Consider the following 72089-nt stretch of genomic DNA (forward strand, 5'->3'; position numbering starts at 1 on the left):
TATGATTTTTTTCCCACTAGGTCTTCATCACATTGGAAAATTCAAAATTTGAAATTTAATTTGATCATTTGTTTCCTAGAATCGCTTCTTGATTTTGTGGACTTAACATAGGTGTTGAATTTATCTTGACATTGACTTTATCCAATTATGATGGCATAGACCAATCTACTAAACAGAAAGATGCTGGAATTGCATAACTGCGGGTTGCAGTGACCATTTGGGTTATCCACAGATTTAGCTGCTTCTGAATTTGCAAACATTTCTTTTACATCCAAGCTTGCAAGTTTCCTGTGCTATGTTAGCTTGCTAAGTGTCAAATATTCATTGTATCTAAAAGAAAAATACTAAGCCACATGATATGCGCCAGAGTATGAATGTTTTGGGATGGTATTTATAAAATCTTTTAAATATAAATTTCTACCCAAGTAAAAATTGTGAAGGGGATTTCATTTTTAAATTTCAAAACAAGTAACTGATGGACCTCATAAGTAATGTTTAAGTTTGTTGGTCTGTGTTAAATAGTGCATGTTTGGTCAAATACTAATCTATATTTACATACACATTAACTGCATTATGCTGTAGGTCAATACTTTTTTCAATAAATCAAGGTTTTAGTAAATAAATGATTATACCTAATTCAGTTTTTTACTTAACTAATAATATTCTTCACCTTTCCTTTGTCAAATGAGATTCAGACAATAACAACAATAAATTGAAGAGAAGAAAAAATAACAGGGATAAATCCAGGAGACAATGGCCATACCACATAATAGTTTTCCTCTCAATAACAGCTACAAAGCTACGTTTCTAACCCAAGCACATTTCACTTTCTTTTAGCCTTTAACAGTTCTCACCTGGACTGAAAGAGTTCTTCCATGTATGAGATAATTTTGCACAGTATTCAGACTGTCAATTTATTTTAAAATACACTGTTTTGTCTCTTATTACAAATGTGATATATATTTTGTTATACATTTAATAAATATGGACAAGAATAAAATAAAGAAAATGTGCTCTCATTACCATAGAAAAATCACTATGAATGTTTTCATTGTATTACTTTCTCTTATAAATACACATAATTTGTAAAGATGGCATTGTATGGTACAATCTGTTTAGTTGACTATCTTTGGCTGTTGACAATCTATTATGAAGATATTTCCAATTCAATCAACATGTTTCATCCTATGTTTGGTGTTTATTATCACAACTCTGCAACAGTCCTACCTGAGATTAAACCATCCTTGAAGGAAGTCTGATAGTGCTTTTATCAACACCCAGGTCCTGTATTGTCTTTTACTTAATTTTGTCTGGTACCTGTGCTTCCTGGACTTGAGTTCTCAGGTATCTGACCAGGAAATTTTTATTCTATCCTTTTTTGACTATTAGTTTGTTTCTGTTTGTTCTGTATTTTCCTCAGGAATATTGACCATCTGGGTGTTGGGTCTCTTTCATCACGTCATTATCATGTTGTCTCAGGTCTTCTATCATTTTTGTGACCCTCTTTTCTGCATCTCAGAAAAGCCTCTCAAACATGCTTCCTACATCACAGATTCGCTTTTTATCATGACTGATTCTTGCAATGCTATTGCAAATATCATTTAAAATTCTGCTGTGACATTTTCCCATTTCTTTCTTGAACTTTTCCAACCCCCTTTTTTATTGTCATATCAAAGCATTTTAATGTCTTTTTCATGAAAATCATGTTTATCTTTATTTCCTTAGGAACAAAGCAGATTCCATCTAATTTTTAATTTTGTTTCTTATCTAATATATTTTTAGAAATCATGTACTTTATCTACTTTTTAAATACTTTGTCTTTTTTGTTATAGTTTTAATAAGTCTATTACTTTTTTCTCCAACAAATCGATAACATTTCACCTTATACTTTTCTTCTAAATATTATAAATACATAGCCTTTACATCTGCTCACTCTATTGGTATTTTATGTTCAGATATGAAACCTTAGGTTAAATAGGAGTCTGGGGAAAGGGAAGGGTATCTGAGATAAATATTGTCCCAGACGAGGAAATCCTTCTCTGTGTAATTTTGTCCTTCTGTTTGTTAAAACTACTTTCAGACGCCAGTGATCATCACCTAAATTTCAGTGTACTCCAGCTTCCATTCTAGGTATATAGCATAGTTGGGTTGGGTTTTCTTCAAATTGCTGTTGTCATTTTTATTGGAGGAGAGCGTTGCTGTTCCAGAGAAGAGCCCTAAAGCATCACCTTAAGTTCTACCAAGTCAGAAAAGGGTCCAGTGTGAAACACCCTGTTAGGAGAAACTAACACCCTGCTAGAAGAAACTCAGCTCTGCAAGCTTCTCTGTGTGGTCCTCCCATCAGAGAAGTTTCTGAGTGTTGTTGAATATCTATTGGTATCCACCTGGTACAGGACATGAAAAACAAGAATTATACCTTTCATGTTTAAAATCTTACAGTTACTTTTCAAAGAATATATAAATGAGCCAATGATAAAAGAAGGTGTGATAGGACTCTTTCATATTCCATATTAAAATTAAGCCATAAATTTTTACTTTTCTTTCTCTTAAACACTTTCTTGTATAACATTTAATTTTCACCTGTAACTTCCTATAACTTTTCTTTCTTCACAGTGATAAAACAATAAGAGCATCCTGGCCTCAATTTCTGGTCTTTTTTTTCCATGCAGCATATATACCAGCACATATATATTAGCATATATATCACACATTTATAAGTAAATATACATATATAATAGAAAATTTACACTATATTTACTAATTGTTCACAAGAAATTTAAATTTGTGTATTTGTTTAAAAGCTTATTTAATGACTGATTATAAAATATAATTAGTTTAAATCTCTATTTTTCAGTGAACATTAAATTTAATTTTTAATTTCCTGGGAACCACAGAAAATAGAAATATGTTATACATTTTTTATATTATGGTCAGTGAAAGCATACCAATAATGCAAATTAAGAAACGTTCTTAGACTAAATTCTAAAATTATATATTACTGTGCAGGTTTTATTCACTGGCCTTTGTACAACATAATAGACAAATTACATTATTTTTTGTAAAAAATGTAAAGTTATGAATATCATACCCCTTTAATTGTAATTCACCCTGACGACCCTGTGTGATGAGTTTAAAGGATCCAAGATAAAGTTTGTAAGAGATATTAATAGTTCTGATACCTGGGGTTTGACTTAAGGTTATTTACTGCATAAAAGATTAGGTGGCATAAAATTAGATAAACAAGCAACAGGATGGCAGATAACACTCGCACATGCTTGCTTACTTACTTTCTATAGTCTGGCTCAGTGGCTCTCAAACTTGAGTGTGCATTAGAATCCTCTGGAGGGCTTGTTAACATTCAGATTTCTGGCCCCATCCCCAGAGCATCTGATTCAGTAGGTCTGTGGTGGGGCCTTGGGGTTTGCAGTGCTAACAGTTCCCAGATGATGCTCATGCTGTTGATCCCATTCCACACTTTGATCATTACAGTTCTAGGGTATCCTGCATTAGAGGGAATTTATTCAGAGAATAGTTTGGGAATTAGTGTGGATATAGAGGTAGAAGAATGTGCCAATTTCACAAGGTCAGTCCAAATGTACTTTTAGAAGAAAACTTATATTTCTTCCTCGCTCCCCTTCCCTCCAGCCAAAGGCACACAAAAATGTGATTTTTCCTGATAGGCAGCGTTAGAACAATGTAATGCAGGAGGCCGGAAAAGCAACAGTGACTTTATCCCGTAGGAACTGTGTTTTTTCCCTCTTCCCTGAGCCAGGGAGAAAACTGAAACTCTGGGAATCAACAGGCTTTTGATAAAAAGTAATGTGCAGAAGATACAGAGGAAATAATAAAACACATGTAATTGTGTCTCAGCTGGAGGGAAACAAAAGAACTGGCATGTAAATAAAAGTGCCATGTGTGACTTTTTAAATATTCAAGATGATGATGGATGTGGTAAAAACTGCAAACCTCCTTCTTATACTATAGTGTAGGTGGTTAATGGATTCTATTATGTTAGAGCAGTGGTCCCCAACCATTTTGGCACCAGGGACCGGTTTCATGGAAGACAATTTTTCCACCGACCCGGGCTGGGTGGGGATAGTCAGGTGGTAATGCAAGCGATGCAGAGCGATGAGGAGATGCAGATGAAGCTCGCCCACCACTCACCCCCTGCTGGGGGACCCCTGTGTTAGAGGATGGAGCCCCTAGGGAAAGAAAATAGGGAGAAAAAGAAGGCTAGCCAACCTGTGGTTAGGGCCAATGGCCGTGCAGGTAAAATCAACTTGATTATTAAAAAGTTTGGCTGGTTTCAGATCATCATGCTTTATAAGACTATATATACTCTTTAATTTCATTATGTCTAACTCACCTAAAATGGAACAAAAAATTATATCAAAATAGGGTTTCAAAATTAAGGGATTTCAACCAACCATAGGTCTCTCCCCGCCTTTTTTTTTTTTTTTTCTCATTAACTCTATAAATTATTTTACTTGGTAAAATAATTTTACCAAGGTAATTTTAAAATAATAAAATATGAGGTGGCGTGTTGCATTAATCCTCAGGTTTACATTCCATTGAACATAATGAAAAGTGACAAAAAAATTATTTAATTATGTGGAAAAAATGGGAGGAAAGTCAGCATTACTTGGCATTCTAAATGTACATTTTGGATATACCACTTTTTACTCTGTTTTATCCATTTACAGGACTGTCTCTCTAACTAAATTGTTCAAACCTAAAAAGCAGGGCTCTTTGACATTCCCAGCTCCTAACTGTTAGTGTTCAATATATGTTTATTGAATGAAGGGAATAAAGTGCACACGATTGGGTAATTTTTAATAGTTCTGTGTTTTACCAAGGAAGAAACTATGTAAGAGGATGCAATAGTAAACATCAAATTTTGTTATAAAAGAGAGCCTTGGTATTCTGAATTTGAGTTCAGGGGTTCTAGAAACTTAAAAAAAAAAAACTAGATCCATTCAGGACTGATTTCAAAAGTTCTATATAAAAGCATCATTCAGATTAGGCTTGACTGGTGAGTGGGAAGATTTGTGGTTCATTCAAAACCTAAACGCAAATTTCTGATTGTTTTTATAAAATTGAAGCGGCTTTTAAAATTTTCCATTCTGATGAGTAGCCCTGCCTGAACACCATGGAGTGTTCTAGAATTTGTGTTTGCTGTTGGTTCCCCTCTTCACTCTTGTACATTTGTGGTTCACTCCTCTCTCTTCCTTCAACTATCTGCTCAAATGTTACCTCCCCAGGGTCTTTCCTAATCACCTCCCCCAAAAGCTCCTTGCTCCTTGATTCTCCACCCCTATCCTCCTCTTCTTTTATAGACTATCACCCTGGGTAAATACTTACCCTGCAGTAAAAGTCAAAATATTTAACTAACAGGGATGCACAGAGAGGCTGATACCATCAGAGTGGACGCTTGCCAGGCTCTTACAGGGCGGGACATTAATCCTTTAGTACTGAGATCAAGAGGAAGCCTGGGGGTTCTCTAGGATGCTAGGATGAAGGAGGTATACTTGAGGAACTACTTACCATGTAGCACAAAATCTTTCAATATTTTCACAATCTGTACAGCCATACCAGCCCACCCCAGCAGAATATCATCCTGGTGTTTTTGACATTTTTGTTTATACTTTTGAGTCTGGATCCTCTGCCTCCAGAATATAAGCTCTATAAGACTAGGGCTTCTGTTTTGTTTCCTAACATATCCTCAGGGCCCAGAACAGTGTCTTCCATATAGTAGATACTCAATAAATATTTGTTGAATGAATGAATAAATGAATGATATGTAACATTTTTTCATGATACAAGGGAAAACTTTCAGAATGTATTTCTTTCCTAAATATTACAGAAATATACTTCATAATATGTATTTGTAGTAGCTCAATATTATTTCCTAATCCTTGAGAATAACATTTTCTATTTTAATAGTATAACGGATTCGTGATTCTATATGTGCAGATAACTGCAGCTGAATTCAGAAAGAAGTGATAGCCAAATACTTTTAACACAGCAACTCATTATTAAAATGTTTTGAGCCTACAATATATCCATTCATATTTATCTTGAAATAATAGATATGTTCTACTAAGTATTATATGCATAAAATACATGCAAAATAGAAATATTAAAATATAAGGTAAAGATAAATTAAGCAATATTCAACATTATATTTTATTAGTGTTCCAAATGTTTTCATACTAAAACATTATTAATTGATACCTAATAATAGTGGTATCACTATACCTAATTTTAGTGCCAGCAATATTATTTACTCTATCACATTTTTCTGGAAAATATTGCTATAATACTTCGTGACACAGTTGGACAAAATTTCTTGTTGGAAGTTAACTTATTTGATTTTCATGGCTCTCATAGCTGAAAATGATAACCTTACAAAGACACAAATATCCAAATGCAAAAAGAAGGCATCAGCTACACTTATCAAATCATAATATTTATTTTTAAATTTCATCTATCTGAGTGATTATGGAGAGGATTTTGTTGAAATTCAGCTTGTCGAATTCTGTCTTTCCTAATGTCCACCAATTGTTTATTCAAACTTTGAAGGAGTTAAATGGTTATATTTTTAACAAGTGGGTTTAAACTCTCCTAAACCCCTCATTTGGAATATCTTAAAACAAATTAAAAAATCTGCTTTTAGTGGCTTCATATTGATAAGTACATTGATTACCCTCTTAGGTAAATTTTGGAAAGTGGTAACCTAAAACTCCAAACATCTCCAAACAACTTTTTTCAAAGTGCTCTCTTCATAGCCTGGATATGTTTTAAGAATCATTACATTCTTATGATTTTAAAACATTGCTTTTATCTTGAAGGGCAAAATTAAGTGTGCTAATTTTTCTCTAAAATATCTTCTGGACACCATCTGGTGGGATTCAGAACATACTACCCCTAAATAAGGCACCTTGGCATATTAACTATCTTAAGCTGAAGGAATTAAAAAAAAAAAAAAGCAGAAACAGGAAGGTCACTCTGACCTCCCCCCACCCTTGCCCTTCCTCCCTGAAACAGGCCCTAAAACGCCCATGTGAAAGTTCTCCCCTTTGAACCAGGAGGAGGGAAGAAATTCATGTCACCAGAGATGGAGAATTCGGGACCAAGAACTCTGTACAAACAAACCTTATTAAAATAACCCTTATCTTCCCAGTCACTTCTTCACCATTTACTACTCCTAGTCCTAAACCTTTGTCTTATCAGTTCTTCACAAATTAATTGTTTCTTTGTTTGAAAGTTATAAAAGCTTCCTGCTCTGGTCACTTCTTTGGGTCTTCATTCTCTTGTGAAGACTCCCACGTACATGTAAACGTTGAATAATGTGTATGCTTTTCTCCTGTTAATGTCTTTCTTGGTTTAATTTTCAGACCCCGCCAGAGACCTAAGATGGTGGATGAAAATTTATTTTCCTTCCCTACAGATGTTCCTAACCATTACTAAATTTGAAATATTGCCTTATATAACTTTACATAATGCTCCTTATCTTATTAAAGTGCTGTAAAGATGCCATGGTTTAGGTTCATAGAATGATAAATCTACATGAATTGGCTGGCATATGTAAACTTCAGTGTGACATATGGCACTGGAGCGGAATGGCTGAGAAAGTGGGTGCTGCCAACACCTCCACATTCCTCCAAGCCCTCCCTTCCCAGAGCCCTCCTTATCACTGGAGGTGATAAGTGACTCTGACAAATGGACCCATTAAGAGCATCAAGGTCAGTACATTAATTAGACTAGAATGAAGCTTAATTACTTCTGCATGTTCAGAAAAAAAATAGAAATGGAATTTCTAATACTTACTTCCCATACCCCAAAAGAACATTTGCATCCACTTCTGAGAGTATACACCCCACTTTGGAGACAGCCACCTGGAGTCTCAAGATACAACTGCCATTTACCACTACTAAATATTTTGATTTGGTGAAAATTCTCATTAAAAACAGATTCTCTTTTCTTTGTAAAATAAATCCACTTGATAAAATTAAACACCCAGTTTTCTTTTCTCTTTAAAAGGTTATTTAGACAATCCTCCTTTATATAAGGAAAAAGGAAAAAAAAAGATTCAGATCTATATTTTAGTTTTTATAAGAGATTGATATATAATTACTAATCAGCTTCATTAGCTCTAGGCTGATTGTTTTGGTCTTCATATTTAAAAAAATAGCTTCAGAGAATTCAGAGAGGATTAGATTAGATGGAGATTAGAAATTGATAGATGTACTAACGTCAGCTCTTATATCCTAGTCTTCCAATATCTCTTCATTTCATTAAGCTTTAAAAATTCAGTGTTTTCATACAAGATACCAGTAGGAATGTCTAAATATAGATTCCACCTGTTTCTTTTGTTACATTTGGCCTCCACTGCTTCAATATTTTCAAGTCAGTTCTGTTCTCTTTTTCTTTTTTTGAAGAGACTTGATTTTTTTTAATCCATGTATTTCATCTATTTTAAACATCCTGGTAACTTTCACATTTTATTAAGGATGTATAAGATCGTAGGTACAAAAATATCTCCAGTTGTAACCAGGTAGGGTGCTTCTCTCTCCTCCTTCAAGGCTTCCAAAGGAATGAGAAAAGGAAGCTATTTAACTGACAGCTCCCTGTAAGGCTCCAAACTGTCAGAATAATTTGAAGGCAGATTAGCGTTACAGATTGTTTATTAACATACTGGCAAAGGGATGGTGACAAGGGGACTGCTTGGCTCTGCATAAATTGGATATTCCTGCAAGAAAAATTTTCTGTGAAACTAGAGGTGGAAGTGGGTTAGGGAGGGACCAAGGCAAACCCCTTCTGCAGTTGAAAGCTCATCGTGGTGTCTTTATTTATGATCTCTAGCAAGCGAGGCTGAACCACTACTCGGGAACTCAATCAAACTCACATTTTCCCCTTGACTATTTACATAACACATGCCTATAAGGAATAAAAATCTCTTGGAAAAAAGTGTTTTTGTTTTCGTCAGTAAGTGCACACACGCACACGCTTGCGTGCGCATGCCTGTGTGGGAGGGATGTTTATGCATTTAGCAGATAACTTATTTTTCTAATGTGGTTTACAGAATCCAAGACAAGTCAAGCACAGGGTTAGCAAGTAAATCTTCCACCACCTAAGAAGACAGTGTAGGAAGATGAAAGCTGCACATTACACGAGCTGAGTTTGGTTTGGGTTTTACTATTTTAGGATTCTAGTTTATCCATGCACTACCCTGGGCTTGCCTTGGTCTGGCCCTTTGAGTGTCACTGACTATTTAAAACTGTTGGAGGTAACAACGACAAGCCAGAAAGATGGAGTGTTTTTCAAATCTGTGATTAGAATTTTGCAAGCTTTTATACCATTTTCCCTTAATACCTGAACCCAAAAAGTAGGGTACACCAAAAGCCATGGGCCAGCAAGGAAGAAATTCCCAGAGAGTTGTATCATGCTGCTTATATTTCATACTTACGTACTGATAGAATTCAAACTCACTTTGAACTTTACCAGTTAACCAAGTATAGGACCAACTTTTCATTTTGGCTCAATTTCTTATATTTATTTGACCTATCACCTAAAAATCAGCTGCAGATACTTGTCTAGGGAAGTGGCATAGCATTAGCATAACTGCTGGAAAAGATGGGCTCTGTTCGATTTTAGCCAAAGGGTTAGGCCTTATCTGTAATGGGAGTCTAGGAGGGAAGCTCAAATATATGGGGGGGATTCGAAAGTAACTAAAAAGGAGACTGTACTGGGGTTAACAGATTCGAGTTAGGGAAGATATTTTGATTCAGCCTAGGAAACTAAGGCCGGACTCGTGCGCTCTATCCAGTATTGTGTCTTGTTGTAGGTGCTATGCAGAGAATCTGAAAAGAATCCATAAAGACTGTGGTAGAGAGATAAAATGAGGCACAAACTAATTTTGGGAACTCTACTTTTATCCTGCAGGGCTTCTCTTTTCACAGTCTACCATGTTCCAAGGAGATCCACAGGGCAGGACCTTAGAAGGACTAAGGTGGCCTTAAAAGTGCCAGGTTAGGCCTTATAACTCTATTAACTTCATTAATTTGTCTAAACTCTCTGTTCCTTAGTACTGATTCCTGCTTTTAAAATAGAGTGTTAATTGCTTTTAGATCATAGAGGTACACCTCTGAGGTAAAATAAAAGATGTGGCGGAACTTGAAACATAAAATTACTGTGTTCATTAAAAGTGTACAGAATCTTCCAAGAACCTGAACACTTGACAAAAAGATACAGGAATAAATTTTTAGAACTTCTTTATTCTCTTAAATAGTTTTGAAAAGTCTGTGCTTGAAATGAAGCATATTACTTTTCAGATCTTCATTAAGTACCTTATTGAGTCTTTTTAAATTGAGGCATATTAAATTTTTACAAAATTTTCATGAAATTTCTCAGCGTATTAAAAAGGACACTCAGAAAGGTGGGGAAGAAGCTTTCAGAAGCAGACACAATGGCAGAAGATGTAACAGTTCCTCAAAAGAAATATATAATTAAAAACTAAAAAATAAACATGGAAGAGTACTACAAAAGTAGCAGTGTTCAAAATATTGACAAGGAATCATTAAAAATATTTAAATTCTATGTAACATTCTTGTTTTTTTTTGTTTTTTTTTTGTGGCATGCGGACCTCTCACTGTTGTGACCTCTCCTGTTGCGGAGCACAGGCTCCGTACGCGCAGGCTCAGCGGCCACGGCTCACGGGTCCAGCCGCTCCGCGGCGTGTGGGATCTTCCCGGACAGGGGCACGAACCCGTGTCCCCTGCATCAGCAGGCGGACTCTCAACCACTACGCCACCAGGGAAGCCCAACATTCTTGTTTTTAAAACAGAAATGTGTAACTTTATATTTGCTTTAAAAATAATTAAAACACCATTTTAAAATGGCATTTGAATCTTTGATTATTTTTTATCTTCTGAGAGACTCAGGTGTGTTGACCTCAATTCCTAATGGTCATATAATTAATGAAATATCACTGAAATGTTAAAATTTTCAACTATCCAAATAAATCTAATTCATTGGATTATCTATGACAAATTCTTAATTGTGGATTGGGCTTTATATTAACATCTAGAATTGTTATAACCTCCTCTTCCTCTTATTCAGTAAAATGTGAATATAAATGTAAATATAAACTTATCTTAATATTAATCGAACAAATATAATTGAAGGAAGTCATCTGCCTATGCAAATATATGACTTATTTCTCTCTTTAAGTGACTGAAAACTGACTTTACCAATAATGAAGGCAACGTTCCATATATGTGACATCCTAAAGCTGGAGTGTCTTAATTAGCAGACAAATAACCTTCAAACCATTAGTCCTAAGTCACCCTCATATTCTCCTTCAGTCCTCAGCACTCGGTTACCTCCCAAAGGAGTGGTCAAGACATGATGCTTCAGAACCCAGAGATGATAAGGCTTCTGTATCTTCTACCTGGAGGGCTGGACATCCTCCTCTGTTACCTGTGGCACCAGGAACCATCATACGTTATGACAGTAGTCATAGGTTAAACTTCACAAAACTGCCAAACTAGGCGATGCACTAGTAGCTTACTGTCACAGCTCTAGAAATGATCTACTTTGGGTCTGCCAGACTCCAAAGGCTGTGCATTTCTATTTTTTAAATATAGGATTTTTCCTGGTGAAACTGTAGCAGACCCAGTGTATTTAATGCAGGGAAGAGAAGAATCAGACCCCAAAATACCTTTCTTTATGTGAACATTCCAGTGGGATGAAGGTGGTGATGGGAAATGTTGTTAGGAGAAAAACCAGGTATAGGAATAATGATTAATTTTAAGGAAATAGAAATAAAGAAATATAAACATGAGAAAACTCATTACTTTCTCTGCTATTTTTCTCACAGAATGACTGCATGTAAGATAAAGTGTAAGTGATCTTGGACTAGCTCTAAAGAAAAACTGTAAGTACAATTTATGATGAAATGGACAGAACATAATTTTAATTTTCTTAGAAAAATTACATGAAGTCTAGTAAAGTTAAAATTGAGTTATTCTAATAAACATAATTTATATTGACTCAGTGTATTTCATATACATATGTCTCATAGTTTGTGTTTAAATTACAATTTAGCAATAATTACTGTAAAAATTATAGCAAGGATTTATTGAATAGCAACTACGTTAGACACTGTTTTAAGAACTTTACATGATTTTTCATTTAATATTGATGATGTCATATGAAGTAGATAATTTGTTTCCTATCTTTTTTACATGTGATGAAGATGAAATGTACAATATATGAGAAATTTACCTAGATTCTCCACAGATCTTATGGGACATATCCAGAATTTGAACCTAAGTCTGTCAGATTTCAGAACCTACACTCTTTATATAATTTTTTTTTTGTAAATGTCATTTTCTATACATGAATGAAGTCCTATTCTACAACATTCAAATATGAGTTACGAATGTAAAACCATGGAGATGGTAGGTACTCAAAAAATAGTTGCAGAATAACTGAACAAATGTTTGAATGAATGGTGGTATTAAACTTTAAAAAATATATAACTTGATAAAAAGAAACACAATAAAGCTCATATGAATAACAATAGAATGTATACACCCTTAAAGTTTCCAAACTACTTATTATACATTTGATCTCCTTTGTTCAAGGCAACATCCCCATGAGGGGACATTTGTATTCTCATTACAAATGTAATGGTGAAAAAAACTAAAGCTCAATTTTATTACTTTGCTTTAGTTAATATAATATTGGGTGGCAGAATCTAAACTTGGAGTCAAGGTCCTACAGCTACACATCCAATCCTATTTCAGCACACATGTTAGCCTTGGGAATCAATCACACCAAATTTATTACCTCCTTCTTTCCTGACTTCTGTTTTACCCCAAACATATATATTCTAGAATCAAAAATTCTTTTTACCTCCTGTTGGAATTTTATATGATCACGTTTATTGTATAGCCTGAGTCATTATATCATTGCTCTGTGAGTCCTTCTCCACTGCTCAGAAGCCCAAAGGTATTCTGGGACTAAGTTCCTGCCCTATATTTAAGACATTCTTTTGAAAATCAGATGAGTGGTAACCTTATTAATATTTCATATTCTCAATCCTGCTTGAATTGATAATGTTGCAGTAATTTTAGTGTGAAATAATGTAACATAATATGCACAGAAAGTAAATAGTCCTGTCAGAGAATTAATAAAACTTAGTTGTGAGAGGAAAAAAAAAATTCTCATTGTTTTAGCCCCAATTCAGGAGGATTTAGCTTTTCTCCCCACCCTATGCAAGCTGCCACATTACTAAATAAAGTATCTTTATATGCTGGAGTGAAAAGAAAAGCTAGCATCACTGTTCTCCGTAGCTGAATATAGAACTGTTGTGCCCTATATATACCTACAGAAGTGCAGTGGGATCCATAAACTACTGTAGAGTTAACAGGGATCCGAGAAATGCGCTGTCTCAGCAGGATGGCCAGCTGCCCCTCCAATGTGGCTCCATTGAAGGGCAAGCACATACATGCATATATTATTTAAGATAAACACCAATGCCCTGGGGTCTATAGATGATCAAGATGCTAATTGGCAGTGAACAGAGGGGCAGAGCCCTCTTCTGTCCTGAAGTGGTATCCAGTATGCAAACTTGGTCTCATCGATTCTTTCTGCTCATCCAATGCTGTGTCCTGCTCTTGTGAGCTCATTTAAGCCAGCAGAGAGGTAACTCCTTCTATTCTCCTCCCATCTCTCACCTTCCTGACTTTCTACCCCCCTGCCTCCTATTCCTTTACTAGATACCGACTTCTGAACCAGCCAGCCCCCTCTTGAATGCACTCTTTGCATTATCTTATCTGGCATACTGACCTTAAACTTTGTTTTATTCTTACCTCTGGAGAGTTTTTTTAATTTTTGTGTTATTTTTTAGCTTTTGGCAAAATTCACTCTGTCAAGCCTGTCCACTGAAAATAATGCCCCCTGTATGGCTAGCTTCTAACATCCGCCAGGAGAAAGAGTGGTATCCTCCAGTTAAAAGGCAAGATGACTCTTTTTAAAGATTTGAAAAAATATGTTTGTTTTTTATTTCAAGTCCTCAAAAAGCATGGAGGAATTTAACATTTGCAGGTAATTTATTACTTCTATGAAATTATCATGGCTAGTAGAAAATATTAAATTTTTTCCTAGGAAGTCCCATACATTACAAAAAAAAAAAAAAACTGGCAAACTTAAAGACAAGTTACTATTAATGTGTAGGTAAATTTATATACAAAGTGGTTAAGAAAATAAAAAAAAAGAACCACAAATTATTGTTTCTCCAGCCATCTAAATTTACAGATTCTTTTTTTTTTTTTTTTTTTTTTTTGCTGCCTTGGGTCTTCGTTGCTTCATGCAGGCTTTCTCTAGTTGCAACAAGCGGGGGCTACTCTTTGTTACAGTGCACGAGCTTCTCATTGTTGTGGCTTCTCTTATTGCAGAGCATGGGCTCTAGGCACATGGGCTTCAGTAGTTGCAACACACAGGCTCAGTAGTGTTAGCACACCTGCCCTAGAGCGCACAGGCTTCAGTAGTTGTGGTGCATGGGCTCAGTAGTTGTGGCTTGCGGGCTCTAGAACACTGGCTCAGTAGTTGTGGAGCACGGGCTTAGTTGCTCTGTGGCATGTGGGATCTTCCTGGACCAGGGATCAAATCTGTGTCCCCTGCATTGGCAGGCGGATTCTTAACGACTGTGCCACCAGGGAAGTCCCTAAATTTACAGATCTTTATTTTCACATGGTATCTTAGAATCTGTTTAGAAAGATAGCAATTGATTAATTCAAACGGTCCAAATATAGCCCAAGGTATACATTTAGTCCAAAGTATACATGGTTCACACTCAAAATTTCTTTTCTGTTTTCATGTTTTAAATAAGTAATAGTCATTAGGAGTGAGTTTTAGGGTTTCCCTGGTGGCACAGTGGTTGAGAGTCTGCCTGCCGATAACACTCCATGCATTTCTCCCTTAATCCATAGTTGAGCCTTCACAATGTTTTGCATGTCGGAAGAGAGAAGAGTCAGGAGAGGCTAAGAGGCACTTTGATAAACTGTTTAACACAGAGAACTAGGCAGCAGCTGTGAGTCTCAATGAAGCAGTGAGTGGAAAACCAGTAGTTCCTGACCTTCAATGATCTACAAGACTGATATACTGCATGGCTACAGGATTCTTTGACAGAACAAGGGTATTAGATGTATTCCAGTGTCCTCCTTAAGCTACCCAATTAGGGTTATTAATTTGTTAAATTATTCTGGGATTTAATTTTGATGTCTCATCTTGGAAGAGTCCATTTCTATTCTCTAATCCCTGGCAAGGTCTTCTGAATATCTGCGATTGTCTAAGGTTCAGCTTATAACTTGTCAAGCAGACAAATGATGTCCTAAAAACTTGAAAGAACTAATACGCTTTCTCAAGTTTCTCCCATTACAAGGTGTGGCATAGTTATTGAGGGGAGCAAAGGCCAAACAGAGAAGCATGGTGCAAAAAAGATGGTTTTCCACCTATTAAATTGCATAATGTTTCCATTGTTGAGTTTAATCAGTTGGTAAAAATAAACTGTAAAACTTCATTCCTCATAACCAGGGGAACATTTCCTTGGAATTTTTCTCCATCCAATTCACTGATTTTACAATCACCTCAAACAACAGAATACACTTTCTTCTCAAGTGCTCATGGAACATTCTCCAGGATAGATCATATCTGGGGTCACAAATCAAACCTTGGTAATTTTAAGAAAATTGAAATCATATCAAGCATACTTTCCAACCACAACATTATGAGTCTAGACATCAATTACAGGAAAAAATCTGTAAAAAATACAAACTCTTGGAAGCTAAACAATACACTACTAAATAACCAAGACATCATTGAAGAAATCAAAGAGGAAATAAAAAAATACCTAGAAACAAATGACAATGAAAACATGATGACCCAAAACCTATGGGATGCAGCAAAAACAGTTCTAAGAGGGAAGTTTATAGCAATACAAGCCCACCTTAAGAAACAGGAAACATCTCAAATAAACAACCTAACCTTACACCTAAAGCAATTAGAGAAAGAAGAACAAAAAACCCCCAAAGTTAGCAGAAGGAAAGAAGTCATAAAGATCAGATCAGAAATAAATTAAAAAGAACTGAATGAAACAATACCAAAGATCAATAAAACTAAAAGCTGGTTCCTTGAGAAGATAAACAAAATTGATAAACCATTAGCCAAACTCATCACGGAAAAAAGGGAGAACACTCAGATCAATAGAATTAGAAATGAAAAAGGAGAAGTAACAACTGACACTGCAGAAATACAAAGGATCATGAGAGATTACGACAAGCAACTATATGCCAATAAAATGGACAACCTGGAAGAAATGCACAAGTTCCTGGCAAAGCACAGCCTTCTGAGACTGAACCAGGAAGAAATAGAAAATATAAACAGACCAATCACATGCACTGAAATTGAAACTGTGATTAAAAATCTTCCAACAAACAAAAGCCCAGGACCAGATGGCTTCAAAGGCGAATTCTATCAAACAATTAGAGAAGAGCTAACACCTATCCTTTTCAAACTCTTCCCAAATATAGCAGAGGGAGGAACACTCTCCAACTCATTCTACAATGCCACCATCACCCTGATACCAAAACCAGAAAATGATGTCACAAACAAAGAAAACTACAGGCCAATATCACTGATGAACATAGACGCAAAAATACTCAACAAAATACTAGCAAACAGAACCCAACAGCACATTAAAAGGCTCATACACCATGATCAAGTGGGGTTTATCCCAGGAATGCAAGGATTCTTCAATATATGCAAATCAATCAATGTGATACACTATATTAACAAACCTAAGGATAAAAACCATATGATCATCTCAATAGATGCAGAAAAAGCTTTCAACAAAATTCAACACCAATTCATGATAAAAACACTCGAGAAAGTAGTAATATAAGAAACCTACCTCAACATAATAAAGACCATAATTGACAAACCGACAGTCAACATCATGCTAAGTGTTGAAAAACTGAAACCATTTCCTCTAAGATCAGGAATAAGACAAGGTTGTCCATTTTCACCACTACTATTCAACATAGTTTTGGAAGTTTTAGCCACAGCAATCAGAGAAGAAAAAGAAATAAAAGGAATCCAAATCAGAAAAAAGGAAGTAAACCTGTCACTCTATATATAGAGAATCCTAAAGATGCTACCAGAAAACTACTAGATCTCATTGATAAATTTGGTAAAGCTAAAGATGCTACCAGAAAACTACTAGAGCTAATTGATGAATTTGGTAAAGTAGCAGGCTACAAAATTAATGCAGAGAAATCTCTTGCATTCCTATACACTAATGATGAAAAATCTGAAAGAGAAATTAAGGAAACACTCCCATTTACCACTGCAACAAAAAGAATAAAATACCTAGGAATAACCTACTTAAGGAGACAAAAGACCTGTATGCAGAAAACTATAAGACACTAATGAAAGAAATTAAAGATGATACAAACAGATGGAGAGATATACCATGTTCTTGGATTGGAAGAATCAATATTGTGAAAATGACTATACTACCCAAAGCAATCTACAAATTCAGTGTAATCTCTATCAAACTACCAATGGCATTTTTCACAGAACTAGAACAAAAAATTTCACAATTTTTATGGAAACAAAAAAAACCCTGAAGAGCCAAAGCAAATTTGAGAAAGAAAAACGGAGCTGAAAGAATCAGGCTTCTGGACTTCAGATTATACTACAAAGCTACAGTAGTCAAGACAGTATGGTACTGGCACAAAATCAGACATGTAGATCAATAGAACAGGATAGAAAGCCCAGAGATAAACCCACGTGCATATGGTTACCTTATCTTGGATAAAGGAGGCAAGAATATACATACAATGGAGAAAAGACAGCCTCTTCAATAAGTGGTGCTGGGAAAACTGGACAGCTACATGTAAAAGAATGAAATTAGAACACTCCCTAACACCATACACGAAAATAAACTCAAAATGGATTAAAGACCTAAATGTAAGGCCAGGCACTATAAAACTCTTAGAGGAGAACATAGGCAGAACACCCTATGCCGTAAATCACAACAAGATCTTTTTTGACCCACCTCCTAGAGAAATGGAAATATAAACAAAAATAAACAAATGGGACCTAATGAAACTTAAAAGCTTTTACACAGCAAAGGAAAACATAAACAAGATGAAAAGACAGCCCTCAGAACTGGAGAAAATATTTTCAAATGAAGCAACTGACAAAGGATTAATCTCCAAAATTTATAAGCAGCTCAATATCAAGAAAACAAACCACCCAATCCAAAAATGGGCAGAAGACCTAAATACACATTTCTCCAAAGAAGATATACAGATTGCCAATAAATAAATGAAAGGATGCTGAACATCACTAATCTTTAGAGAAATGCAAATCCAAACTATAATGAGGTATCACCTTACACCGGTCAGAATGGCCATCATCAAAAAATCTACAAACTATAAATGCTGGAGAGGATGTGGAGGACAGGGAACCCTCTTGCACTGTTGGTGGGAATGTAAATTGATACAGCCACTATGGAGAACTGTATGGAAGTTCCTCAAAAAACTGAAAATAGAACTACCATACAATCCAGCAATCCCACTACTGGTCATATACCCTGAGAAAACCATAATTCAAAAAGACACATGCACCCCAATGTTCATTGCAGCTCTATTTACAATAGCCAGGACATGGAAGCAACCTAAGTGTCCATTGACAGCTGAATGGATAAAGAAGATGTGGCACATATATACAATGAAGTATTATTCAGCCATAAAAAGAAACGAAATTGAGTTATTTGTAGTGAGGGGGATGGACCTAGAATCTGTCATACAGAGTGAAGTAAGTCAGAAAGGAAAAACAAAATACCGTATGCTAACACATATATATGGAATGTAAAAAAAAAAAAAAATTCTGAAAAACCTAGGGGCTGGACAGGAATAAAGATGCAGATGTAGAGAATGGACTTGAGGACATGGGGAAGGGGAAGGGTAAGCTGGGACAAAGAGAGTGGCATGGACATATATACAGTGCCGAATATAATATAGATAGCTAGTGGGAAGCAGCCACATAGCACAGGGAGATCGGCTCGGTGCTTTGTGACCACCTAGAGGGGTGGGTTAGGGAGAGTGGGAGGGAGACGCAAGAGGGAGGAGATATGGGAACATATGTATATGTATAGCTGATTCACTTTGTTATAAAGCAGAAACTAACACACCATTGTAAAGAAATTATACTGCAATATACATGTTAAAAAATAAAAATTAAAAAGCACCTCTTTGGCTGAAATTCTGTCAAAGGTCCATGTGTTCATGTGGGACTTTTTACTGCAATTTGCCCCAGGTTTCCCTTTTTTTAGGCACATCATAGGAGTATATCCCTGGCTTTCTTGTCGGTGATGCACTGTGTGCCTGGATCTGGCCAATGAGTTCTAAATTTAATTCCTAGTGTGACAACCTCCAAATTTCTATTTTCTTTCTTGCGAGGACCCAGCGAAGTTTCAGATAATGGCTTTTCCATCAGCCAGGGTCCTCCACTAAGGGAATACTGAACAGAGATCCCTAGTCAACCTTTGAAGACACATATCATGAGCCATAAACTTTTGTTGTGTCCAGACACTGAGAATTGGGTTTGTGGTTACTGGAGCATGACCTCATCCATCCTAACTGATGTCCCGTGTAATTGGAACATTTCAGTACTTTTAAAAAGTTGCAATTTTATCCTTTAAAATACTTTAATAGAGCAACATTGCTCATTTTCTAATATCTGAGTTCTGTAAAGATAGTTTCGATTGTTAAATATTTTTCTAGTCATAGATGAAAGATCATGAGTTGAAAGGATATGTAGAGTTTATCCTGAACTTTGACAAGGCGCAATGACATTAAACATCAATCACATGGTAATTTGCAGTTATCATTGGGCTGTCATTTTGTCTTTATTAAAGGCAAAAACTTCAAATACATGTGAGACATCATTTTTGCATTCTAATACTACTACGCTTGCATGCTCAAAAACAAACTTGGGAGTCGATAAATTCCACTGGGAAATAGTCATTAAAATACATGAGTACATGCTTCTGCTTCAGGATTTTGACACAAGTTAACTTGTTTTTCTGTATATCACTATGTTTCAGAGCACGTTAAATATAGTTTAATGCCTTCATGAGACTCAGAGAACATAGACATTGTGATCAGGCAGCTACAAATCGTTCTGCAGTTTTACCTGGACACATGATTTCACTGATGATGAAAATCACTCACTGAGATCTCATTTCCTTTCTGTGTAGGGAAGAATGAAGTCCCTGGCAAATGCCTTTCTCTATTAAGTCTGAAAGCTCCCCGGTTATACCTCTATTTTAAAATCTTATCCACCTCATCTTCAATCTATTGTGTTTGGGGTTGAATAAATATATCAAAACAATTTCCATCATACTCTAAATTTGATGACTTAAAGTCCAATCTTGAAACTTTATCTTTTGAAAGATATTGTGCACTGTGAATCACACTTCTCTCCAGAACCTAAGTTACGACACTGGTTCTGTTAATGGTCGCTTTCTAGAATCAAGCGATATTCAAATATCTTTCTCTCGTTAGACATTTAATGGCTTCTTATTCAATTTACAGTGGGGACAAAGAGGTAGAAAAAATGAAAGAATTGAAGATAAAAATCATCAGGTCTCATGACAAAAGAAATCAGTTATTATTTGATGGGAGAAAAGCTGAAATATAAGGTTAAAGCGGGCAAGACATAATCACACACTGAAAAGCAAAGAGTGAGGATCCTGTTGGTTAAATTAATATTAGAAATCCAACACACCAATGGGCTTGGTATAGTAGCTGTAAAAGATTTTTTTAAAATTTAACCATCTGAGCGTTAATTTTCTGAGGCCGTCTGAAGAACTAGATAGACGCCAGGCACAATGAGGCCTTGTGAGGTGCTGATTCATACAACTCCATCAGTGTATTGTTACAATTAATTTTTTTTTTGAGAGTAAAGGAAAAAAAATATCAAGATAAGACTCTGACATTGCACTTTTTTTTTTTTTTTTTTTTGCCGTATGCGGGCCTCTCACTGTTGTGGCCTCTCCCATTGTGGAGCACAGGCTCCGGACGCGCAGGCTCAGCGGCCATGGCTCACGGGCCCAGCCGCTCCGCGGCATATGTGATCCTCCCGGACCGGGGCATGAACCCGCGTCCCCTGCATTGGCAGGCGGATCCCCAAACACTGCGCCACCAGGGAAGCCCTGACATTGCACTTTTCATGTAAGAAAATGGAGAGTATATATTATCTTCATTTCATCTAATTTTATAAAAGCCAGGTTGTAATTTTTTATTGGTGCACAGTGATGGGAAAGGCATATTAGGGGCAAGTTATGTGCTTTGTAAAAAGAATTTCAGAAAGAGAAGGCGTTGATTTATGGGAGACTGAAAATATAAAGATAATATTTTGAAATTTCCTTTTATGCAAAGGCAAAATCCTGGTAGGTCTTCTTGTTTCTGTGGCTACAGAACTCTGCTCTGTAACTCACAAGAAGTTGCTATCATCCTAGGCAACGCTTCTTTATGGCAAATCAAACAGTAAAATTCATCATGATAGAGATGGCAGGGCATGATACAGATAGCAGGGTTGTGACCCATTTGCATCCACTAGGCGATATTACAGTGAGAGCCACTAGGATCCATGGACGACATGTGCTTTTTAAGGTCTCTTCAGCAGAAGTGTGACTGGCATTTCCTTTAATACATCCCTGATCATATCTATCACTCACATCTCAAGATGTCCCCTTAAGACATGATCTAAGAGTTATAATGAATGAATCCTGAGCTACTAAATGGATCTGGACCTATTGAACATGGTGACTGTAATAAGTTGTCGTACTGTTGTCGTAATTAGTGTTCTCCTGCTCTATGTGCACTTCTCTGCAGGACACCAGGTCTTTCTACTCTATTGAAATCAGGCATTGCCATACTACTTGTTTGAGCCAATGGACCATGAATTCTAATGAAGTGGATCATTGTCAATGTCCTGAAATGAAGAAAACATGAATCAGAGACTCAGACAACCCTAGGTGATTGAGAAATAAATGTCTTTTTATTATTATTATTATTGTAAACCACTGATAGTTGGGACTTATAAAAAAGAAGGAAACTTTGCCATTTGTTACAACATGGATGGACCTTAAGGACATTATGCCCAAGTGAAATAAATCAGACAGAGAAAGACAAATACCATACGATTTTGCTTATATGTGAAATCTGAAAGCAAAACAAAACGAAACACCTCATAGAGAACAGATTAGTGGTTGCCAGGGTGGGGTATGGGGAGACAAAACGGGTAAAGGTGGTCAAAATGTACAAACTTTCAGTTATTAAAAAAAAGTCCTGGGGTTGTCATGTAATGTGATTATCGTTAATAATACTGTATTGTATATTTGAAAGCTGTTAAGAGAGCAATATTACAAGATGTAATCATAAGAAAAAAACCTGTAACTAAGTGTGGTGTTGGATGTTAACTAGACATTGTCATGGTCATTGAACAATATATACAAATATCAAATTATTATGTTGTATAAGTGAAACTTAACATAATCTTATATGTCAATTATATCTCAATTTTTTAAAAAATTCTTTTTGCCATAAAAGTAAAGGTCTTTTTTAGGGCACAGATGGATCCCACAGTATACTTACGTGACTTCAGGTGTGTGGGAGAGTAGGTGCGGGCCCTGATGAAGGGCAGGGAGAGGAGAGGAGGCTGAGATGGGCTGAATGTCAAGGGTGACTCAGGGAATGGCCTAATCCTGCAGGAGGCGCTGCCCCTGAGACCACTCTTCCCAGAGGAAATGATCTCGTGGGATCTCGGGAGATCCATGGGGGCCTGGCAGGTGAGTCTTGGTCTGAGAAATACCTGGGTGCCCTGGGTGCCCTAGGTGCCAGAGGCCCCCGTCCCAGACTCCTCCATAAATAGTCCGTCTCACACCACCTGTCAGGCAAACCCCAATGCTTGTAGACGACTCACTCCATTTACACCCTGGAATTCAGAGTCACAGTGCCAGGAAGGGATGTCAAGCCAAAGAGAGGAGCACACTGCACATTCCCTGTGCTGCAAACCTGGAGCATTATGGGAGCCCGAGGAGCCCAGGCAGTCACGTGGGTTTCCACCTAGGAACCCAGGGGCCCCAGTCCAACTTCTGCTAAAGTCCAAGGCCATAGCAACCCAAATGTGCCACCCTACTGCACATCCTTTGGGCCAGTTATTCCTCTCATCAGCTGCCAGGCATTTATAACTGCAGCATACCTCCATACCTAGCCTGCAAAATACATAAATCAGTGATAGAAGTGGGATGCTGCAACAACCAAATCCACACTGTGAAGGCATTGGCTTTGGAAGCTGGGTTATAGGCTGTGAAAAAAAATTATATGAAGCTGGTAAAAAGGTTATTGATGTTACACTATGGGAAAACATCTCGGAAAAAACTATAGTTTGCAATGAAGTAAAAGGTAGATAATGTCCCTAATGAACTTATTACTTTAGGTTTAAAAGAAAAAAAAAAGGTAGGAAAAGACACTGCTTGGAACATGAGTTAGTTTTTATTGAACTTTTTTTTCTAAAAAGGTAATGCAACAAAGAGGTGGTCTCAGAAAACAAACAAAAAAGGAGACTGGCCCATTTACAAGCAGGAATAAAAGAGCACTTTGACAGCTCAGAAAATCGGGGACTGGTAGGTGTGAATGATGCTATCGATTCTCATTAAATCAGTACCAGGTAAAACTGAGGGGCCTTTTGAGTGACAGCCTCAGCCAAGGGCAAAATCAAGGCTTTGCCCATTGCAGCCGTAGCTAAAACTCATGAACGAGTTTCATGGAATCCAGGAAAACCTGTCAGGTGGCTCAAGAAACAGTGGCTCAGGGAAAAGCGCTTAGTGGTGTGACTCTCCCACAGAAACCTGACAGATTCAAGGTATCCACGATGAAATCTATAGAAAGGGGCATATGAGTGTTCACACGTGGAAGAGATGACAAGAATCAAATAGTAAATAACCAACTATACTGGATATTTTATGTATTACAGTCTATATATTTTGTATCATTGCTTTGTTACCGTATTGAATATTCTGCGTGTGTGTGCGCACCAGCACGCATGTGCACGTACAGGAAGGGTGGTCAGATAGCGTATCCTTTCGGTTCCTGGGTCTCAGATAGGAAGAACTGTAGTCAGGCTTAATATTGAGACTGCCAGGCATCACTCAGAGATCCTGGTCTTTGAATCCATAGCAGAGACGGAATGGGACTATTGTATTATTTTGCTGTGTCAGGGGAACAGAAATAAACATTAGCGACTCCAGTGCCTATAATTTACTCAACATTTTGATAACATAGAGGTGTGTAACACAGTGTACCGGAAAATATCTAATCAAGAAACAAAGCTAATTATGAGGGTTTCTGTGATCCAGATTTTTCAGCAACCAGTAATTTCAGAAAAACATCTGGATTAGTGGGTAGTCTTCTCACCTATTTAGACACTCGATAATTCTCAGTTCAGTTTTGCTTTTTTTTTTTCTTTCATTGGAGTACAGTTGCTTTACATTGTTGTGTTAGTTTCTGCTGAAAAGCAAAGTAAATCATCCATAGGTATACATATATCCCTTCCTTTTTGGATTTCTTTCCCGTTTAGGTCACCACAGAGCACCGAGTAGAGTTCCTTGTGCTATACAGTAGGTTCTCATTAGTTATCTATTTTATACATAGTAGTGTATACATTTCGCTTGTTTTTGAATGCTCCTGACTTACTGATTAAAGATTGTTTTGTTGCATTCCGAGATTTCAACCCCGATTGAATCACAAGAAGTCAATGGTCAAGAACCACGATTCTGAGAAACAGAAGCCTTGAGCATATAGTGATAGGAGTTCTTAGTTTCTAAACAAACTGATGGCATATTGTTACATAATGCTGTGAGTTTATTGAAACCATGTTTTTGTTATGACACATCAAAGAGGTAGTCTTGACATGTAAGTGAATTTTAGAATAACTAAAGCTTATGCAAATTGTGCTTTTTTGATGGTCTTCCTGAAATGGATTTTGTCTTTGGCTTCCCCCGGAAACTTGGAAACCAAATAGCTCAACTTACATAAAACTATTTGAGAATAATACCAAGAGGATATTTGCTAATTAACAGCAGGCAAATGATCAGAGAAGGGATAGATCAACATAATGAGAAGTGGCTCATGGAAAAGCTGAACCATAAGGGATAAATAAGAATCATATAGGAACGGAAGAGACGCTTCAGTTAACAATATCATGAGTCAAGGCAAGTGGCAGGCGTAGGCATAGTAGGAGAAAAAATATTCTGGAGATGCCAAACGCCTAGGGCTAAAGATGTCGTTGAGCACTGGAGAAAGATTAAACATTTACTATTATAGGCTAAAATTATTTTTGCAAATGTTCAGATTGGAATAGGGCAACCTAAGAGGGTCTCAAATATATCTGTCAGGGCGATTATAATAATGTGATGTGTGGGGAGAATAAGGTCAAGTGCCTCTCAACCTCTTTAGTACGACAATTATTTAATCAGACAGTTATATGCCTAAATATTTACATTCTGATTTATAGGCCCATGGGGTCACACAGGACCAGAGGAGCATCAATCACGTAGAAGGCACTGTGACTTGTTCCCCTAAAGTTGTGCACTGTGGAAACCCTAATTCGAAACAAGAAATGAGTGGCATATGTGGGGGAGGGGTAAGGAACTAAAGATGGTGGATGCCTGAGAATGCAAAATACAGGTAATAAAAATAATGGCTGACACTTAGGATGTACCAAAAACTCTGTTCATTGCTTCTACCCATGAGGTGATGCAACGTCTTAATTCCCATTTCACAGATGAGAAAACTGAAGCCCAGAGAGATTTATTAACTTCTTCAAGTTCTCAAGCTAAGAACTGTGGAGCTAGAACCTAAAGTCATATCTATCAGATTCCAAACATTCTTGCTTTTAACCACCATAAAACAATGTTTTCCTAGTGCCTTACTCTTTTCTCACCTGGCTTCAAGAAACAGGACCAAGATGTTTCTGAATTATTATCATGTACCACTTACAGCTTCAATTTTGAAAAGGATTCCAGGTAATCCCTAATTATAACTTTGATTGTTTGACTCTTTTTCTGGTTTTCTAGAACTTTATTAAAGAATAATACATAAACTAATCGATGGCTATCCTACAGTGATGCCTTAATACACCTAAATGGATATAATACATATTTTATAGCTTTATTTACTATTAATAACTAAAAATCATTTTCAATTTGTCATTTACATTTATGATGACAGGTCTTTTTAAAGTTTTTTTTAAGTTAAGTTTTTTAAGTTGCTCAAGTCAGATGGTTGGTAAAAGAACTGAACTGAGACTTCTAAATTATGGGCTATTTCTTTTTTCTTATAGAATATGCATCCATCTTACGCCATGATCCAATACCCCTCACCTCTCACCCTCCAAGCTTCTAAGGTTAGTTCTCTGAAAGATGTCCAATGCTAGTGACCTCCTATAGGTGCCCTAGAATAAAGTTTAAAGAACCTGTTACCCATTTTTAGGAAATTTGTGACTATTCCATAAGAAAATCATTGGGAAACAATTGCTGTAAAAAGGCTACTATACGTATATTGCAACGTACATTATACATATATTATAATGCAATGATGTAAATGTGACCGAGGTATTTTCTTTTTCTCAATTTCTTAATACTGGTAAACACACAATTACTAATGTAAAATGTAGAGAGGACATCACAGTTTCTAAGTGCTGTTTTGATTTTTTGAATTCTTATATAGTCAAGCTTCTGGGTGTCTGATTTTTATGCTCTCAGAAGCTTGTTTGGTTTTTTCTATATTTCACACTACCCCCAAATCCCCAAACCTTTTATGAATGCCATAAATTAAATAGCCACTTACATGAGGTCACAGGTTGTCCTCATATATATTGAGGTCAGGGACTGGAAATCATTTAATACCTATCAGGTATCCTAGGATAATATATTAATCTTTATAAAATGATTTCAAATACAGTTGCTTTATTGTAGCATTTATTGAACATTATTTAGCTTTACACAACCCACTGAATTAAGACAGTTAAAGAAATGGAACAGAAACTTTCCTTTCTATTTCATCTATTATTAATCTTCTGATCCCCAACGTCTCTATAATAATATTTGAAATAGGTAGATGCTCTCCTTTTTGCTATCATTTCAAGCTTTATATGAGGAAAGCTTTTGGATCACTCTGCAAATAAACAACTTTGCAGCATTCTCACTCCCAGTCTTATAGGCAAGTCACTGAAACATCACTTTTTATATTCTATTAAACTAGTCTATCTGCATTTATTGCAGGAGAAAAAGACTGGCCAAGTCAAATATCTATTCTTTCCCCTTAGACTAAATGAGAGTGCTCACGAAAACTGGCCCACAGATGAGTAAACCATGGCTATATTACTCACATAATTATCAATTTAAGCCAGGAAGCAGATGATAAATCTATTACATTACTCAATTTTAATTTCCTGTATAAACAATGATGTTTAGTCCATAGTATTTGATTTCATACATAATGTTGGAAAAAACTGTAGATCCTATTTGCTAATTTCAATCAATTTTTCATTTGCGTCTTTAAAAATCACCAGCTTTCAGAACACTGGAGATGACTATGAGTGATTTACTTATATTTTGAAAAGGACACATGGTCTTTCTAATATTTCTGACTCAGTTATCTACCCTCAGTTTGATAAGAAGATACCTCTTCTATTCATCAGTAGACCCTGGTCATTGATTCAAGACTGGGAAAGATTACAATTCTTTAAATACAGTAATTTGAAAGAAAGTCTATAGATTTAATATTTATCTGCCTTAAAGGAAAAAATAATATATACAGATATATATATATACAGTTTGCTTTCTGACCATCTTTAAGTCATGTCAGAAAATAGTTCTGAAGAACTGCGATAGCTCTGCAAAGAAATAATTGCAGGACATTTATGAAGGCATAAACTCCATACCATAAAAGCTATAAATGAAGTCTATTTTTTACTAGGAAGAGTCATGTCTGAGAAAGTGTGTATTTAAGCCTAAATGTTAGCAAAAGCGATATACAAGTGTCTGCGAAAGAGCTATAAAACTGAGTAGTATACACAGTGCAGTATTATGTGTAAGAGCTTGGGCTCTTCAGCCAGATAGCCTGGTTCTGAATGCTGGTTCTGCCACATAATAATTGTTTGTCCTTGGTAAAATCACTAAACTGTTTGCTGCCTCAGTTTTCTATTCTGTAAAGTGAGCATAATAAGGGTACTTACCTCAAACGGTCTGTGTGAGGATTGGATAAGTTGGTGTGCATACCGCTTAGAAGAGTGACTGGTACACAGGAAATGCTATTAAGTATTAGCTATTATTTTTAAATAAACACACTTAGTCATTTCAATTTAAGAGCACAAAGAACAATTTAGTCAAAGAATCAATTTGCTGTTATGGACTGATTTTTTCAATCAATCAAAAGAACAATTTAGTCAAAGAATCATTTGCTGTTATGGACTGATTTTTTTCTTCTTTCCTTTCAATGTTGATAAGGACTGTGAAAATAATGTGTTGGTAAAACAGGAGACATATACATCTGCATTAGGATTGAGCTGGCCAGTAGCTCATGATTCATCTTCTCCCAATCCTCTCCTGATACTCATAACAAACAAAAAACCCTCATGCCATGAAAATTAACTTTCATAGACACCTTATTGCCAAAACTGGCCAAGAATTTTCCACATTATAAAACCAATGGAGCTGAAAGATGAATCACAATCATGATTTATAATGACACATGCTCTGCTACATTAGGGAGAATCAGCCCACTGGCCAGAAGGACGGTAGGAGGCGCTTGATTCCTTTCTCCACAGGTTGCAATCTGATGCACAAACCTTGGCTCTCTACGCGACAGAAAATTGAGGAGTCATTTCTCCATTGTACCCACATTTATTTTGATAAAAGGAGAATTATTGTTTATTGTTTTCCTACTCTCTGACACACACACACACACACACACACACACACACACACACACACACACACCTTTCATTTTCCAATACTCAGCAACAAAAATTTCTCTAAAATAACTGGGGAGAATGGTAAGCCTTTACAATAATCTGCCTGCGAGTATGGCCGACTTGACAGTAAGAACAGCAGTGGAATCAGAGAGAAATCAACTTGGCACTTGATTGGATGGAGGTGTTGCAAGAGAGGGACAGGTCAAGAATGAATCCTAGTTTTTGAAAGAGCTCTTGAGTGCATTGTGGAACAATTTACAGAATTGGGAAAGCTGGAAGAGGAGGAGGCTTGGGGGAAGGATCGTGTGTTAGCTGATTGTCCATCCCATATCTGAGTTGTCTAGGGAATATCCAGGTTAAGTCTTGAGTAGAGACATAAGGGTCTGGGGTCAAGAAAAGATGAATGGATTGGATTGGTAGTGGTCAGTAAACAGGTGATAATCAAAGCTATGTGAGTACATGAAATTAAAAGAAATTATAGTGTGAGGAGGAAATAAGCTGAGAACCAAGTCTTGAAGAATGAGCCTTTAACTGTTGAGTGGACGAAGAGAAATCTGCAAAGAAGGCTGATAAAGGTAAGGCAAATGGAGGAGGAAAATTTTAGAAGGTTCGGAAATTACAGACGAAAGGACATGAGTTTCACAAAAGAGCAAATGTTTCAGAGTGAAGCCCACCCAAGAATAATTTGCCTCGTGTCTGGATGGATTAAGACAGGTCATGAAACAGTTTAGCAGGATCACATAGTTATAATCAAAATAAATAGTTACATGTTCTCTGCATACCAGAGCAGAAGCATGAATAAATTTTGAAATCCTACTACATACATACAATTCTTAAATTGTGGAAAAATTACTAAAGTAGTAGATATTTTTATTTGGTGACCAAATTGATCTATTTATTTTAAAAGATAAAGAACCATAATAACTACCATTTTTTGGACACCTGCTACTCACTGTATTTATTTCTCATGTTTTAAAAGCTGTAAATATTACTATAATCATTTATAGTTGAGTGAACTGAGGCTCAAACAGTTTTCAGAAACTTGACACAAGGCCATACAGCTAATTCGTGGTAAGCTAGACTCAAATCTGGATCTGGGATCCTTTTGTCCAAAAATTCAAACTATGTAGATAATACTGAAGTATCAATACATTTTCAGAAGGACAAAAACAGAAAAAATCATATTTAAAAATAAAAGGAAAATAATACCTTTAATCACTGAATACAATTTGAGAAATATGAAACACTTCTTATCATCCCTAGCAGTGATTTTGAATTCCCTAAAAATATTTTCCAATATTCATCAGCTAACTTTTGTCTATCCTTTTAAGCAGCAGTCTGTGGATTTTAATATATCTTTGTTAAAAAAGGATTCCAAGCATAAACAGACATTAGAGTGTGAATTCAAGAGAACTAGCTCACGTGCTGAGGGGTGATAGCAAGGCACCAGTGTTCATACTGGTTTCCTTTTCTTTGCCAGTCTGTCTCAGTATGTCTGATGGGAGCATGGAATATATAAATTATATTTTCTTATGAGCTTATGTAATATAAGGACTATTGCTACATGTATAGTGTAAGAATACATCTTCAGCCATGATAATTCCATCACTAGAAATGCTCTTTCAGTTTATTTGGGAATAAAAAAAAAAATCGACTGAGCATAAATTGAGCTAAAAATATTTACTTAATTAAAGACGAATGAAAACAAAGTACCTTCTACTCTAAAGTGTAGTTTGGAGATGTGTGCAAACAATTGCAAGAAATGTTTCAGATCGTAAGATATGAATACACAAAGCATTGAAAATGAAATTAGAAAGGGAAATATTCAGTTGCTGTGAGCACGTGGCTGGGATTAGAGCCTGTGGTAACACACAAGGCAGGCAGGATCCTTTGCAGCCATAAACATGAAACAGGATAATGAATTCTGGACACTGACTCCTTGTTTCTTTCTTGTGCTCAGCTTAAAGCCCCATGACTTCTACATGGCTCACTAGACACCCAGAAACATGATTCTCCTGGAAATTAATTGTCGCCCACAGGCAAGAACTTTGCTGGTTGAAGCAGGAACATAACAGGCTCAGAGGGACTTTCATCGTCAGGCATGGCAACAGGAGCAACTGAATCAAGATCTCAGAGCACTCATTCCCTGAGCCTGGATTTTCAGCTTGGGGATGTCCTCTGTGCAAGAATATTTTCTCCAATTGCTTCCATACTATCTCAGACATAGAAGTAATCCATTCCAGTAAGTGGAATTAATATATTTCTTCAAAACTTGCTTGAAGTGACTGCCACTCTGCATGGAGTTCATGCTTTGGCATAAGAACAAAGAAATCAGCCTGGATTGATTTTGTTACTTTATTCATGTAATTATTTGGTGAGGGTAGTGATCGAAAGAGAAGATTTGGGAAAATGCAGAGATGGACTTTGTAAAGGGAGAGAAGACATTAGAAAAGCACACATAACAGATGGGAGACCAGTGGGGGTACTGGAAAGAAAAAAAATACTATTGTTTGGAGGAATACTATTGTCAGATTAAATAACTAGTACATATTTAGTTAGAGAGGTCATAGGTTATAATTATTTGTTCTGAATGCTTGGAACTATTATGTCTATGTTAATAAAAATGGAATCTAATGAATTCTTGGATTTGGGAAAACATATAGTTTTCAATAAATTTATTAGCGATGGCTTTATGATGGCCAGGTATAGAAATTAATCCAAAAGAGCTTAAACATAAAAGAGAATGTATTGACTCTAGGGGTCAGGTTTCCCATCAAGCCCTGATCTGGTGTTCAAATACCATAGGATGATGAATTTCACTGTTTACCTCTCAGTTATGCTTTCCTCCTTTTTTTTGGCTTCATCCTCAGGCAGCCTCCCTATACTCGGAGAGGGACAGCTCCAGGTTTACTTTTCCACCTATTCTCCAGGTGGAAAAAGTGTGTCTTCCTCAATAATTGCCACAAATTCCTGAAATGATGTCAGGTGGCCTGTGTCACATCTCCAAGCTTGAATAATTCACTGTGTCAAGGAGTGTGGACTCTAAGACTGGCTCTCCAGGATGATGGAGACACCCTTGCCCTTGAAAGTGGAAAGCAATCAATTTCACTAAACCACGTGGAACGAAAGAAGGAAAATTGGGGTATGATAGTGGAAGGAAGAAGGTGAGGCGAGACAAATAAAACAACAGAAAAACAGGTTTTTCAACCTGGAAAGAAGGTTTAAGATATAGGAGAAACGATGGGAAAGTTGTTGAATAATTTTTTTCTTGTGGTCAAAGAATAGAGGTAAGGAAAGAACACTGTTTAAATTTAACCAACCAGAACAGAGAGCCTGGTTGAGATCAACCTACAGTTTCCTGTCCCAGTTGCCTCAGATGGGGAGTTCCCTTCTGTTGTAGCAGAAGAGTAAAGTGGTTTAGAGCAGCAGGCCCCAACATTTTTGGCACCAGGGACCGGTTTCATGGAAGACAATTTTTCCACGGACTTGGTGGGGGGGATGATTCAGGAGGTTATGCGAGCGAGGGGGAGTGGTGGGGAGCTATGGGGAGCGATGAGGAGCAGTGGGGAGCGATGGGGAGCAATGGGGAACTGTGGGGAGTGATAGGGAGTGGCAGGTGAAGCTTTGCTCACTCACCCACCACTCACCTCCTGCTGTGCGGCCTGGTTCCTAACAGGCTGTGGACCTGAACCAGTCCACAGCCCAGGGGTTGGGGACCCCTGGTTTAGAGGCATCTTCCTGGGTCCCTAAACAAGCTCCAAAACTTACTAATTCTATGATTTTGAACAAGATCCTTAACATCTCTGTGCCTCACTTTCCTCCTCTGGAAAATGTGTGTACCTCTCTCATGGGGCTGTGGTGAAGAGCAGTTGAAAATATAAAGTGCTTAGAAGGGCATGTGGTCCACAGGAGACTTATATCAGTATTAGTCATTCTTGTTTTTATTAATGTAATTATAATAAGAAAAGCCACAGGCAAATGTGAACATATGTATGGGTGACACAACATATGATATTAGAAGTTCATCCTCAGCGGGGATGACAGAAGGGATTCGAGATGAATACAAAGTGTGAGATCACATAGCAAATCACTAAGAGTTACCTGGTTATAGAATTCGCTGGTTTTTTCTCCCTGTTGTATGTTTGTCATCAGACTCAAACCGAATTAGCATCGATTAAATTTTTCTAACTTGTTGCTCTGTGGGCATCACTTCCTGGAAGAATTTGTAATAGGCGGCCTTTAAGATGGTTCCCCATCCTTCCTACCTCCTGATATGCATGCTCTTGTGTAATTTCCACCCCTTGGTTGTAGGATGGACTTATTCACTTGCTTCTGATGACTAGAATGTGGCAGAATTTGTGTGATGGATGCCACTTCTGAGATTTGGTTATAAAAAAGCTATGGCTACCGTCTGGGCATGCTGTCTAAATCTCTCTTTCAGGTCACTTTACCTGGGGGTATCTAGCGGCCCTGATGTGAGGCAGCCCTCTGGTGAGGGGCTGACTCCCACCAATAACCACCTGAGTGAAATTGGAAGCAAGTCCCTCCATCTCTAAATGAGCCTTTGTGTGAGTCCACAGCTCTGGCTGACAGCTCAACTGTAACCTCATGAGAAACCCTGAGCCAGAGGCACTCAGCTAAAACCACATCCTGAGCCCTGACCCACAGACACTGTACAATAATAAACATCTATTTACTTAAAACAATACTTAAAACAAAAAATACTGCTTTAAGCTTCTAAGTTTGGGAGTAATTTGTTATACAACAATAGATAACTAATAAATAATTTCTAGACTAAAAACTGTAGGACATAATCATCCAATAGCTTTCATGACTTGGTGTGATTTACTAGTAAATGTGGCAACTTTTTGCCTGAAAGGATCCCCATGGCCCTTACTGCCATCAAAGAGAGCTGAACCACCCCAAGTAGAGAGAATGGAGGAAGCTGTCAACTAATTTATGTTAGTATTTAAACAAATACACTTTTACGCACTCCTGATCATAACCTTTACTAGACCGTAATATGTAGGTATATATCATGCCATAGAGAGGAGAGAGAAAGCATATAAAATTATTTTGGGGCCCCAACCTCCATAAGTTCAACCTAGGGATAAGATATATACAGGTAATTCATTAAGTTAAACCATAGTACAATAAATTAAGTGTCAGAATGGTGTATTATGACAGAGTAGTTATTCCACTTAATTTGAAAGATCAAAAATGTACTTTATTTTGATAAACTCAACTTTTCCATGCCTCCTTCCTGCTCAGCAGAAGGGAAATTATTTTTAGACCAACCTGGCAAATTCAATCCAAAACAATAACTTTTATTCTACCCTGGGTAATAAAATAGCAGATTCTCCAAGGAAATAATCAAATCCAAGTAGTCTCATTCCCTCAGTCATTGTTCACAATTCCAAGTTTTCTTTCTGAGCTTCCACCCCAATTCTCCACACTTTTTTTTTTGTCTGAAACAAGGAAAACAGGGAGGAACGTCATCTGCTGCTATGGTCGAGGGACCATGAAGCTGTATGTTTTATTCGATGTCATTTCTCTGTGGCTTCTGGCATCTGGTGTTTTCATGTTGCCCTGTATTGCCTCTGGTGCTGAAGGCAAATGATGCAGGCTACCTTGTAGAACATTTCAGAGATCCTAAGTCCTCAGCTGGGCAGCTGCTGTAGCTCTCCAGTGCAGTGAAGTCTCTATGAAATGCCACAGATTCTCTCTGCTTTCCTGGACTCGTTTGTGTTAGCAGCAAACTGGTTCAAGTGCCAGCTACTGTCCATTGCCTTCTGTGAGCTTATTAGAAATCTTGACGTCAATGCCATCCCAACTAGGATTCCCATGTGATGGGCAGTTTCTGAGAATGGTAGGGGGTGGGCTATTCTCTCTCGTTCTATGCTTCCCTTTCTCCCTTTTTTGGACTGCTTATGCTAGGGGAAGTCAGGTGCAATGCTAGGTCCTGTGGTAGTCCTGCGGAAATGTCCACGTGTCCAGGGACTGAGGGAAGACTCAAGTCTACAGTCAGTGAAGGGTGTAGGACCTGCAGGGATCTCCTTCAATCCAAGAGTGCACAATGAACAGAGCCCACCTGAACAAGCTTGGAAATGGACCAAACCCCAGAAGAGATGACAAATCTTTAGTAGAGACTACAGCCCTAGCTGACAGCTCGACTGCCACCTCATGAGACACTTTGACCCAGAGATATACCTAGCTAGGCCATGCTTGGCTTTTTGAACTATAGAAACTATGATAATAAATGTGTGTTTTATAAGTGCCAAGTATCGGAGTAGTTTCTTAAACTGCATAGATAACTAATACATCATGTCACCTGGTGAGTATTGTATATTACTTCTCCCAAGCCCTGACATCACTGCAGGTCATGTGTATATCAAGATACAGATTATAAATTGGGACCATGCCCTTTTCTCAGAAACCACCCCTAAACTACAAGGGGGATTCTCTTGTGGTGAAAGTTTTTACAGGGTAACATAATTAAACGTTCTTCTACCCATACCCCTGCACAAAGGAGGAAGAAAAGATAAATTACCAGAGTTTAAGGCTCTCCAGAGGCTGTTCCACAAACCTCTGACATCCCTACCCTGCTATTACCCGTATTCCCTCTTCATATCTTCTAGTGGTAAATGTTGCTTCAATAAAATAAAATTTTTAAAATGTATATATATATATATACATACAACAGACACAGAAAACAAACTTATGGCTACCAAAGGGGAAAGAGGGAAGGGAGGGATAAATTAGGAGTATGGAATTAACAGATACACACTACTATGTATAAAATAGATAAACAGCAAGGATCTACTATATTGCAGAGGGAACTATCTATATTTAATATCTTGTAATAACATATAATGGAAAAGAATGTGAGAAAGAATAATATATAGCTGAATCAATTTGCTGTACGCCTAAAACATTGTAAATCATCAACTTCGATGAAAAATTAAACTTAAAAATCCCAGCTCTTTTAAGTATAGTGTGTATTTAATCAAGAAAATTATCTTTAAAAAAAAAACAGCTCTTTTTTACTTGAAACTTGTTGCAGATTGGGAAAACCCTGAAGTAGGAATAAAACTTTCTTAATGTTTAGCAGTTTGAATAAATGTGTCATTATCCTCAGACATGAACACTCTCCCTAGTCATTCATATACTCTGCACATAGTCACCGTGAAGAGACAGACAGCAGTAAGCCAGGAGAGCAGGGGAAGAAACCACCTAATGTTAACTCACGGTATAATGTAGCAGAATTCTCTGAGGAAGAGATCAGTGGAAGCTGGTCCTGTGGATGAGGTGGGATTTGTTCTGAGCCTTAAAGGATTGGAGGATTTGCATAAAGAGATTGGAGGTTTAAAATCATTTCAGAAAGTGCAAAAAAACCCCACAAAACCACACAAAAGGCACTAAGATCAAAATTGCATTTGGAGGGATAGTGGGAAAAGGAAATTTGTAGGAACAGTGTTGTCTGTTAGGCAGCCGAAAGAGAAAGATTTCTATCACACTGGATTACTCAGAGTCTGACCATTATCCGGAGACAAAGAGATGTTTTTGAGTAGAGGAATACGACAATGAAATTAATGACATAATAGATTGATGAAATGGCAATTGATAACCTAAGAATAAATATTTATTGAGGGTCTTCTTTGCATCAGGCATAACACCGAAAGTACAATGGTAAGCAGAGAGATATAGCTGCTACCCTCATAGAGTTTACTATCCACGGAGGAAAACCATAATTTTAAAAGTAAATCATATAGTTTGTGCTCAAAGTGCTTGGAAGTTGAAATTCAGTGACACGAGAGGCTATAAGGAGAGAACTTCATGGAGTCAGGCTTTCCTAAAGATTTTTTCAAAGGAAACTTTTTTTTTGAGGTAATTACAGATTCACATGCAGTTGTAAGAAATAATACAGATTCCACATATCTGTTGCCCAGGTTTCTTCAACGGTAACACATTGAGTAACCATAGAACAGTATCACGACCAGGGTCTGGACATTGATACGGTGAAGATGCAGAGCATTTCCATCATAAGGATTTCTCATGTTGCCTCCTTTAGCCACACCTACTTCCTTCTTGCTCCACCCCCATATTCATCTCTGAACTGCTAATGTGGTCTCCACTTCTAAAATGTTGGCGTTTCAAAAATGCTACATAAATGGAATCATGCAGTGTATAACTGGTGATTGGCCTTTCATATTCTGCATAATTTTGTGCATGTATCAATATCTTATTCCTTTCTTATGGCCAAATAATTTTGCTTGGTATGGAAGTATTACAGTGTATTTTTTTGTAATAATGTATCTTTTTTTTTTTTTTTTTTTTGCCGTATGCGGGCCTCTCACTGCTGTGGCCTCTCCCGTTGCGGACCACAGGCTCCGGACGCGCAGGCTCAGCGGCCATGGCTCACGGGCCCAGCCGCTCTGCGGCATGTGGGATCTTCCCAGACCAGGGCACGAACCCGTGTCCCTTGCATCGGCAGGTGGACTTTCAACCACTGTGCCACCAGGGAAGCCCAATAATGTATCTTTTTTAAAAAAATATTTATTTATTTGGTTGCAGCAGGTCTTAGTTGTGGCAGGCGGGCTCCTCAGCTGTGGCTCACCAGCTCCTTAGTTGTGGCATGCAAACTCTTAGTTGAGGCATACATGTGGGATCTACTTCCCTGACCAGGGATCGAACCCAGGCTCTCTGCGTTGGGAGCACGGAGTCTTATCCACTGCGCCACCAGGAAGTCCCTACAGTGTATTATTTTTAAGACTGCCAAATCACTTTCTAGAGGGGTTGTATTATTTTACATTCCCTTCAATAATATATGAGTGATCCAGTTTCTCCACATCTTCTGCAACATTTGGCATTGTCATTTTTTAGGTATGTAGAAATAATTCATTGTGGTTATAATTTGCATCTTCCAAGGGGCTGATGATGTTGAACATCTTTTCACATGCTTATTTGTGATCTGTATATGAAATATATGTTTGTGTCTTTTGTCCATTTTAAATTAGGTTTATTTACTTTATTTTATTTTATAAATTTATTTATTTATTTATATTTTTGGCTGCGTTGGGTCTTCGTTGCTGTGCGTGGGGTTTCTCTAGTTGTGGCGAGTGGGGGCTACTCTTCGTTGTTGTGTGAAGGCTTCTCAATGAGGTGGCTTCTCTCGTTGCAGAGCACGGGCTCTAGGCACACAGGCTTCATCAGTTGTGGCTCGCAGGCTCAGTAGTTGTGGCTCACAGGCTCTAGAGCGCAGGCTCAGCAGTGTGGTGCACGGTCTTAGTTGCTCCACGGCATGTGGGATCTTCCCGGACCAGGGATCGAACCCCTGTCCCCTTCTTTGGCAGGTGGATTCTTAACCATTGTGCCACCAGGGAAGCCCAGTTTATTTACTTTAATGTGTGTCTTGAGAGTTTTCTTATGTTCTAGATACATGTGTTTGCAATTTTTTTTCTCCCAGTCCGTATCTTGGCTTTTCAATCTCTTAAAAGGGTCTTTCACAGAGCAAAATATTTAAAATTTTGATAAAGTCTAATGTTAATTTTTCCTTTTATGGATCATGCTTTTAGTGTCAAGTCTAAGAACACTTTGCCTAGCCATAGATACTGAATTTTTTTCCTTTTTTTTTAAAGTTTAGTAGTTTTACGTTTTCCATTTAAGTCCATGATCCATATTGAGTTGATTTTTGTATCGTGTGAGAGACTTAAGTCAAGGTTTATTCTTCCTGCCTGTAGATGTCTAATTACTCCAACACCATTTGTTGAAAAGGCTCTCTTTTTGTTTCTCTGTTTTAATTTTCCTGCCTCCCGTGGTTTTCATGAACATATTTTAGAATACCATTTTGATTTATCTAAAGTGTTTTTGAGTGTATCTCTTTGTATAGCTTTCTTAGTGCTTGCTCTAGGCATTACATTTTATGTACATAACTTATCATAGTCCAATAGTGTTGTGATTTAACCAGTTCAAATATTTTAGTATATTAAATAGTCTTACATTTATGTGAACTTGGAATTATACTGATTTAGAGAATTGTCCTTTTTCATTAATATTATATTTTATGTCTTTTCTTATTTAATTAAATAAGCTTCAAAAATAACCCAAAACAACAACAACAAAAAGTATACAAAACTCATCTCCCTCTGCATCTCCTTACCATCCTACATTTATAATATTTATAATTATATTCATTATAATAAATGTATATATTTTGTATATTGTACTTGTATATTTATATTCATTTATATGTTTATATTTAATCAATGTTATTTATCAAATAATATTTATTAAATATAAACAGTTTCTCTATAGACTTTTAGAACCATATCAAAAAGCATTTTAATTTTGGGGTCACCCTTAAAACAATTTCAAAGACTCACGATAAGAAGAATATTTTATATTTAGCCATATTTTTGCTTACTATGTTGTTTATTTTCCTTTGATGTTCCCAAACTCCTTTACTTGTTTCTTTTCTGTTTAGAGAGCTTTCTTTATCCATTCTTATAGGACAAAGGTCTGCTGGTGAAAGATTCTTTTAATTTACCTTCATCTAAGAATGTTTTGATTTTTCCCCTCATTCCTGGAGGATATGCTAACTGGACACTGTACACTGGGCTGCCAGTTCTCTTTCAGACTTGAAAAATGTTAGATCACTTCCTTCTGATTTATATGTTTTCTAATAAAAAGTCCTCTGTCATTCAATTATGTTCCCTCTATAGGTAACATGTCACTTCTTTTTCACTGCTTTCAAGACTTTTTCTTTGTCTTAAGTTTTCAGAAGTTTGACTATGATGTTTTATAAAAGTATAGAATTCCTTGGGTTTTATGCCATTTGGAGTTTGCTCACCTTGAATCTTTAGGTTTATGTCTGTTGCCAAATTTGAGAATTTTTCAGCCTTTATTTTTAAGTACTTTTTCATCTCTCTGCTCTATCTCCTCTTCTTCCAAAAGTCTGCAATGTATTTTAAAGGGTAAATGGGAAGCGACTGATAAGTTTTAATCAAGGGACTTATATCATTAAGCTTTTAATGAGAAACAAGCCATCCCACAACTTAGTGGGTTCAAACAAGTATTTAATTAGCTCACAACTCCGTGAATTGGCAATTTGGGTTGGTCTCAGCAGGGTAGCTTTTATTCCAGGTCTCAGCTGGTGTTAACCATGCATCTTCGGTTAGCTGCTGTGTTGGCTAGAGGCAGGTGACTGTGGAAAGTCTGCACTGGGATGGCTTGTCTCAAATGTCCCTTGACCTTCCAGCAGGCTAAACTGAGCTTTCTCACCTGGTGATGGAAGTCCTGAATGACCTATGAGAAGCAAGCTCCAATGTGTAACAGCTTTGCAAGACTCTGCTATTGGCATGCTCGCTAATGTCCCATTGGCCAGAGTACATCACATAACCAACCCAAATTCAAAGGATGGAAAAATAGATTCCAACTTTCAATGGCAGGGGAAAATTTTTGCAATCCAGTGCAGGGTTATTATAATCTTTTTATTTATTTATTTATTGCGGTATGTGGGCCTCTCACTGTACACTCACTGTACACCTCTCACTCTCACTCCCGTTGCAGAGCATAGGTTCTGGATGCGCAAGCTCAGCGGCCGTGGCTCACGGGCCCAGCCGCTCTGCGGCATGTGGGATCTTCCCGGACCGGGGCACGAACCCGTGTGCCCTGCATCAGCAGGCAGACTTTCAACTACTGCGCCACCAGGGAAGGCCTATTATAATCTTTTTAAAAGAGTATTTGATACTTTGAGAGGTATGATTTGCAAGAAGCAAAAGTTAAGGCAGAGAGATCATTTTAAATAGGAAGAGAGAGAAAACTGGAGATTTAAAATATGCTTAAGGGGTAGCATTGACAAGTGATTCATTATGCGCGAGTAGAGCAGAAACGATGTGTCATGCATCGCTATTAGGTTCCTGTCTTGAGCAATTTGAGGAATAGTAGTGACATTTATTGAATTGGGAACCCTAGAAGTGGCAAGATAAAGACAAGGGTAATGAGTTCAGTTTGGGATAAATTTTATTTGAGGTACAGAAAGGCATCCAAGTGGAAATATTGACTAAATTGTTCAGCAGAGGGCCAGGGTTTAAGAAAAGAGGTCTGGATGGAAAGAAAACCATCTGTAAGTTATCAACTTATTGACCATACATGACTTTGGTCATAGAAATGGGTGAGTTAAATGTTAATATTCATAAGAGTTCTATGGTTCTAAAAATAAGAAAAATGGAACAAGTGCAGGATACTATTCAGTTCAACAGTCTTTAGCAGTAGTCAGAAGGATATTTTATTTTACTATTTTATTAAGCACACATATCTTTAGTATTTGTTTAAAAGACTTGAGTATATTTGTCAAAAGACAAATAAGTGCAAAATCCAATCTTAGTTATCACCCATGGTGGAAGCTACAGACTGACTTCCATGAGGGAAGGGTCAGGTGATTATATATGTGTAACAAGGAGTCAGGGCTGTATGATCATAGGATCATATCCCTCATGGTATTATGTAATTATTACTATAACAACTCCAAATAGAGTCTAGTCTGTCTGATCAGGGTTGCTAACAAAATTCACTCAGTAAAATAATAATAGACAAAATTCAAAAATATTTGGGATGATATTTGACTTAGTTTCAACTATGAGAATTGAACTGGATTTCTGAAGTCCAGAGATCATGACCAGCCAAAATTTCTGGCCATATGTCACCTCTGTCTCGTGTGTATATTTCTTAGTGTGTTTATGCATCTTTCAGCTCTAGGTGGAATTAGAATAAAATACAGATAATTTTTTTTTTTTTTTTTTTTTTTTGCGGTACACGGGCCTCTCACTGTTCTGGCCTCTCCTGTTGTGGAGCACAGGCTCCGGACGTGCAGGCTCAGCGGCCATGGCTCACGGGCCCAGCCGCTCTGCGGCATGTGGGATCTTCCCAGACCAGGGCACGAACCCGTGTCCCCTGCATCGGCAGGCGGACTCTCAACCACTGCGCCACCAGGGAAGCCCCCAGAGATATTTTTAAGAGAAGTAAATTAAGATATTTTTATCTTGGGATGGAATCTATACATCATTTTTTGTATATGTGACATTTAATAGAATTTGGCAAGTTTGAGTGACAGCCTTGTAAACCCAGTTTAAAACGTTATTGAGTAATTGATTCAGAATGGTGATGTAAGCTGAAATCGTGCTGTTTATGTACAGTATGTTATGAACATTTATATAAACTTCAACTGTAACATATTTATAAGTTAATTTCTTGGATTTATAAAAATCCCTAATACTTGAGAAGGCTTTTTCTCAGAAAATTGAAATGCTTAAAATGAATCTAAAATATATTTTATTTATAAATTCTGTTTAAAATATTTGAAGTAGTATTCAAAGTCCCTTTATAAAGATTATGGTTTTTCTAGACTTATACATTGAATAGAATTTGCTAACTGAACCTGACAAGGGTTTTGAATTTGTAACTTCAGAAAGTTAAATTTAAAATAAATCATAAGACTCTGTGAAGTCTTTCTTATATACAAAATCTACCCTGAACTCAAAACAAGAAGGAACTAAGTTAGAAGACTGTTGCATGAAATGAAATCTGTTACGTAGAGGCACAGGAAGAGGGGGCACTGGAGGGGTAGAAGAATGGGACCTGAAATGATGCAAGTACAATACTAGAACCAGAATAAGATGCTGGGAGTCTTGAGATGGAATGAACCTTGGGTTGTACAATGTCTTATTAAGGTTAATGATTAATACAAAGTTCAAGAATGTCCAAAATTCAGAGCTAGTGAACAGCAAGGCAAGGAGTTGATCCTCCCTACGCTCCCACTAGACCATTTGCAACAAACTCCCCTTCAGTTCTTTTACTCCCTTCATCTCCAATCTTGCATAATGACAGATGGACAAAACGAGTTGTAAGAACCAGCCTGTCCACATTGGTTGGTGTGTTATAGGTGAATGGGTGTTCAGAGCAAACCATGGGCTCATGAGAGCTAATTTTCAACCTCCCCACTCAAGTGAAGCAGCCTCATTGTTTTATCCCTTCCTTTCCCCAGAATTGGAAAGATACACTAGGTGTCCTCCTTGCTTCATACTCTCTCATATACCATAATCCTCTAGGAATGTTTAGACTTCTACATGCCTTTGAGGCTAATGGTATAAGACTATAACCTTTCCTTTTTCTTTGTTCTCAACCACTGATGTTTTAATTACTCTTTCTGCATTAATTTTTAAAGACAAAATAGCACGTGACTGGTAATCTTTCTCTTCTCACTAGGCTCGTCTGCTATTTTGGGTGACTTCTGTTTTACCAATATCCTGATCCTCAATTTCTTGACATTTTCATGGAGCATTTTTCCCATTCCAGTTCAGCCATTTACTCCCATAACCCCATCCTGAACCTTATTCCTTGAGTTGTCTCTGCTTCTTTTCTTTGGTTCTATAACTTTATTGGACAATCAGCAGTTAATTCTCATCCACACTATCTGTAGATTTTTGAAAGTAGGGACAGGTACATAGGTAACCAACATATAGAGCTTGTTTGGTGAATCTTCATCTTCATTACACTTTCTGGACAACTGCACACAGATATGGCATGGGACATTCCTTATTCCTTTGGCCCAGACAACTTTCTTGAGCCTGGTGTCAATGTGTTAATCTGGAGTTCCCATCTGCTTCGTGGCAAATTTCCAGATTATTTTGAGTGCCTGAGGGGCACACTTCTTGAAACCCAGTCCTTGGATGTGCTTGTGAATGTTGATAGCGTATTCTTTGGTCACCACCTCATTGATGGTGGACCGACCCTTCTCGCCACCCTTCTTTGCAGGAGACATCCTGCCATGCCAGGGTTGGAAAAGAAGAGAGAAAGGGATTGTGGGAGGATCTTCTCTGCTTCTGATATCATATAGGCAGGATCACAGAGATGACCACAGCCTCCTATCCTTCCATCCTTCCAAATAACCATCAAATCTATTGGGTGGACCAAAATGTTCATTTGTTTTTTTTCCCGTAAGATGGCTCTAGTAGCACTTAGTTATCTTTAACTTTATTTGAAACAATTTTGTTAGATTTTATGTGACAGCTGTCATATCAGCATGCATTTAAAAAAAGACTTATCAAAATTGGTGAATTTTTATGTAGCCATTTTAATATCGAAGATGGAAGAAGAAAAGCAACATTTCTGGCATATGATGCTTTATTATTACAAGAAAGGTAAAAACGCAACTGAAACACAAAAAAAGATTTGTGCACTGTATGGAGAAGGTGCTGTGATGGATCGAACATGTCAAAGTGGTTTGGAAGTTTCGTGCTGGAGATTTCTTGCTGGACAATTCTCCATGGTCAGGTAGACCAGTTGAAGTTGATAGCAATCAAATGGAGACATTAATTGAGATCAATCAATGTTATAATATGCAGGAGATAGCCAACATACTCAAAATGTCTAAATCAAGCATTGAAAATCATTTGAACCAGCTTGGTTATGTTAATCACTTTGATGTTTGGGTTCCACGTAAGTTAAGCAAAAAAAAACCTTCTTGACCATATTTCCACATCTGATTCTCTACTGAAACGTATTGGAACATTTGGATTATTCCATTTTTAAAGCAAATTGTGATGGGCTATGAAAAGTGGATACTGTACAACAAAGTGAAATGGAAGAGATCATGGGGCAAGCAAAATGAACCACCGTCAACCACACCAAAGGCCGGTCTTCATCCAAAGAAGGTGATGTTGTGCATATAGTGGGATTAGAAGGGAGTCCCCTATTATGAGCTCCTTCTGGAAAACCAAACGATTAATTCCAACAAGTCCTGCTCCCAATTAGACCAACTGAAAGTGGCACTTGATGAAAAGTGTCCAGAATTAGTCAACAGAAAATGCATAACCTTCCATCAGTATAACGCAAGTCTGCATGTTTCTTTGACGACCAGGCAAAAACTATTACAGCTTGTCTGGGAAGTTCTGATTCATCTGCCGTATTCACCAGACATTTCACCTTTGGATTTCTATTTATTTCAGTCTTTACAAAATTCTCCTAATGGGAAAAATTTCAGTTCCTTGGAAGACTGTAAAAGGTACCAGAACAGTTCTTTGCTCAAAAAGATAAAAAGTTTTGGGAAGATGGAATTATGAAGTTGCCTGAAAAATGGCAGAAGATAGTGGAACAAAAGGGTGAATACGTTGTTCAATAAAGTTCTTGGTGAAAAAGAAAAATGTGTCTTTTATTTTTACTTAAAAAACTGAAGGAACCTTTTGGCCCACCCAATATTTCTCTCCATTCCTAGCATCACTACCCATTCCTCCCCCATCCCATCCTCATCCCTTTTCTGGATTATTGCTTCCACCTCTTACCTGATCTTGCTGACTCTGTTTTGTAATTCATTCCTGTCTGTTCCCTGTCTTCAGTGTTCCCTCTTTATAAAATTCAAATTTTTGATAGGTTACTGCCCTTAGGATATTGTCCAAACTCTTGAACATATGTATTTTATTTGAGCCCATTTCTTTTTTTGCACTTCAACTCTTACCCCAACTTCAACCCACTTCAACAATATCACCCCACATCCATCTCTCCACTCCAGCAAGATGGAAATTCATTGAGTTCTCCTGAGATTCCATAAATTCTTACCTCTAAGTCTTCAAGTATGTTGTTTTCTGCCTGAACTTTCAATCTCACACCTACTTATAAGTTTCACTCCCACCACTCACTTTATCTAGTTCTTTCCTACACATTCGTAGGTCTTACCTTAAATTTTACTTACTTTATAAAGTTTTCCCTAAATTTCCCCTGGCCAGGCAGCCCTTGGATGCCCCTACACCTTGTATGTAGTGCCCCTATTTTCATGTTACTAAAGCATTCTCTACTTCCTAATCAGATAATTTATTATACTTTACAATCATTACTTTATTCTTTGTAAGTTCTTTGATCAATACCTATTGGGAGATGTTAAAAGTTGGACTTTACTAAACATCTCTTTTCTTTACTGTTTATATGAAATGGTCTGAGGAATAAGGCAGTATTATATTTTAGAAATATTTCCCAGTTTAGGCTAGCATTGTTTCTTTCCTTTTTTCTTTTTCTTTTTGGCTGTGCCACGTGTCTTGTGGGATCTTAGTTCCCCAACCAGGGATTGCACCCGGGCCCTCGACATTGAAAGCACAGAGTCCTAACCACTGGACCACCAGGGAATTCCGCATTGTTTCTTTTCTTGATGAAAAATATTACACTGTAAAAAGGTGTAAATATTTTGAAGGAATATTTCAAAATATTGAAGGAAATGGGAACTGAAGATTCTCTGATAATTATGGGATCTTAATATCTGGTGTTTCATAAGGCTCCCTTTGTAGTACTTGCATTAATGTATTGAACTTAGCTGGACCTATATTAATAAAAACTAACATTTATTAATCATTATATACTAATCACCATGGCACTTTGCATGCATTTGCTCATTTGCTTCTTCATACCTTATTAAAAAATAGGCATTATTCCTATTATCACAATCTAATAAATAAAGAAAGCAAAGCTGATAAACCTTAAGTAACTTGCCTAAGGTTTACAGTTTCTCTAAGTGGGGAAATCCAAGTACACACTCAGGTAGTTAGGTGCCAGTGTCTGCCCTCTGAAAGAAACAAATGTTTTAGCAAAAAAGTAAACTCAGTATAGGGGAGAAACAGTGTGATGTTAAGAAATCAACTTTTGAAATAGAAACAAGACCCTTATTTACTATTTCTCAAACTAGTTTCTATTTTTGAATCTATTTATTTATGATCACCTGACTAGCTCATACTACCTGTCCTGTTGGACTTAATTAGATACTTCTATTTTATATTGACACTCATGATAGAGACATAAAATGATTGATCTAGGGAATGAAAACTGAAGGTACTGTTTGCCACTCTCATCATCTACTAAAAAGTAACCAAGTATCTTGTGGAAAATGCACTTAATGAGGAAATATCATATGGCCTACCATGGCAGCAAAATCAAGCACATTGCCAAGAGCATGTTCAAGAACTATGGGTTGTATAGTCCCAAATCCTTAATTAAGAGCCCTTTCCTATAAATTCCCTGAAGTATAGTCTAGTTTACTAATAGCTACAAATATCCTTGTCACAAAAATGACTTCTTTTGCACTAAATATCACATATACCAGGACAGTGAGCATGACAATAGCACAGTAAAACTGATTTCTCTAAATTCTGGGTTATTGCACTAAGTTCTCAATATTTTGTAATAACCTATATGGGAAAAGAATCTGAAAAAGTGAATATATGTATATGTATAACTGAATCACCTTGCTGTACACCTGAAACTAACACAACATGTAAAGCAACTATACTCCAATATAAAATAAAAATTGAAAAAAAATAAAAGCTAAGTTCACATAGCCAGGAACAAAACTCATATGAGGGATGTTTACATAGTATATGATTGGGATTTGAAGGATGAGTTCGCAGGCTGGGAAGAAGAAGTAAGAAATGGCAACAGAGGTAATGAATTTCCCATTTTAAGACAAGGATAGGTTTCTGCATTTCTATTCCCTCCCTTCCTTCTCTCCGTCCTTCCTTCCATCTGTCCTTCCCTCTGCTTTATATTAGGGATTCAAATGTATGAATTCAGGGGAGAAACATGTATTTTACTCAAAGAGATACAAACCCTGTCAGAAGTGCTGGAACCCACCACTCATTTTAGACAGCAAATTTGAAAATCATCTACTCATTCCAATCTGTTTATTTAAAAACAAACACATTAAGAAATAAGATATGTGAAAGATTATTACCCATTTTATGTTAATACTTTTTACATTATTTTTATATTTAGAAAAAAACCTCTCTTAAAATGAAAAGGATATTATTCTAAATTATAATTCAATTTTTTACACAAATCATGAAACAGCATCAAGAAATTTAAAATAAAAAACAAAAACAATTTTTAGTATCTTCTATTTGTATGAATTTTGGTAATTTCCGTATTTTCTGGGACTTAAATTTCTCACCCACAAAGTAAGGACACTGATACCTCTCCTATTTCACAAAGATTGAGAATCAAATTTGAGAAGGCACTTTGTAAAGGCTAAAGGATTATGAACATGTTTGTAATTATAATGGTGTTGTCTATTATTTTCCCAGCTAAGCCTTAGTAGCAGTTGCAATTACTAAATCAGTATTCATGTAGATAATATCATTCAGAATGCTCTAGAGATCTCTTAATGAGATTATATAAAAGCAAATATTTTATCCAGTATTGGAATGCATCACTTTTGAAAGTTAATGGATCAATCGCCTAATAGGAACAATAACTATAATGGTTTACAACAGAAAGTGGAAATATCTCTTTCAACTGCCATTCTAAAGGGAGTTAGGTGGGAGGGAAACAATTATGCAGAGTGGATAACAGTGCTCAGAATTATAAAATGTGCCCTGGAATCTTAATAAGTTCAAGTAGACAGATGTTTAAAGTTGCACTCATCAAGACTAAGAGAAATGCTTTTCCCACTGGTATTTTAAACTTTTTTTAAAAAATCTGGATTCTTTACCTTAAAGCTTTTTATTTCTTTCAGAATAGATTGCTTAAAACTGTCACTTAGCATCTTTGAAATTAAGTCATTTATAGTTATTTTCTTTTCTAATCTGTTACTGAAACCCTTTTACAGAGGACAGATCTATATGATTTAAGCTATTTATTTGTATTTTTCCTTTCCTCCCAGGGACTTTTTCAAGGAGTACAATTCCTATGAGAAGATTCTTGAAATAATATACTTTTTTCAATTCTGCGGTCAAACTTTATGGGACATCCTGATTGCCATGCACATTTCTTGGAGATTCACCAATGCATATCAGCATATTAATAGCTGTGTATCTTTCTGTTGTAGGACAACATACTTAACTATTTAAACCAGTGTTTTTTAAATTTCTTTGGCCATTGGTAAAGCAAAAGCTCCTCTGTAGTAAGGCTGCCTAAGCTGGATCCCAGGCCTGCCATTGATCTATCTGAGCCTAAATTTCCTCACCTGTAAAACGTGGATTATAAGATGCATAGGTCACAGGATTTTTGTAAGGATTACCTGAGGTGACATTTGTAAAGTGCTTAGAACATTGCCTGACATGACTGTGCAAGTGTTTATTAAAAAGAGTATCAACTTTCCTCTCATGCCTTATTTTTTTCAGAGCACTGCTACTTGAGGGATTATGTAGCTGTAGGAGTCAGGCAGGGGGTATGGAATCTAATTTTAATAGCCCCCAAGATTGTAGCCTTCTTGAGGATCAGAGAAGTTAAATAATTTGCTCAAGACATAGTGGTGGAGATTCAAGCCCAGACAATTTTTGGTCCTGGTCCTTATATGAAACTACTGCATTAAATGCATCTCTGAGGGATAAACAGCAGATTATTCTTTCATGTAACTTCTCTCTTAGAAATGTTTGTTCCAAGTAAACCTTTATTTCCTAACACACATAAAGGATTTGGGGCAAATAGGACCAGAAGAATTTTGCTGTCCTTTCAAAACTGGTTCAATTGCTCAACAATTTTGGCTGTCTCTGTCACTTAAGTAAAAGATGAGAATCAAAATATGAAGAATAAAAGGATTTCAACCAAAATCTATCCAAATCCTAACCAAAGTAAAAATAATTATAAAGGAATATGACACATTGACACAGGACAAGGTGGTGGCAGAGAGAGGAGAAAGTACATCAAAATAATTTTACGATATTTTAGTTAGCAAGCAAGGAAGAATAAATGTAAATCAATCTCCCATGTTTCTTTTCATGCCCTTTTGGTAGTTTAAAAATTATTAGAGGTGGGATGGGGAGGGTGGGAGGGAGGGAGACGCAAGAGGGAAGAGATATGGGAACATGTGTATATGTGTAACTGATTCACTTTGTTATAAAGCAGAAACTAACACACCATTGTAAAGCAATTATACCCCAATAAAGATGTTTAAAAAAAAAAAAACACAACTAGAACTGTGAAATGTACAAGCCACAGAAAATTTAAGCTTAGGTAACTTCTATGTGACTATGTAAATGAAGCTTTTTGATAATTTCAGATTATTTCAAATAAAATCCAAAGTCAATATAATAATAAAAAAAGTTATTAGAGAAATGTATTTACCATTTCAAGTCACCCTGGCTCTTTCTAGTTAAATTTCTGTGATAGTTCCAATTTTCTACCTTCCTGCTTATAAGATTCTTTTTGATCAATGCATTACAAAAATCTTGTGACATTATTAAAAAGAAAAATGCCTCGAGTTCTCCTTATTAAAATGACATGGTTAATCTATCTTTTAAGCATACCTACTTGGTTTGCTTGGATAGTGTACATTAAGTATGTGTTTTCTACTTTGCATTGGGCTGAAGGGATAAACGGCCATGTATTTCTTCAACCCTGTTCCAACATTCTTTATAAACTTGCAGAGGAATTGTATGTGAGACTTGGTGGAAAAAGAATTAGCATATAAAATAATTAGAGTAAAATAATTTGGAAAATCCAATCAAATACCAACATATGTGGTAGATCACTAGGAAGGAAAGAGAGAACTGATAGATCTGGGTTGATTTCATTGATAAAGGATATCTGCCATTTTGCATATCAAGGGTTAGGAGAACCAGGGCCTGAATTAAGTTTCATGATGTGAATGGGTACATTTGGATCTGGTCAGATTATGGAGGTCATCTAAGGATTGTCTGAGGTGTTTGTAATGTGATGGGCTGCTTTACTGCCAGTACTTTGTCCCCCAGAATGTTGAGGTAGAGACCTGCTGTCAGATGCTGTGCAGTGGGCTTCCTTTACTGAGTAGAGGGATGGACCAAATCAGCCTCCACATTGCTCTTCTTATAAGACATGTCTCATTACATAATCTATCTTTCCTATTCATGTTCTACACTACACCAGTATTTCCCAAACTTTGTTATCAAGAACGTGTGTATTAGACACATTAATGCATATTTTGTAAAAAAAAAAAATTTACCCAGATCGCTAAGTTTTCTGACCTTAGGAATATGCTTTGTCATTAAAAATGCTGTAGGATTGAGTAGTCTAAGAGAACTTTAAGGCCTTTAGAACTTAAAGAACTAAGACCCTTTAAGGATTGCAAAGGGTCTGACAATGGCAAATTTTTACAAATCAAAGAGTTTTTGAATTATGTTATTCAATAGATACAAATAAAAACACTTCAAGTCAGTATTCTGCATGTACTATCTGCATGACACTGAATTACCTCATACTCGTAAGGGATAAATGTATTTGTCAATTTTAATATAAAAATTTGGCATTTTAGATATGTGCTTATCTTTCTAAACTTTGCATATGCCAATTAAATAATTCTTAAGATACAGAAAAAAAATTAGAAAAAAGTTTAATTTATTTTATAATTATTGACTATCCTTTATATGGTACTTTGGTGATCAGCTGTATTAGGGGTTAATCCAATTAGTGTAAATATGCTTTATTATGCAAACAGAAGTTTGAATATGGCTTTTCTGCCTTTGAAAAAAGTGTTTATTCTGTTTTTACAAAGCATTATTCCAATAAATGAAGATAGTATTGCAGAGTAGTATGAACTCTCTGGGGAGTCTCTCTGGGGAGAGACTAAATGAATTGCTAGTCTAGTTCTCTTTCTAAATTGCTGTGTGACCGTGGGTAAAATTTCAGTGGAGTAGCAATGCAGTAGACAGGCTCAAAGCATAAACATTGGAGCTCCATGGACTAAGTTGGAAGCACAGTTCTACCACTGATGAGCTCTATGACCTTTGGCAAGTTATTTCACCTCTCCATGTCTCAGTTTCTTGATCTGTTAAAGGGATATTAAAATAGTACTCAACTTGTACGTAGAACAGTTACTGGCACATGGTACGCACTACTTAACTCTGCTTTAATTATTAATTATTCTGGGCTTCAATATCTTCAGCTGATGGAGTTAGACTAGATGATTCTCAATGTATTTTGTTTCTAACATCCCAGGGTTTTGTGCACTAGATTATCAACAAAGAAATTGAAACATATCTGTCTTTATGCCCATGAAGAAGCTATATAACATAGTAAGAAATATGCTAATATTGTATTCAAGAAGCAAGCGATGGGATACAGAAATCTTATTCCCTCTTCTTTTTTTCTTTCTTTTGGTAGGGCTATTTCTCTTTTAATAGCTTCCCCCACCCTGCACACGTAAGCACATTAAATGCAGAATTATTCGGCTATTGGAAAAATACAGTCCTCTTTTTGCAGCATAGAAGTACAGTTTGCCTCGATCTATTTCAATGACAAGCAATTATGAATATTCATTTATTTTTATTGAATATTCATCAATATTCAATAAAAATAAATCTATTTGCAAGGATTTCCATCAAAAAGGGAAAAAAGGCTTTTTGGAACTTTCGTCTAGTTAGAGATCTAACTCGATGAAACATTCTAGGCAGCCTAAGACCTCTGTACAGGTTTATCAGTGGATCTTGTATTATGCCTGCAAAGATTAGCAGGATTCAAAGGTGGGAGGGGATGGAGGGCACTGCGGGATTAAGATTAGAATGACATCATGGAGAAAGACACAAGAAGGAAAGTGTAAGGTTTTTTCCAGGTATCATAGATTGGCTAGGCTAATTTCTTAAATCTCAACATTATTGATATCTGAGGCTGGATAATCCTGTAGTGTGGGGTCTTCTATGCACTGAAGGATATTTAGCAGCGTCCCTGGCCTCTACCAGCTAGATGCCAGTAGATCTCCCCGACTTGTGACAATCAGAACCGGCCCCTGACATTGCCAAATGCCCTTAAAGGGGGCAAAATCACCCCTGATTAAGAATCCGTGCCCTACAGGAATAGTGTTCTTGTATAACCCAGTGGGTAGTAATTTTGTTTCAAGGGACAAACAGCAGATAGCCTTGAATCCTTGAGGAAAGATGCTAACTTCCTTAAGAAATGAGGAATGAATGAAAGTGTTCGTTCTTTTACAACGCTTGTATTTATGAGTAAGTTCAATTGTGGTCTATAACATAGAAAGGGGGAACATATAGAGATGAATTATATGCCACAACAGTATCATTATTCCCCCTATTATTAATAAAAGATGAGGTGAAACTAACCACCTGCCACCATGAGAAATTTTTTTTCTTAATTTTAAGATGATTCAAAGTAAAATCACAACTCACCGATGTTTCACAATAACTGGGGAAAAAACATTGAAATCAAATGTTCGACACAATGAGAAGGACCAAATATGATCTGCAGCTTTGATGTACTTCCTTTTATTTTTTCCTTTGGGATCTTAAGCATCTGTCCTGCCCCTGATCTTTGAGAGCTGGGAATGAGGTAGCTCAAGAGTATAGCCATGGCTTGAGGCCAGCAGATCACAGTGATTGGTATCCTCGGTTAAGAAAAGTGAAAGGGCTAGAGGACATAAACATTAATTTTGGGAGAAGGTGAAAGGTCAGTATATTTTGCTGACCCTTTCAGTGAGGTCTTCAGCCAGTGTCAAGTAATCAAAAAATGCCTTTAGTTTAACCTTTGGTCTGTCGAACTGAGAACAAAACACAATCATGGTCATAAAGCTTTTGCTGTTGTAAATAAGAAACGTGGGTAAAGGTTATTAGATGGTAAAAGCATGTTTAGTTTTCTTTTTCGAAACGAGATGGAAGAGAAAGAAGACTGACGCTGTACATGGGAATGATGTGAGAAAAGAAGAGCAATTTCCAATTTTATGAGAATCTATTGCAGTGTTGTTAATTTCTATTTTTAGAAAAATTTAATGTAGGATCTAAAGAGAAATCTATGTCTCCACATAGAAAATATGACTCTAAATTGTATGCTAGAGCAAAGGAAATCATATCTCTCAAATAAAATTTTGTTCTTACACGCGGGTGCACACTCACATGCCAATTAGGTGGCTGAGAGATTACTACAATCCTGGCAGGCACTGCCATGTGCATGGTTTTGAATCGTGCTCATTGCTCCTATTCAGGTCACTATCTATAATTCAGGCTTATTCAAAAACACTCCACTTTGTCAGTTTTCAGTGCACTATTTTTAGCGATAAAATGTTGCCATTAGGGAGAAAGAAATATGGTTCTCCCTCTTTTGTTAAAAGATACCTATTCTGCAGCAGAAATACTTATGTGTTTTTCACTTGCTCTCTAGCATTAACTTACACTTTGACACGGAAAGCTTGAGGTCTTTTGTGGCAAATTATTCATCCTTAGCATTTTGGTTGTTAAGGTGACTAGATAATAACCGGTATGTTATTATTATTTTAAATGAAAGGATGTCTTAAAATTCCTTGCTATTTTAGGCAGATCATTCAAATCTTTTGAAAGACATTAGTATACCATTTCCGGGAAAGCTAAGTTTATTGACTCCTTCAAATACTCTGTTTAGCTTGGCTGTCATCACACCATCAGGTGTGAGGCGTATAAATAACCTCACTTTAACACGTGAGAAATAATAAAAAAGACTCCTGGATGCTAAGATGTGAAATTAAATTCCAGGTGCTTTTCAGAGTTATTTGGGACATTTTCCAGTTGTCAATATGGAAATCATGTCACTCAGGGCAGGGATCTGTTGCCATGGGAAAGCACAAGCTACACCGTTTGACAAGTTGGCAGTTGCTACATTTGGTAGAAAAGAAAAAAAACGTAGAGACAGGTACTCGAAGATGGCTGTTCACCAGGGATTGGTGAACTGGCTTGGAAATAAATTAATTATTTTTCTTTCTTTTTCAGAGACATTTGTTTATGCATAAAGATGATGGTCTTTTAGGTACATTTATCCCAGAACTTAGGCATAACTCTGTCCCTTAAATATATAAATTTATGACATCCAAACATTTAATTGATTCATTAGTAACATTCAGATTACCAATTCCAATGTGTGAGGGCTTTTCCCCATTCTATCAAGCAATTATCTGACAACAGCAAGGCGCCCTACAATTCAACTCAATCCTGACACTATTACCTGGAGATAGCATCAGATTCCACAGGTTAAGGACTCAGTGCCTCAGGACTGTGTCCACTTCAGATGCCAATCACAAATCCAGGTTGTTATCTATACTTCTGACCAACTGGCTATCGATCAGATGTTCCCATGACCCCCTCCTTAGGTCTGATTAATTTGCTAGAGTGTCTTGCAGAACTCGGGAAACCAGTTTACTCACTAGATTACCAGTTTATCACAGAGAATACTAAAGGATAAAGATTGACAGCCAAACGAGGAGATGTATAGAGCAAGGTACAAGGAAAAGACACAGAGCTTCTATGCGCTCTGAGCAGGCCACTCTCCCGGAATTTCCAGGTGTTGATCAAGCTGGAAGTTCTTGAATCCTTTCCTTTTGGGGTTTTATGGAAGCTTCATTACATAGACATGATTGATTAAATCATTGGCCATTGGCAACTGATTCAACCTCCAGCCCCTCTCCCTTCCCCAGAGGTCAGGGGGGTGGAACTGAAAGTTCCAACCCTCTAATCATTTGGTTGGTTCCTCCAGCAACCAGCCCCCACCCTTAAATGGGTTGAAAAGTCTTCTCATTAAGATAACAAAAGACACCTATATCACTCTCATTACTTAGGAAATTCCAAGTGAATTTTAGGAGCCCTGGGCCAAAAATGGGATGAAGATGAAATATATATTTCTTATTACAAATCACAATATCACAAATACTGGGAATTCCCTGGCAGTCCAGCGGTTAGGACTCCGTGCTTTCACAGGCAAGGGCCCGGGTTCAATTCCTGGTCGGGGAATTAAAATCCTAGAAGTCATGCACGAGTGGCCAAAAAACCCCAAAAACAACAACAAAAAAACCCCAAAACACGAATATCACAAATACTCACTTTAGAATGATGATATGTTAGATGGGTAATTTAGCATTCATTTGGACAGGGCTATGGCTTCCATATGATGTTTGGAGTCAAACACCAAATTGTTGGGTGAAGAGATTAAAGGCCTCTTTTGTTTAGTCCTAGTGAGGTTTCCATTAAATATATTGTTTTTTGTTCCATTCCCTCAGTACCCCCAAAGATGTTGACAACTAGGTAACCGTTCAGAAAAGAGCAAGGAATGTTAAGAGGATTGACAAATTGATCTTTCAATAAAACAAAAAACCTGCACATCACACTTGAAGAAGCATGTCAATTATTAATTTCCCTTTAAATTCAAGGGGGCACCCTCTAACCAAGACATCTGCTATCTCTCTAAAGTAAAACCCACTGTAGCCCTCATTTGGCCTACATCTAGTAGGAATTAGACCCTACTTAAGATGTTTAACATTTGGAAATACTAGAATGTGTGCCGTAGTCCAGCCTCTTCCATATAATATTTTTGCCTGACACTTAAAGAGTGTAAAAAACTATTTTTTCTCCAGTCAGATTTTTAATTCTAGATGGGAGTAAAAATAGTTGGAGTTTCAAAGTAAATTTCCAAAGCCAGCTACCCTGATAAAACAACGTATAATCAAGTAGAAGAAGTATAACGGAACGTCAGACAATAATCAGTATCAAGGCTGTAAAGGGTAAAGAGCTTTATTATTTGGGGTCTTAGGAATTGCAATTCAGGAGACACAGATTTGGGTAAAACCAAAAGAGTGTTCCAAGGAGGAGAAAGAGTCAGCGGCTTATAAAGGTAAGAGCCACAGGTTGTTAAACTTTTCTTTCAAAATTTACTGTTGGCTCTGATGCATAAAGGAAATATTTGTCCTTAAGGGATAGGCTGTCATGAGTTATTTAGGGTAGGGGTTCTATAAGTACCTTGAGTTTCTGGAACATTGTGTAGATGTTCTGAATATCTATGTTCAGACAAGAAGTGGTCAAATTTCAGATTCCAGCCAGGTTGAGGCATGCCTACATCCTACTTCCTGAATGGCCTCCCAGCTCCCTTTTAGAAAGCTCTTTTAGCAAAACCAACTCTATTTTGATTTTCCTTCTGTGGGAAGTTGTTTTTTTGTTTTGTTTTGTTTTTGTTTTTTAAGATGTTGGGGGTAGGAGTTTATTAATTTATTAATTTATTTTTGCTGTGTTGGGTCTTCGTTTCTGTGCGAGGGCTTTCTCTAGTTGTGGCAAGTGGGGGCCACTCTTCATCGCAGTGCGCAGGCCTCTCACTATCACGGCCTCTCTTGTTGCGGAGCACAGGCTCCAGACGTGCAGACTCAGTAGTTGTGGCTCATGGGCCTAGTTGCTCCTTGACATGTGGGATCCTCCCTGACCAGGTCTTGAACCCATGTCCCCTGCATTAACAGGCAGATTCTTAACCACTGCACCACCAGGGAAGCCCAGTTGGTTTTTTTATACATCTACTGATTGAGTTACTCTGGAAGCATATTCGTACGAAGGTGGAGGAAATAAGACTTCTCTTTCTCCCTTACAGAGTTGAGCAATGCAAGGCTGTTCCTTGTGGCAAAGGCTTGTTCTTACTTAGTTTTGATTCTTTTTTTTTTTTAAATAAATTTTAATTAATTAATTAATTAATTAATTTATGGCTGTGTTGGGTCTTTGTTGCTGTGCACGGGCTTTCTCTAGCTGCGGTGAGCGGGGACCACTCTTCATTGCAGTGTGCCGGCTTCTCACTGCGGTGGCCTCTCTTGTTGCGGAGCACAGGCTCTAGGAGTGTGGGCTTCAGTAGCTGTGGCACACAGGCTCAGTAGTTGTGGCTCACGGGCTCTAGAGCGCAGGCTCAGTAGTTGTGGCGCACGGGCTTAGTTGCTCCGTGGCATGTGGGATCTTCCCGGACCAGGGCTCGAACCCGCGTTCCCTGCATTGGCAAGCGGATTCTTAACCACTGCGCCACCAGGGAAGCCCAGTTGGTTTTTTTATACATCTACTGATTGAGTTACTCTGGAAGCATATTCGTACGAAGGTGGAGGAAATAAGACTTCTCTTTCTCCCTTACAGAGTTGAGCAATGCAAGGCTGTTCCTTGTGGCAAAGGTTTGTTCTTACTTAGTTTTGATTCTTGAGTTGTGTCAATGACAGTTCCTTCCACATGGTGGATACTTAGTAAATATATGGGGGGTTTTTTGTGACTATTTGCTAAGTAGGGCATAGAACTCTTTGGAGGCTTATGAAAATATGGAAGAAAGAGAGGGTATGCAAAATTTTGGATGATAAAGTGCAACCTATAACCAGCAATGTACTTGACAAAACTGACTTGAAATGGAAAATGCACTTGGCATGAGCTTTAAAACGTAGTTCGCTTCTCAAATTAGTTCTAGGAAATTTAAAGGTAAGGTGGATATTACCTATGTTTATTGTATGGAGTGTATTAATCTTAAGCCGGAAAACAGAAAATGTGTGTGAGAATAAACTTACAGTAAGAAAAAAAATGTTGGAATTGGAGGAGAGGAAAGGAATTTACTGAGCACACACTATGTAACAGGCACATTGTGCCTGGTAACATGCTGAGCACATTTCTTCTAGCAATTTCTAACTGAGAAAAATGGGGGCTCAGTGTTTGTGACATTGAGATTCACTAAGTAAGTGATGCACCAGTGATCAGAAAACAGATCTTTCCGATTCTAAAACCTAAATTTTACCATAGTTCCTTATTGCCTTCCAATGAGATGGATTTAAAGACTATTAGAAACCTGTTCTTTTAAAAATTAGTCTCTGCTCTGCTCAGTATTCTGTAATAACCTAAATGGGAAAACAATTTGAAAAATAGACACATGTATATGTATAACTGAATCACTTTGCTGTATACCTGAAACTAACACGACATTGTTAATCACCTACACTCCAATATAAAATAATTTCTTTTAATTAAAAGAATAAAATCAGTCATATGTTCAAACTGAATTCTTTTTCTTTAAAACATCTTTATTGGAGTATAATTGCTTTCCAATGGTGTGTTAGTTTCTGCTTCATAACAAAGTGAATCAGCTATACATATACATATATCCCCATATCTCCTCCCTCTCACACTCCCTATCCCACCCCTCTAGGTGGACACAAAGCACTGAGCTGATCTCCCTGTGCTATGTGGCTGCTTCCCACTAGCTATCTAGTTTACCTTTGGTAGTGTATATATGTCCATACCACTCTCTCACTTCATCCCAGCTTACCCTTCCCCCTCCCCATGTCCTCAAGTCCATACTCTATGTCTGTATCTTTATTCCAGCCCTGCCCCTAGGTTCTTCAGAACCACTTTTTTTTTTTTTTTAGATTCCATATATATGTGTTAGCATACGGTATTTGTTTTTCTCTTTCTGACTTCACTCTGTATGACACTCTAGGTCCATCCACCTCACTACAAATAACTCAATTTCATTTCATTTTATGGCTGAGTAATATTCCATTGTATATATGTGCCACATCTTCTTTATCCATTCATCTGTCAATGGACACTTAGGTTGCTTCCAGGTCCTGGCTATTGTAAGTAGAGCTGCAATGAACATTGTGGTACATGATTCTTTTTGAATTATGGTTTTCTCAGGGTATATGCCCAGTAGTGGGATTGCTGGATTGTATGGTAGTTCCATTTTTAGTTTTTTTAGGAACCTCCATACTGTTCTCCATAGTGGCTGTATCAATTTACATTCCCACCAACAGTGTAAGAGGGTTCCCTTTTCTCCACACCCTCTCCAGCATTTATTGTTTCTAGATTTTTTGATGATGGCCATTCTGACTGGTGTGAGATGATATCTCATTGTAGTTTTGATTTGCATTTCTCTAATGATTAGTGATGTTGAGCATCCTTTCATGTGTTTGTTGGCACTCTGTATATCTTCTTTGGAGAAATGTCTATTTAGGTCTTCTGCCCATTTTTAGATTGGGTTGTTTGTTTTTTTGATATTGAGCTGCATGAGCTGCTTGTAAATTTTGGAGGTTAATCCTTCGTCAGTTGCTTCATTTGCAAATATTTTCTCCCATTCTGAGGGTTGTTTTTTCATCTTGTTTATGGTTTCCTTTGCTGTGCAAAAGCTTTTGAGTTTCATTAGGTCCCATTTGTTTATTTTTGTTTATATTTCCATTTCTCTAGGAGATGGGTCAAAAAGGATCTTGCTGTGATTTCAAACTGAATTGTTAATACTATCTTTTATTTGTCTCTTAAACAAAGTCTGTCTATCCATCTGACTGAGTTGGAGTTCACTGTTCTTTCTAACCTGTTCCTTGTCATCTGTTTACACCCTTACACACATTGCTGACTTTCCCTACCAGCTAGGGTCAAGTTTCCTTGAGCTGCTCAATATCAATATTCTCCACTTCTGACAAAGACTCTCCCCTTGACCAAACTATGGTTAGGCTCCTCTGTTCCCTTTTCTTGACTAGGCCTAGACCTTGGACTTCCATGTCCATCCTCTCATCACCCAGTTTTAGCAAGAATTCTCCTAAGCAGTTTAGAGAACGTCCTTCACCCTCAATATCTGATCACGTCAGATGTCTAATCAAACTCTTCATACCACCCCTCCATCCGTCAGATATTGTCTTACTTCAGCAAGAATCCTTTTAGGTCAGTTTAGCAAGAATTCTCCCTACCCCTGATGTCTCCTCTTAGTAATTTTCCATCCACTGATCCTCCAACCTGCTCCTTGGCTATAAACCCCCTGCTTTGTTGTATTTGGAATGGAGCCCAGTTCTATACTAAGGTCTCTTTCCCCTTATTGCAATACTTCCTAAATAAAATCTGTATTTTTTACTGAAGAAATAAACAAAAAACTTTAACTACCATACAGCTTTAGCTCTCTTTGATACCTCCACTACAAAAAAAACTATAAAGCTATAATTTTCCTCTAAGTCCTTAAATTCTGATTGTAGCTTTTCTTTGATTTCAACTACTCATCTTTTCACTTTTACCAATTCCCGATATTTATGGAACCAGTTCTTCATATTAATTTTCAACTCTGAAATATGTAGGGCTGATAATAATGGGGACATGCCATGGAGAACACTAAAATAGTCATGCTAAATTTTTTATCTGTACAGAGTGTATAGTTTAAAAATTATTTTACATACATTTTCTCAAGATTAGACTTGAGCTGAGAATTCTATATTTAGACACACTGTACTTATTTATTTATTTGCTTTCCAACTTTATTGAGATATTATTGACATATAACATATGTGTCTTCTTAATATGTATAAAATTACATAGTGAGTGTGGATATTTTAAACCAAAAGTATAATGAATAAAATTAGCCTTGCTCCAATATGGTTCATTGGATCAAAACATTTTCTGCTCATTGGAAAGTCTTTTAAAAAAAGAAGGTAAACTTTTGTGAGGTTCGTTCTAATTGTGGGTGTAAGATTTCATTTTAATGTTTGTAATTGTTCTAGAACAAGGATATCTTTTGCCTACCCTGTAGTACTTATGCTTTCAGGGATCTAGCTGAAAATTTGCCATTAAATCTCTCTGCATTTGGTGCTTCTCAATATCATCTTTATTTTCAGAGAGAAGTGTTTTAGAATTTGCATTCTGGTCTATCCAGTATGTAGATCTGTGTTGTCTGTCAGTGGCAGTAACTGAACTCATCCTTTTCGGAGCCGTCAGTAGGGCACAGAACTCTTCTATATTGGTTGCTATGAAATGGAAGGCTTATGTTTTTTGTGGGTTTCAGGTACCATATTATGCTACCCTGTATTGAACATATGATGTTGAAGGAAAATGGCAAGTGCAAGACAGACTCTCTGACCAACCCCATCTCCCCTGAAGTAGGTCAAAAGACCCTGGTGTAAGAGGTGCCCTCCCCATACCCAGAGGAAAAGAGCATCTGAAGATGGAATAGAATCCTAGAAGAATCTGGAAAAAAACAGGCTTTGCTAAGTTTCCCCCAGATCACTACCTTTAGTTCATTCCTCTCACATTTTTTACACTCTGCCTCAAACCTAGTATAAAAACATTCAGGTTTAACCATGCTTCACATTTTCATTTCCTCATGAATGCGTGTGCTTTTCTCTTGCTAATCTGTCTTTTGTCAGTCCAATTTACAGGGTCCCAGTTTAGGAACCTCAGCTAGGGAGAGGAAGAGATTCCCCCCCTGCTTCCCTCCCCTGCAATCCGCCACATGTCAATATAGTGAAAATAATTCGGACTGTGGCATGAGACAGATTTCATTTGAGTCCTGGCTCTTCAAGTTAATAGCTGTGCTACTCAAGCTTGGTGATACTTTATTTTCTCCATTGTAAAATGGGGATGAAAGTATTTGCTTCTCTAAGTTGTTGCAATAGTAAGTGAGATTAGATTTGTAAATAGGTAGCGTTGTATATGACATGCATCAAAAGTGCTTTCTAACTGGCTACTATTCTTCAAATTATGTAAATCTTTCTTTAATAAGTAAGTGATATGACATTATTCAATGAACCATAATATAACTATATAAAACATTTGTTTTTATACTAAAATAGGATTTATTTATGGTGTCAGAATAGAATTTTATACAGTTTTCTGTTGTACAGTTTTCTTCTTTTTAAATAGTATCCTATCCTTAATGACAAGAGAGGACTAGAGAGAAAGAGGGAGAGGGAGAGGGATTGAGAGAGAGAATGAGGTAGAGAGAGAGAGTATTGACCACGGAGTGATAACTAAGCATAGTACATTTTCTCTATTGTATTTTCTCTAGTTAGAAACACAAATATCTAAGATAAATAAATTTAAAACTAAGGCAAAGTAAATTTAGGAATATTAATATCCAGGTAAATTATATTACTCAAAAAAATAAAGATGCTCCTTAATATCCAAAGACATGAATATCTCCTCTGTCTAAAGAGCACAGCGAGTGCAAATAGCAGTTTGGGAGATAAGAATACAGTAAGTCCCCTATATACTAACGAGTTCCATTCCGAGAGTGTGCTCGTAAATCCAACGAAGTTGGCCTAGGTATCCAACTGACACAATTGGCTATACAGTACTATACTGTAATAGGTTTACAATACTTTTCACACAAATAATACATCAAAAACAAACACAAACACAAAAAGTAAAACGTTTTTAATCTTACAGTACAGTACCTTGAAAAGTACAGTAGTACAGCGCAACAGCTGGCATACAGGGGCTGGCATCGAGTAAACAGGCAGGAAGAGTTACTGAGTGGAGGAGGGAGAGGAGGTGGGGGATGGTAGAGCTGAAGGATCGTCAGCAATAGGAGACGGAGGGCAAGTTGCAATTTCACTCACGCCTGACGTTGATGGCACGGGTTCTGGTTCCTTGCTGGGTTTAATTCTATCTACGTGCTTGAAAAAACGATCCAGTGATGTCTGGGTCGTAGCTCTTTTTTTCTCATCATAGATGACATGGCAGCTCTGGATTGCATTCTGAACGGCTGCTGCAACCTTCATGTACTATTCTACGTTGGAGTCCTGTGCCCCAAAAACTAACAGTGCCTCCTCATATAAAGAAAATCCCCTTGCCATTTCCTGCATTGTGAATCTCTTCAGTTCTTCAGTTACTTCTTCTTCCTCTTGCCCCTTTTCATCCTTACTCTGAACCTCTAATTCCATCAGGTCTTCATTAGTAAGCTCCACATTTGCATCTTTGAAAGTTTGCAACTTGAAGGTCGTGTGTTGGACTCTTACTGTACACCCTTTGAAATCCTTAACAGCTACCAAAGCCACCTTGAATACATACACCTTCTAAGTAACAACTCCATGCTATGCACATACAGCCTTAAAACAGTCCCCTTGTTTTGTCCTATCAACTAAATGGTTGGCTTAATTCCGGACCTGTCACTACCTCTACCCATCGCTAACTCTTAAATCTTCTGCTTACCTACTTTCACTTACAGTATACTTTCCCAAAATTCTCCCACCTGTGAGTGTTTCTCTTATCTCTTGTCTCATCACTAGTATCTTTTCTTTCATTCAGCTGCCCTATCTCCACGGTTACCTATATACACATGGATATCTTCCCTAAGGAAATGTCTTAGGTCTTCTTTTGATCTGGTTTGAACTTCAGCTTATCCATGTTAAGCTCTAGTTCTGCAATTACACTGGGCATTTCATTGCTGTTATCAATGATCCATCCATTCTCCTAACTTTATTATATGTTAAAAATCATACAACTGTACTCCTAGTCACCTCTCAGGAAAATTGAAGCTTTGTCCAACTTTTTACATTCCAATAAGTCCCCAGATCCTGCCCTTGGCCTCTCTCCCTTACACTTGCTGTCTTCCTTTTCAATTCTACTGCAACTGGCCTTTCCCCTTCTCCAACTTCAACAAGTGCCATTGTTTCTTAACTTACGTGTCTTCCAGAGTCTCTCCTTTTGACTCTTAGTTACGCACAATGCTGCCAGATTTAACACGTGTATTAAATCTACTTCGTTCTAAATGAGTCTCACCAAGTTACCACAGCCCATGCAATACCTTTCCAACTCCCAAGCTCTATCCCACATTCCCTCTACATCCTCATCTCCTACTACTTCCATTCAACAAAGCTTACCCTCCAGCTAAAACATTTTCCACAAGTGCTTTTCAGTCTTTTTTTTTTTTTTGTCATCCTCTGTAAAGGAAATGCTCTTTTTCTCCCACAGCCTTCTGTGAGCCTATCCATCCTTTCTGTCTCAACTTAAATCCCACAAAAGTCAATTCATTTTATTTCCATAGCACTTCCTTAAAATTTATTTTATAGAATTTATCATATTCTACCTTGCATAACACCTTAATAGTCACCTGTGCTCTTCTTTTTATCTGTTCCACTAAATTGTAAGTTCCTTAGAGATGAAGTCATTTATTTTTATAGCAACTGTCATCTTTGCACTACTGGTAGTTTTTTTGCTTTGTTTTGTTTGTTTTGTTTCCATATATCAAAAAAGGGAAGCAGGCTAATTTTTAGTACATAATTATGATGCGGTAAGTACCATGCCATGTATTTTCAACACAATTACTCTAAGAATAAGGTTATTATGTCCATTTTACTGATGGAGAAACTTAGTCTTGGAGTAATTAACTAGTACAGAGTCACATAGTCTGTATATGGGGTGGCCAGTTCTCTTTGATTCCCAAATTCATCCCCTGTCCTTTCCTTGTTGCTACTCTTTTTATTGCCCTCTCCAGATGTACTGCAATGATTTCCTTACATATTTGTCTTCTTCAACTGACTCTGAGTTCCAAAGAAGGGCAACATTTAGTAGGTGCACAATACATGTATGTAAAATGATGTTTGATGAGTAAATGGAAATTTGCAACACATTGAAAATTGACATTATAGCAAGATGGGAATCCCAGATAATTTTTATCTTGCTTTTTGTTTAACGTATTTACTAGGAAATTTTGAAATTCCTCATCAGTGAAAAGAGCAAATAATGCATCTACTATTTTCATCCTGCATTCTCAGAGCCTAAAACCTTGTCATGTAAAATGTGGTTTTTAAACCAACAGCATGTGTACCATGTAGGAGCTGGTTAGAAATGCAGAATCTTGGGTCCCTTCCCAGATTTACTGAATCAGAAACTTCATCCTACAAGAATCCCAGGCAATTCATATGCACATTAAAGTTTCCAGGGCACTGACTAAGATTGCCGTCTTCTTGAAGGTAGAATTCATATAGGCAAAAAATGCTGTGAACTTTGCTTTGATTGGTAGATTCCTAGGATGAAGTAACATGTTTGTGAGCAAATGATGAGGCAGCCAATCATCCATTTTAGTATAATCAGAGTTAACAGGCAACACAGTCTACAATTACTGTCAAGAGACTTTACTGCTCTCCCCTTTTCCTTGCCCCCGCCCAGGCCATTCCATTAACTGAGCCCTGGGAAACATTTCAATGACAAGTGCAGCAAACAGTTTGATTTCCCTTTCAGTTTATATTTGCAAGCAAAAAAGAAAGGCTGAGGAATAAAGAAAGCACATTGCAAACAGCATAATGCAAATGAGGCCCCTTTAAACATCAAGCAATCAGCATAGGTACATGCCTTATGCTGTAGTCCCAAATGCAATCATTAGACAGCTTTCCCACTAGGGAAAGGGAAGACATCGAGTGCTATTGAACATTGCCAATTTTTATAGTGGATCAGCTTGAAAATATTTAGCACAGATGTTTCTGTAATTGTGACACACTGGGAAAATTCACATGTTCAATAGCCCTCTAACTCTCTCTTCCATCTGTGCAGTGTGATGGTCCACAGTTACTGCACTGGGCCATTATATGAAGCAGAGAGTAATGAGGTCTGGCTCAAGACCTATAGAAAGGTTCTCTTCTACCATCTGTGCAACTCTATTTACTTGCAGGTATAAGTGTGTTTGCCCTCTTTTATGGTTGTGGCTATTACATACCTACAAGGTTGCATTTATTTCCTGTACTCCGTGGTTAAGCAGAACTTTGCTCACAGCCAGGATCTAGAGAAAATGAGTGCAACAGAGAATTGGAAAACAGAATCCTCACTTTTCTTTCCTTGGCTCTAGCCTGAATTCTAATCAAGGTCAGTAAAGGCTGAAAGTTTTTACGAGCTGCCGGTTGTTTGATGTATGCAAAGTAAGCTAACTGGCACACTTGGGTTCTCAGTGAACAGGTGCCCAAGTCACAAACCATTGGCTTCATGGTTTTTATCTGAGCAAAGAGATCTCTCAGAAGAGTGTTCTTTCTGAGTATTCCAGTCCTCCGTGTTCTGGTTCCCTTCTCTCAAACCTGAGATCGCTTGAATCTTGCCACATGGGTTAGCTTTTAGCCATGCCTGGTCATTTCCTTAGGCTCTTGTTCTGTCTCTAATGGTTTATAAATCTTCTAAGGAGAAGGGTCCTTTCTTCTGTTGCCCGTCTTTCATTCTCACTGTTGACTGCCAAGGAGTTGTCATTCCTGACCCACTGAAGGTATAATTAATACAAATAGGATTAACTCCCATAGACATCTTTTGAGAATACTGTTGAAATATACTATGGGAGTAGAAAGCTTGGACTATTCAATCTTTCACAATGTGCTACATTTTCCTCTAGCTTCTAGCCTGTGGTCACTTGGACTTGAAAAACTACTCGCAAAACACCAGTTTATCTGACTTTTCTCTCCTGCAACAAACCAGCAGGCCAACAGATTTTTAAAACTACTCAGTCTTTTTTAATGTGACCCCAGAAACATTTTTAATACCGTATTTTCAACTTGAGCTCTAAACATTTCATATATTTTGCAAGTAATTTGCAGGTTGAGTAAGCAATCCTGCCTAGATTGCTCATAAATTGAGGTCTGCCTCATTATCATCATAGCCACCTTAGAGGAACTCCTAAACCAAATTAAGGAACTAATTTTTTCTCTAAACAATGCTTAGCAATTATAAAGCTTCAGAAAACAGTATACTTGAATTCTGACCTAAAGAGATAAGGAATATTTCCAATTATATGTTCTATCTCTCAATGATTATTTTGCTCCACACTGTAGGTCAAAGTCCCACATGGTTATTACTCAAGTTAGATGTACATATTTGAGGAAATAATCTAAAATCTGCATTAAAAGGACTTTAGCACAAATGGTTCCAGTAATTTAAGAGAAACATTAGTCTATCTGCTCAGCTATCCATGTTGTGACAATATAGGAACAAACATGGCATTGGTCTGTTGTTGGTATTTTCAACCATGTATTCAATTTTTATTTAACATGTATCTATCACATATCTTTTATGTGTTAAGCACTAAGCTAGAGAGTTTATATACAAATATGGAAAAATAAAACAGATGTGTTATCCTCCTCCTTAAAGTTTATAATCCTTCAGGGATATAGGAAACCAAAAGGACAACTAAAATGTGACTGAGTCATTATATGCATAGCATAGGGTATCATAGACGCCCACAGAAGTAACCTAAACACTTACTTGTACGATGAAATACAGCTTCTCCTGAGGTATACTATCTTAGCAGATATCTGAAGGGTAAGTGGGCATTTTCAAGGAGACATGGAGTATAAAAGTATGTCACTTCAAAGGAGAAGCATCTACAAAGCTCTTTACATGTCAGGAGACTTTATGTCCTGAAATTAGTTCTGTATAACATTAGATTAGAGCCAATAGACCCATTTCCCAGAACCTAGAAGAACCTGAAGGGTAGGAGAATTTGTCACCCCAAAATATGCCACCTTAGCGTCAGGATTACTGTGAGCTGAAAGCAACTGAAAAGAAGCAGATACAAGAAAAGTTCTCTGCCCTCCCCCTATTTGCTTAAAAGCAGGACATAAATTTGTAAAGCTATCCCCATCCCATCTCCACCAGGAAGAGACTACTCTAGACCCTTACCAGCATGGAGATGGCACCAGAGGAACCTACAAACAAGCCTTGCTAAAACTAGTCCTTTTCTACTATTAGTTCCCCCTTTATTTGCCTTCCTACAATTTGCTCCTTCTAGCTGCTCCAAGTTCCTTTCCTTTGTCTTGCCACTTCTCTACAAAAGGACTGTTCTTTGCTAAAATGCTCTATAAGCCCAAGTCCTCACCAAGCCCTTTGAGTTACTCATCATTGAGTATTCTCATGTATATGTGTGATACATATGCAATTAAAATCCTGTGGGTGACACACACAAAAAGATAAGAACCTGCTAAAAATGGTGGTCCTTTTACATGTGTTAAGTGATTAAGAAATATATAAATAATCTGTAAATATGACATTTTTCCTTGAAAAAGACCTGAAGTTTGCTTGTAGAAGTGGATATCTGAAAGGTTGCAGTTTGTGAGCTATTGTAAAATGCTATAAGGAAAGTTATCTGAAATCGGAGGGAAAATTGTAACGCCAGATGTGAGAGGTGTATTAGTTTTCCCTTTTGCAACCATAAAAATTATCACAGATTTGGCAGTTTCCATGAGTTAGAAGTACGGGCACAGACTTGGCTGGTTTCAAAATCAAGGTGTTACTGAGGCCATGTTCCTTTCGGAGGCTTTGGAGAAGAATCCGCTTCCAAGTTCATCCATTTGCTGCAGAATTCCACTCCTGAGGAATATAGGTTGAGGTTCCCATTCCCTTGGTGGCTGTAAGCTGAAGCCCTCAGCTACTAGAGGGGTCTCTCTAGTCCTTGCATGTGTCAAACCCTCCCAATGCTTGGGATGTCTCTGACTCATTTTTCTGCTTCATGTCTGGCTCTAGCCAGGGAAAGTTCTCTGCTTTTAGGGCTCATGGGATTAGATTAGGTCCACCTAGATAATCGAGGATAATCCTCATTACTTCAGGTCAGTGATTAGTAACCTCCAGTACATCTGCAAAGTCCTTTTCATCATGTAACATAATATATTCACAAACTTCAGGGATTCAGACATGGTACCTTTGGAGACCTATTCCATCTACCACCTATGGACACGGCTCATAAGATACATGGTGGACTGAGGAAATTGGAAGATGTTTGAAATGTATGCATTTTGTGTATTCCTATGTGGGTCAGTTTAGCCAGGTGTTTATTTCTTCGGTCAACTAGTACATCTCGTGGATTAAATCATATATAGGCAAACATGAAATTTGTGCTATGCCCAAATTGTTCCTTCATATGTCATTTGCAATGGGACAAATTTGTGTTTTTAAAACAATCACTTTAGGGCTTCCCTGGTGGCGCAGTGGTTGAGAATCTGCCTGCTAATGCAGGGGACACGGGTTCGAGCCATGGTCTGGGAAGATCCCACATGCCACGAAGCAACTAGGCCCGTGAGCCACAACTACTGAGCCTGTGCTCCGCAACAAGAGAGGCTGCGTTAGTGAGAGGCCCGCGCACTGCGATGAAGAGTGGCCCCTGCTTGCCACAACTAGAGAAAGCCCTCGCGCAGAAATGAAGACCCAACACAGCCAAAAATAAATAAATAAACAAACAAACAAATAAATAAATAATAAAAAAGCCAAGCATTTGAAGCCCTTTAAAACAAAACAAAACAAAACAAAACAATCACTCTAGCAGAACTGATCATATCTATCTTAAGGAAAAGGAAATTAGAGTTGGCTTTTACTTACATGGGTGTAGTGGTAGGCACATAATCACGGTGGGTACAGAAATCTCTCTGGTCTCACATCTCTTCTAAATATAGGAACCTGGGATAATTACCACATATCTTTAGACCTTAATTTCCTCATTGGTAAAATAAAGGATTTGGCCAAATAATCTCATAAGTACCTGCCAGATAAAAAATAATTCCCATAATAAATCTAAGTTCTAAGTAAATGTATAAATAACTTATAAACAAGATTTGAAGACGCAATGACTATTTTAATATTTGTTGATGAGTACATCTGGCCAAAGGCCCTAAGTCCATTATCTGATAAAATGACACTTTTTTTTTAAATAAATTTATTTATTTATTTATTTATCTATGGCTGCGCTGGGTCTTCGTCGCTACGCGCTGGCTTCCTCTAGTTGTGGCAAGCGGGGGCCACTCCCTACTGCAGTGCACGGGCTTCTCACTGCGGTGGCCCCTCTTGTTGTGGGGCATGGGCTACACGCATGCGAGCCTCAGTAGTTGTGGCACGTGGGCTCAGTAGCTGTGGCATGCGAGCTTAGCTGCTCCTCAGCATGCGGGATCCTCCCGGACCAGGGCTCGAACCCATGTCCCCTGCACTGGCAGGCGGATTCCCAACTACTGCGCCACCAGGGGAGTCCTAAAATGACACTTTTATATAGCTTTGAAATTATGCAAGAATATGTTTTTGAATGAATATACTTTTGTCTCTGAGAATGAGAATAGAAACAAAAAAACAAACCACTTTGGTGCAAAAGAAGAAATAAAAAGGATGACAGGATATAAATACTAGCTGGTGGTGAATTATATGCATTTTTCTGTAGAAAAATAAAATGGTATATAGAATGTGCTTCCTTGAGCTAATGCCGTAGATAGCTGAATCCAGATATTTTGAATCAGGTTTGATCTTAGGTAGGCACTGCTGAATGTTGTATCAGGAAACAGTAGAGAGTCAGCCACCCCAGTGCAATATTTCCCCTTTCTTTGAGCCAGTTCACTAGACTGGCCCCAAGCTGTCAGAGAGAGATGGCTAAGCTCAAGTGCTCAGATAAGGTTATTAGGTCAGAGCTAAAAAATGTTCTTCCTGGCAATGGTGTTTTAATCTAACCAAATTTATTAAACTTTTTCTCCCCACTCCTTAGGTTTTTTTGCTACTTTGTGTAGGGGTTTAAAAAATGCATGAACTCAGGCCCTATAATCGAGAAACTCACAGTCACAGTGGCAAAGCCCTCTCTCAACATCCCTTCTATCTGTTTCAACCCACAGATAACATGATGAGTCACAAGGAAACCCTGTTAGATCTTACTAACTTGCAATTCCCAAGAAATTCCTTCTTCCTATATCAGCTATCGGTTCCGACGAGCTAGCTGCCAGTCACAGCTGACATTGGAAACTTGCTAGCAAATTACATGACCTAAGGCAGCAGAGTCCGAGTCATGTAGCTTTCCTTCTGAACACCCCCTCCCTTCCCCTCTCTCCCTCTTCCCCGCGTGCTGAGTTGCATTTTCCTTCTCTGGGTTCTCTCGGTGTCTTGCGATTTTTACTCTTAGTACATGTGTTATACTGCAGTGTCCTGGGTGGCTTGCTTTTATGGCTTTAGGAGTGCAGGGACTGTGTCTCGTGTCTCTTTTTTTCCCCAGCATTTGAAATGGAAAGTGCTCAAATCACTGTGTATTGAATAGATGATATTAATGGTGGCTGTGTCATTGACTGAGTCACATTGAACCCTCTCAGTAGAAAAGGCTTAAAGAATTCAATATCCTTAACTAAAAATCACTTTTCACAATATGAGCCCTGTAGTTTTAAACTCTTCCTGGCCACAGGTAAATGATTTCATTCAGTTGCTACAAATGGGAAGCAAGTTTGTGTACCTAATACCAGTGTGGCCAGTTGATTTCCTCCAGTTTCATTCATATATCAGGTTATTTATGTCAAAAGTAGTCATATGGGAGAATGGACACAGTTGTGAATGAGTGCTAGCTAATAACCACCCAGGCAAAACAATGTTATAATCATATTTTAATGTTCATCACATGTTAATCAACAGTATCATTAAAATTGAAGGTCAGAATATCCTATTCATTCTTAAAATGAAAAAAATATGGGACTAAATAATAAACTTGAACTATTCCACGGTTTTTCTCTTTAGTATTCAAAAAAAAGCATCTTCATATTTTTT

General features: G+C 37.3%; 1 pseudogene; it reads right to left on the reverse strand.

Annotated features, from left to right (window-relative positions):
• Positions 1 to 43561: 43561 nt before the first annotated feature.
• Positions 43562 to 43936, reverse strand: LOC101317635 (large ribosomal subunit protein eL31-like; annotated as a pseudogene).
• Between the last annotated feature and the right edge of the window lie 28153 nt (positions 43937 to 72089).

The sequence above is a fragment of the Tursiops truncatus genome, chromosome 13, assembly GCF_011762595.2.
Source record: "Tursiops truncatus isolate mTurTru1 chromosome 13, mTurTru1.mat.Y, whole genome shotgun sequence".
Classification (NCBI taxonomy): Eukaryota; Metazoa; Chordata; class Mammalia; order Artiodactyla; family Delphinidae; genus Tursiops; species Tursiops truncatus.